This window comes from Melanerpes formicivorus, unplaced genomic scaffold, assembly GCF_026170545.1.
Source record: "Melanerpes formicivorus ecotype bairdi unplaced genomic scaffold, bMelFor1.0.p_v2 SCAF_12, whole genome shotgun sequence".
NCBI lineage: Eukaryota > Metazoa > Chordata > Aves > Piciformes > Picidae > Melanerpes > Melanerpes formicivorus.
Genome location: NW_027142364.1, coordinates 13,868,319 through 13,939,902, shown reverse-complemented (window position 1 = coordinate 13,939,902; position 71,584 = coordinate 13,868,319). Strand labels below are relative to the sequence as shown.

The 71,584-nt window shown below is 40.3% G+C and overlaps 3 protein-coding genes across 5 annotated transcripts in view; 2 read left to right on the top strand and 1 right to left on the bottom strand.

The window, feature by feature from the left end:
• Window positions 1-7,894, top strand: part of RBP2 (retinol binding protein 2) — a 9,735-nt gene extending 1,841 nt beyond the window's left edge. Inside the window, exons 2-4 of the mRNA XM_068145460.1 lie at window positions 3,281-3,459; window positions 5,794-5,895; window positions 7,599-7,894. Of these exons, the coding sequence (XP_068001561.1) occupies window positions 3,281-3,459; window positions 5,794-5,895; window positions 7,599-7,652 (335 nt within the window). The 3' untranslated portion in view covers window positions 7,653-7,894. The remainder of the gene's footprint in view (window positions 1-3,280; window positions 3,460-5,793; window positions 5,896-7,598) is intronic.
• An 18,869-nt stretch (window positions 7,895-26,763) lies between these two features.
• COPB2 (COPI coat complex subunit beta 2) lies at window positions 26,764-45,100 on the top strand. 2 transcript variants are annotated; one of them, XM_068145457.1, is made up of 22 exons: window positions 26,764-26,868; window positions 29,584-29,721; window positions 30,326-30,412; window positions 31,316-31,442; window positions 32,517-32,665; window positions 33,801-33,947; window positions 35,230-35,329; window positions 35,442-35,584; window positions 35,944-36,143; window positions 36,708-36,818; window positions 37,074-37,162; window positions 37,243-37,349; window positions 37,659-37,802; window positions 38,457-38,587; window positions 39,821-40,028; window positions 40,526-40,636; window positions 41,421-41,635; window positions 41,909-42,001; window positions 42,081-42,261; window positions 42,394-42,462; window positions 44,257-44,343; window positions 44,767-45,100. In XM_068145457.1, the coding sequence occupies exons 1-22, from the start codon at window positions 26,866-26,868 to the stop codon at window positions 44,860-44,862; spliced, it is 2,736 nt and encodes a 911-aa protein (XP_068001558.1). In that variant the 5' UTR covers window positions 26,764-26,865; the 3' UTR covers window positions 44,863-45,100. The 2 variants fall into 2 exon arrangements, with proteins under 2 accessions (XP_068001558.1, XP_068001557.1); XM_068145456.1 differs by having other exon boundaries at window positions 44,254-44,343.
• Window positions 45,101-45,646: 546 nt separating this feature from the next.
• On the bottom strand, window positions 45,647-54,023 carry MRPS22 (mitochondrial ribosomal protein S22). 2 transcript variants are annotated; one of them, XM_068145458.1, is made up of 8 exons: window positions 53,893-54,023; window positions 53,438-53,592; window positions 50,832-50,996; window positions 49,531-49,674; window positions 47,257-47,340; window positions 46,239-46,384; window positions 46,022-46,130; window positions 45,647-45,766 (listed from the first exon to the last, which is right to left on the bottom strand). In XM_068145458.1, the coding sequence occupies exons 1-8, from the start codon at window positions 54,011-54,013 to the stop codon at window positions 45,674-45,676; spliced, it is 1,017 nt and encodes a 338-aa protein (XP_068001559.1). In that variant the 5' UTR covers window positions 54,014-54,023; the 3' UTR covers window positions 45,647-45,673. The 2 variants fall into 2 exon arrangements, with proteins under 2 accessions (XP_068001559.1, XP_068001560.1); XM_068145459.1 differs by having other exon boundaries at window positions 53,438-53,589.
• Window positions 54,024-71,584: the final 17,561 nt, after the last annotated feature.

Sequence of the window (71,584 nt, the reverse complement as noted above, 5' to 3'; positions counted from 1 at the left end):
CCTGGAGAAGAAAAGGCTCAGAGGAGACCTTATTGCTGTCTACAACTACCTGAAGGGAGGTTGTAGCCAGGTGGGGGTTGGTCTCTTCTCCCAGGCAACCAGCACCAGAACAAGAGGACACAGTCTCAAACTGTGCCAGGGGAGGTTTAGGCTGGATGTTAGGAAGAAATTCTTCATAGAAAGAGTGATTGGCCATTGGAATGGGATGCCCAGGGAGGTGGTGGAGTCACCATCCCTGGAGGTGTTTAAGAAGAGACTGAGGCACTTGGTGCCAGGGTTAGATGGTGTTGGGTGATGGGTTGGACTTGATGACCTCAAAGGTCTTTTCCAACTTGATTTATTCTATTCTATTCTATCACAGATGAAGGGAATAAAGGACCATTGCTTCCTTGCCACACATGATGTCTATAAAAGTTACCCAGGAAAAGCAGGCATTAGAGTTGGCTAATTTAACCTAGACTGGAGGAGTCTGGCTGGCTCTGAATTGTAAATTGGCATGTGGAAAAAAAATCAAACCTGTATTTTATTTTTATGCTTCTAATTGATAGCTCTCAGAGGCCAAACTTGCTCTAAGCCATTCTCATTCCCAGATGTCTCATTGTTTTCTGTCTAGTGGTCACTGATTTCTATATTCTTTCACTCTTCTTTCTCTGCCTTTCTACAGTAGCTGACACCTGACACCTCTGTAGTAGTGATGCTGATAATCAAGAGCTTTTTCAGGCTAAAGCTGAGATAGGCATGTGGCTTCTTCTGCTTTGTTCAAAAGGTGTTGAGTCAAGTTAATGGAGATCTAAAGAACATGTTTGCTCAGACTGTAAAATGTTTAAATGAGGTCATCCACAACAGTTCCTCCTTACATCTCAGTGGCATCCTTACAGTTGTTTCAGTCAGTAAATTAATTATTGCATTCTTATTACTAAACCAACTGGAATTTTGATCCCTTTCCGATTTCTTATAGTGTGAGAATAATTCATGTGCTATGAGATTAATGGATGGATTCAGCCTACAGTTGGGTTTGGAATACGGGCTTCCAATTCTCAGAAGTCTGCTTGAAAAGAGATAGTAACAGATCATGAGAATAAAAGACCTTGACCCACTCAGTAGCCTGAAACATAGAGGAAGAATGTGTTAAAATAAGGAATAAGTGTTTTTCCTGGGAAATATTTGATTCATTGCCTACCTTGGGCAGATTGTACTGGACAGGCAGTCACTCAACTCTCTGATAACATTTTTAAACTGCTTTTCCAACAAGATGCCAGCAAGTGGTTGGAATAAGGACCTATCTGCACCAGTTGTTTGGATCTGGCCCTTCATAAGCAGATCATGGTTTATTGTAGATACATGCATATATATACTATAAGTTATACTAATTAAAAACTGCCAATGAATTAGTAAAAAAAGGCCAAGGCAAAGATGCCTACCACTATAGATGAGTCTCAGAAAGATACTACATTAATAGGGGGAAAGAGATTCTTCTGCTCCATTTCTCACAATTTTACATGTGGCTGATATTTTAGGTATTACAGTGCTCAGGTTCAAAGAACACTGAGGTTTTGTGGTTGTTTTTTTTATTCACCCACACTTTAAATTCTACACTTTAATTAAATAATAGTGTTGACCTTTAAGCCAGAAACTTTGATTTTTATCATACACCTGTTACAAAGTATTTTAATCTACTATAATAGAACAATAAATCATTTTTATTGCTTGTATTGTACAAAATGCAGTTATGAAAACCATGCTTTAATAACCCCCCCACCACTGATATTTTTTTCTCCAGGAGCTACAAGACTAATGTATTAGCATTTAAGTCTGGAGTTTTGGGGTTTTTTTCCTCAGAGAGAAGTAAATTTTATGTTACCTGGCCATAAATCAGACCCAGACATACTGTTAACCCATCACAGCAGATAAAATATACCCAAGAAGTCTTGAATGTAAATACTGAATAAGAACATTATTCCCCATGTTAAAAAGTCACTTTTTTTCCCAAGCCAATCCTCTTACACAAGTCGATTAGTATTTCACAAGTAGTATAATGAATCTACCAAAAGAAAAAGGGCTCCATTAGTATGTGACATTGCTGAGCTGACAGTGATTAATTCACATGTGAAACCACTAAAAGATGGCTAACAAACCCCAAACATTTTTCAGTCTCTTGCAGAAGTATGTGAGAGTATTTCATTTGCATAGCACCATAATAAGATTCACTTCCAGCTGGTCAGAAATATTTATTGCAGATGGTAATGCAGCTGGTGTTAGGTGGACTGTATGAGGCAAACTGCCATCCTAGTAATATATATTCTCCTTTTAGCAACTTGCAATGCATTCAGTTGTGAACAGTTGTTTACATCATAATGTAAGTCTTCATCAGGAGGAAAATCAGGATGTTTAGGAGATCAGAACTGCATAAAATGTTGACAGAATATTAAACAGACTGTCAAATGCTGTAATTTGATACTTTTTTGACTTTCAACTTTGCATTGGTCTCCCTTGAACATCTAAACTAAAATTTACTTTTGTGGCAGCTGTCTAACAAAGGATAAGTCAGGCTTTTATTTCATTGTTTCTTTTTTGTTCATTATTATAATTTTAACCTCTTGTATACTCTCACAAACTACACGTTCATCATAAAAGTAAGATGCCAAAATCCCATTGAGGACATTCTCATTCTAACACACTAAAGGAATAGTATAAATCTGTTCCCTGGTCACTGCAGGAGGGTTGGGACTAGATGATCTTTAGAGGCCCCTTCCAACCAGCTACCATTCTATGATTATTATGAGATCCTTCTTTTAAGTCATAGCCAATGCTTGTAACCCTGCAGGACACATACCAGTACCTTCACGTGCCTAAGCGCTACATGATTTATACTGCGTGTTTTGAAAAGGGAATGTCTCCCAGGCATAAAATGATAACAGCACTGCAGGCATGCCACAGCTTCATGTGAGTGAGGCCAAAGAGGATATGTCAGTCTTAATAGACCCTATTTCACATCCTTCAAATACCCTGGAGGTTTGGATGATGTAACATGCCAGCATCCAGTCACTACTGGTGGTATGTTGTAGCTCTGCTCACATTTCCAAAGGTATTATGTAAAGCTTATTTTTGAACAAAAGGTTATTTTTATCTGAAATGTTGCAGGTAAAAGCATCATTTGAGTAACTGTGTTCTACATCATATGCTTGGGGTTTTCCATTATGTGTAAATATGAGGGCTGTGGGGTTTGATTTTTAGTAGCGTACTGGAGTTCTCATTGTGGTACTCTCCTGATTTTTGACAGGTATTGATTTTGCCACTCGTAAGATTGCAAAACACTTGAAACAAACAAAGGAGATTGTTCAAGATGGAGATAATTTTAAAACAAAAACAATCAGCACTTTAAGAAACTATGAACTGAATTTCACCGTGGGAGTGGAGTTCGAGGAACACACCAAAGGGCTGGATAACCGAACTGTAAAGGTAAAAAAATGGTACCAGCACCAGGAGTGAGCGCTTCTAAAACCAGCTGAATGCATGGGAAAAAAACAATGTAATATTTTACAGACATGAGAGGACTTTTATAAACCACAAATAATTCACATCTTAAGACAGTTTTGGTTTCTGCTACAAGCATTTATTATAAATGCAAAGCAGAATGGTGTCTCAGATAAGTGAGGACAATCGTTAATTACATGTTTTTGTAGTAAGGAATTTTCACAGCTTTTCTCTGACACACCTTTTTGTACTTAGAGAGTAGAAAGACTGTTTTCACATATGTATCTTCCTTCATGAAATTGTAAATTAATCCCTTTGAATGTAGGACTTTCTCTGCGTCAATGTAAATGTTCAGTTCTGAATGGCTATGGTCAACACATTAATTTCAATCAGGGCTTGTTCAACCTCAGCTCAACACTTTAATAGTTACACATTATACAAATAAACCTGCACTAAGCTATTACTGTAGAGGGAGCTTTGGGAAGGACAAGAAAATATTGTGAGCCAAAGCTACCACTGATAGGGGTGGAAGGGCTACTGGCAGTGATAGACAGGCAAGGAGACTCAGCAATGTATGCTTTAATATCTTTAGGATTAGAATATTTTTAGATTAGAATTCCTCTAGGGAACTGTGGTTGTATGTTCAGACACCTTTTGATTGGATAAGTGGACAAGGAACATTTGGATCACAGAGAATGTTGTGAATTAGCCCTTGCCCTACCTCCTGTCACAGACAGACTCAAGTAGTAAACCTGTTCCTGTGAAACATTCAAACAAGGTGGTATCCAGAGAAATCAGTGAGGGAAAGAATACATATGAGCACTAATTAAATTCACTTACAAAATTCAGCTTCACATTTCTCTATCAGCACTGTTTCTGTTGTACATTCTTCTCACCCCTAAAATAATTTAGCAAGATGGTCAAAGGTAGAGAGGACAGAGGATAGACTAATGCTCCTCTAGTACGCTTCACCACTATCAAGGCCATTGCCTTTCTATACAAATTAATTTCACTTGCAGACTCTGCTCTTCATTATGAATTATTTGGAAGGAGGGAAGGAAGGAAGGAAACACAGCTTGTACAATTATAACCCTGTCTGTTTTAATATTTTTTCCCTAATATTCTTTTCTAAACAAATTATATTATTTGTTTCTAACAAGAGGATAAGGAAAAAGGAAGCATGTTGTACTGTTAGTCTCTGGACAGATTTAAAAGAATTTTCTAGTGATTTTATTAACAAAACAAAGCTTCAAACACACTAAAGTTAGAGGAAGGTAATAAAACTGGTAGGCAATATTTAAATGTGAAGAGAGCATGGATAATTCAAAGAGCATGTATCTTAAAAATCCCGTAAATAAGAGAGAAGTTATGAAATGGAATGAGTTTTGCCTCATTATTAATAGAAAGCTCCCCCATAAGAGAAATAAATCATCCAGTGCAGAACTAGAAAATGAATTCAGCTCCCAATACTCTTGAAGCCTTTTAATAACTGAACTTACACCAACTGTAACTGGTCTCTGATGAGGATTTGCCTATGATACATGTTAAATGCCTCCCCAAAGTACAACGGTGCAAATATTGAACGATTCAAACAAAGTTGCTTTGAATGTATGGTAGCCTGTCTGAGTAGAGAATTTAGCCTGTAAAGAGAACTTTTCCTTAATGGTCATTCTGCTTCTGGACAAGAATCATCATACCAAATACTTCATTAGTGATAGAACTACATCAAGTCATGACATGGATAGGAGGGGCCCCTTGAGATCACCTAGTCCAACCCCTCTGCTCAAGCAGGGTCAGCTGGAGCACATTGTCAAACTTGTGATTGTAGCTCTTTAAAGGTCTTATGGAAGTGCATGAAAAGATGGAAATAAAGTTATGGTATGAGACAATATTAACAGATTTTTTAATGCAGATCTAGAAAGGTGTCAGCACAGCACTAGTTGGTGTAAGGGCCCAGATCTTTGCTCATGAAACCTTATAAAGTTTTTAGTAATGGCTTTAAACAAAAAGAAAAGGAAATTACAATTTGCATACATTGCACAAGTATCTGTTAATTCACTCAATGATTCACTAGTTAATATGAATATTTCATATTCAAGTACGTGAAGAAGTAAGTGAAAATAACAATAAAGCACTATAAAAGCTTCACATCAATATGATGTTGTCATTTTGAAAGCATTCAGGTTTTGGTTGACTCATGTTTTCTTGGAAGGAAGATCGAGAATGGTAGGAAGCAACTGTAATTGTGCTTTCTAATTTATTGATGGAGCCGATTTTCATGTATTTTAAACTTTTTGTTAACACATCTGATTTGTGCAGAGTCTAGTGACCTGGGATGGTGACAAACTGATGTGTGTTCAGAAAGGTGAAAAGAATAACAGAGGCTGGAAGCACTGGCTTGAAGGAGAGCTACTGCATCTGGTAAGGGCTGCTATACTGATACACAGCAAATAACTGAGACTGCAAGTACAGTTTTCTATTTCAAAGGGTTTGCTACTTGTTCTAGTTAGAATGGTCTTTATTTAGAAAGCTCTGATCCCTGAACTCTAAGGAACACCTCCCCACCCCCCTGTGACAACTGAGGAATGCTCAATTTCTTTCCATCTGCTCCCAATTAAGTCATAGCTCTGCTGTGGGTTTTTTTGTTCCAGTCAACTGCCTTCCAGATGTTATTCCTTCTTGTTACATCACACCTCTAAGCATCTCATTCTTATATAATCACTGCTAGAAAAAACAACCAAAGAACCAACCAGACAAAAAAAGCCCCCAAAACACAAAAACCTACCAAGAAAAACCCCACAAAACTCCCCGTATGGGACAGAGTGCAAGAAAATGATTGGGTTTTGTTCTGAAAGAAGAACCATGAAATTTTAGCACACTATGCTGTGATAAGATCAGAAACCTCTGGATACCCAAGAGGATTCTGCAAACAACTTACACTGCAATGATTTTGTGCTACTACAATAAAAAGTCACAACATTAATAGATCTGAGTTACAAAGCTGAAGCCCAAAGATAAAGGAGGTGAGTCCAAGAGAGACCTGAAGAGCATGTTCAGGAAATAAGGAGCCACTGGAGTTCAGAAAGATTTCAATGTAATAGACACATAACAATTATGATTCCAGTTTCTCAGGAAAGTAATCAAGACATAGGCATGATAATGTTGAATGATGCAATAGATGAGTGAAGAAAGATAACAGAAGAAAGCTCATTGCTCTATTTCATTATTTGCATCTACAGATCTATTCCTTCACAAGTTTACCCTACAGATAGCTGGCATGGCCAGTGACATTGCCTCAAGCCTACATGCTTGGAAGGTCAAAGAAATGAACTAGATGATCCTTGAGGTCCCTTCCAGACCTAACAATTCTATGATTCTCTCTGCCTCCTAACTAAAAGGCAGCTGCCTAGTACACCTTTTCAACTCTGTTTTAACACATATTCAAAACTCCCCTAAAAAAAGGCACCAGGATTCAGGCTAAGATTGAATAGAGACAGAGACCAGGTAGATTTTAGAACAGTCTTCAGAAACTCTATGGCAGGTTTGGCCAATTGCTGGCCAAAAAACCCACTTCAACTGATTCAAAGTCTAATTTGGTTGGCTAATCAGAAGAGTAACCAAAGTATCTGCACAACAACAAGCAGATGTGACACTTTCAAGAGGTCAGATGCAACACTAGCAGGCTAGCTGGGTGCAACTCTGAAGCAAATGTCCTCATCTTTTTAAAGCATCCTCTTTTTTTTTTTTCCTTCTTTTTTTTCCTGTCAGATTTCCTTATTTCATTGCTTCTCATGAATTATGAGGTAACACATGAATTACAAACTATTACAGTATATTTTTTTACTGACAGATTATGAAAAAGCCTTGCATTAAAGACAATTTTTAGGCATTTTTTGTGTTTATTGGTCTCAGAGCTCAATTAAATTGTCAAAATCTCATTATTCAACATGTAGTGTGTGTCTGCTGATTGGTTCAATCTACTACATTATTCTTTCTCTTCTCTTTTTCATAAGTGTGTCTTTCCAGTGCCATGGAACAGTTGTAGTAATATCTGCTGGGATGTGCAGTGTATGCAAAATACAACTTTTACTATTCTTTATTTTCTAATTGTTTTAATACTGTAGGAACTGACATGTGAAGACCAGGTGTGCCATCAGGTATTTAAGAAGAAAATGTGAAACTGACCAGAAAGACACCCAGACCTTCGTCGCACTGTTAGCCTGCTATCTTTTATCTAAAAAGAAGAACCAACCTGGATTTTCAGTAACTCTTTGACACTGTTCTGCCACTGTCTTTTGTGCCTGTTTATGGAAACAAACACATTCCATAGAAATAACATCAAACAGCCACATACAAACATCATAAATTCCTTTGCATTTCAAGGAACGGAGTTAAATAAAAGTAATTTTCTTGCTAATAATGCATTCCTGCATTGTTGCAATCCTTTCCAGAGGAATGTCCTTTAACAACAAGGCTGAAAATTGAGTCACAATTCTCTCACCCACAGTCTATCTCTCCACAGTGCTATAATATCATAAAATATTTGGATGACTGAGTAAAATTGGGTATTCATTAGACTGTTTCTAGTTAATTTAGTCATGGATCACTAAGTCCACAGTTCCAGGCAACAGAACGGCTCACTGGACACAATATACAGCCTTTCACATCCAGGTTATTCATTTGAATTTGGCCCAGTCTATAGCTGCCAGAAGTTATCTCCTGATAGATGTCTCATGATCAGTGTGAAATGCTGTAGCTCCTTAACACAGCCCTGATGTGGATTGGGCAATGCTGCTAACCCCCAGTTAGAACTGGAATCCTACTAATAATCCCAGTGGTGAGATCCACTGCTTGAAGCAAGCTCTACATTCAAGAGTTACTCCACGATGTGAAAAGTAAGTCATACTTACAGCTATAAAACTGCAGACTAGACATAGACCTTAGATATAAAAATTACGCAGTGTGCTGAAATCTTCACCTTGTACTTACCTTTCAAAGAGTTTAAAAGGAAAAGTAATTTCCATACAATTCTTCTGAGTTTTATTGAGTCTTTTTCAAAAGAATTCATATTCTTTGCTAAAGGCAAATTTGAGTTAACTAGGGATGGAAACTGCAATGATTCAACGAAATGCATGCCCACGTTCAGCAGAACTGAAGCAGGGCTTGTATGCCCAAAAGCTCATCTGTTTTCCCCAACTATATAAATTATTCTAGTATAATATACTGTCTTTCCTACAACTTTGCCTTGCAGACATACAAACTTTCACATTAACTTTATAACCATTTCAGTCGTCTTTTGTCCATAGACATCCATCTTCTGTTCAGTATGGCAGGAGTGAAAATTCATTAAACAGATCAGTGGTAAGGAACTGGAGAAAAGAACAGAAATGGTGGAACATACGCTTTGTCCCTATCCCCACCTGCTTCTTAGCTTGCTCGCTATAAGTAGTTCAGCATTGGAGTGAGACAGGTCTCTCAGCTGAAAACAAAGTTACATCTGCAAAACCCCAAATGTGATTAGTATGTCACTAATATTTACATGGCCATGGGCATAGAAGGAGATACATCAGGATATTTTTATGAATTGGACTTTGCTTCTCCTCATAAAAGTTGACCTGGTATCAGACTTTCTGTGTCTTTTAGCTAAGCAATCTTTTAATGTTCATTCACACAGAAAAAACTGCACATATAGATGATAAACTCCTGATTTTTAATTAGTTGTCCCTGATCTGGTCTTTCCAGGAGAAACATATTTCCTAAGTCTCTGCTAGTTAGTAAGATAAGCAGTATCACAATTCATTAAGCTTTCAAAATATTATCAGAACACAATGATAACTAGGAATCAAAATGTGCATGTTTTAATCAGTGACATTTCTCATAGTTGGCTCTTGCCAGGGGTGAGCCTGCACAATGCAGGGTTTTGTAACTGCACACCAAGTCATAAAGCACAGGAAAAGCTTTCGTATATCACAGAGAACTATCATGAATTTGCAAGTGACAAGTTTGAAGATGGAAAGCAAGCATTCTTCAACTGATTCCTTCCTGTGCTTACTAGTTTTATCTACTGGATATTGTTGGGAAGGAAATTAAGTAGGCAGTGAGCGCTTGAGTAGACCTGGCTCACTCAGTCAGGAAAGCAAATGGAAGCTATATTTACAAGTAAAACTACACTCTACAATGGAATACAATGAATATGTACAAATATACAATATTTACAATATCATACAGGTAGTTACAATCAGAAAACAGCAAGGAAACCCCCCTGAATGGGGGAAAATGCTCTGCTCTTCTCCCCAATCTTCCCCACTTTTCATCTTATGAGAAGAAAAGAGAAAGAGATGTTAGAGTTAGTGCTCTTATCTCAAGGTTAGGCTGATAAGGTCCTTACAGCTGAGCAGAGCAGAAAGCAGCCTCAACAGCCAGAAGAGAAAAGAATGAAGTGGAATGTGAGATATTTCTGGGGGTACATCCCACATCTGGCCAATGAAATTCGTTTAGAATAATCTTTTGTTTTCCTTTTTACACCCAACTGTGAATTGTTTATACTACTTCACTCTTCTGCTCAAAAATCTGGAGCTATTTTTTAAAGGCATAGCCTGAAACTGCCACACCTGGATTAGAAGAAAACCTGAGCTGGCCCTATATTTTTTCCAATTCAGCAAATTTAAATTTTAGGCCTTTTAGCAAGGAGTGAGAAAACATGCAAGGTTTTTTACACTCCAAAACAACATTTCCTTCCTGCACATACTGATAAGAACTTTCAGCATCCTTTACAACTTCATGCACAGAACTGGAAGACAGAGGAGATACTCATTATGTTGCATTGTAACTACTTCCAAAGGTATTCTTCTTTGGACCATATTTGTGGTGTTAGGTTGGTCTCTGAGCTATACAAAGTCCCTTATCTCCTTGACAGCAGGTTAAATACTTGCACTGGAGGAACGGACCTCACTGGTAAATCAGAGAATGTTCATTCACATTTTTTCAGCCCTCTGGCATGCCATGCTGTCTCAGCTCTTTTGAAGGATTACCATTTACATTGATTCTTTTCCTAGCAGAGAATATTACTCAAATACAGTAAATGAAGGGAATTTACTAGCAACCTGATGCACAAAAGGGAGAAGCCTGTACTATAACAAAAGGACTTCCTAGTGAGTACAATATTGTGCAGAGTAGGTAGAATTATATGTCACTGGATTTTTCAAATAAAAGCTATGAAGGTGTGTATAAGAAATGTTTATGGCAGGTTTTTCAAAACTCTGCATTGAGATGATTTTTCTCCCTAAATTTAACTAGCATTTTCTTCTCAGTTGTTAGAAGAAAGCAAGACTTTGGGCAAATGTTGTAGAATAATGTGGCAAATGTGCCTACCAGTAACATTCTGTGGCTAATTCTAAGACGCTATCTTTCTACTCAGCTCTGAAGGGTCAGCTACATACTATGTGCACAGAATGGGTTTCAAATGTTCCAGGAATATCCTAGGTGCTCTGCTGGTTTGTGACTTGTGAAAAATGCCTACTCCACTGCCATCTGGCAAAGACTCTGAGGTTTCTAAGTGAGCATTTACATTAAGATCTGATGACGACAAATAAAATCTCAGCACACCCCCCCACCCCCACCCCCAAAAAAAAAAAAAAAAGTTGTTTAATTACATTTCTTTGTTTGGGAGTTTTTTAAAGCAAGAGTACATATTTTCCCTTAGTGGGGAAAGATTGATAGAAAAGGTTTCGTCAGAAGAACACATGCTTTTCAGGTTTTACTTGTGACTGATTTGAAGGGTAGAGGTTGCAGATATTTTAATTTCAGCTTGCTGATTAAACTTGTTATGCAGATGGTGAGAATTAGAAGAAAACATTTTGTGAAATGAGATTTAAAATAAAATGAACCAGATAAGCTTTGCAATAAGTGTAAAAATCTCAGTGTTTCTGTCACCAGAAATAGGAATGCAATAGGTGGCAGTACCTATCTCAGAGTTCTTAGAGGAGGAGGAATCCATGGAAAGATTAGGAGCTTTTCCTTATATGACAGGAAAAAAAAGAAAGGCTCCACTTGGCATAAGTGGATGCCAAGTGGATGAAAAGCTGCTACAGGAATGTGGGCTCACACTATAACCCATACCCAAAAGCAAGAAAAGAAAGGACAAGAAGTAATGGATGTCAGCTGCAGCATGGAAATATCAGGTGGGCATCAGGAAACATCTTGGCACTCAAAAGATAATGAGGGACTGTAAGAGGCTGGCAGAGTTTGTGGAGTCTCTATGGTCCAACCACAGTATCCAGTTTATTCCATCAGCAGATCATACTGCAGTAAGAGTTGACAAAAAGACTGTCAGGAAGATCTCAAAAGTATTATATTCCTGTTGCTTTGATGAAGAAAATGGCCAGAGAGATTACTGGCAGTAAGAGAAAAGCTACAGCATAAACTTATGCTTACCAAGACTTCTTCTTACCTTAAGAATTGCTGGAAATTCTCTTTACCTGTTTTCATGCTGTTATACTTTGGATTGCTGCTGGGTTTAGTTTATGCAACGGTCTGTCATAGAAAGGCTGGCTAAAAATCTGATAAACCTTTCACAAATACTTTTCCTGTAAACTGTAAACTTCGGATTTAAACCATGTCATGGAAATGAAATAGAATGTCTCCCTGTGAAAGCTGCACAGGGCATAACTTTAACTACTTTCAATACGCAGTGCCCTTTGCTGCCTTTTGTCACTACACTTGAAGTCAGATAATTCCTTTTAATTTTTTTTTTCATCTTTATTTCATTCACTTTTGGATTTATAGCTGTGTTCCTTTAAACACACTTTTATTTATGACTGGGGGAGGGGTTTGGTAGCCTCATTTGTTAACAAAACAAGGCATAGGTGTCCACAGTATTTGTTTGCTCACACCCTCACAGCTTCTGAACCATTTGCCCAGTATAGACTGGCCACACAAATCCAACAAAGGATAAATACTCTGTAAGATATAACAGTTATACAATTTTATATGAAAATGAACAGTCAGATTGAACACCTTCAGTAAAACACAGGCTACAAGCTGAAATCACTCTGATCAAGTCCCAGAAAAATCACTTAGGATATAAACACAATAAATGCCTGTAACCCTGGAAACTCTTCTGCTGGAGTTCATATCTTGATGCCAATGAATTCAACCATGATATGAAATCTATAGGAAACCAAGCTCCAGTAGTTCTCTGCTTACAGCAGTATTTCTTCTATAAACTATCTTGTAATATTTAATACTTTTCTCTACTGACTCAGTTCTCTGATTTTCCTTTTTCCTACTATTTACCTCTTGTTCTTTCAAAATTTGGTCATGTCATTCTACATGTCTGTAGGAGAAAAGAATTTTAACACTTAAAGAATATGTACTTCCTGGAGATGCCCTGAAGCCAAAAATTGCTTACATTTTCTTGTCACCAGGCTAAAGCAATGCTCTTTCATCACATCAATGCAGTAGTCCTAAAGCCCAGCAGAATACTTTAGTCTGTTTTTCCTACACACCAAGTCATTGATTGAAAAATTCCATACTCTATGGTCATACATTCTAACCTGATCAGAGAAAGGTATTGAGCCTTTGTCACAAAAGCAAGTGAAGTCATAGTACAATTCAGCTGGCATTTCAAGTGAGCCAGCAGTATTATCTCAAAATATATAATTTTATCTTCTCGTTACAGCTTTTTAATTAAATGTCAACTTCTGAACTAATTCAGAGAACCTCTAGCTGCAGCTTGGAGTTGGGTTTACAAGTAGTTCTGCTTAAGTCAGAGCACTTCTGTGGAGTCATTTTACCCTGTTCAGCCAGAGTCAGACCTGAACTGAGTCAGGTCTTAAACATCTCTTTATAATACAGACCATAGGCTCTGTGGCTGCAGAATTTAATTCATTTGAAGTATCAGTATCAGAAAAAATATGTATCACTATTCACTGTTACCAAAATCTGCTTCAAAGAATCAACAATGAAAAGATGTAATAAACTTCCTGAATGTTTAGGAACAAAGTTTCTAAGTTAAATATTCTTCACTTAAATGTTCATAAATAAAAGCAGGTGCCATATGGCAATTTCTTACTGTTATCTCAAAAAAAGCTTGAGAATTTCCATTTACTAATATGATATACATGACATCATATTTTCTAAAATAAATCATGAAGCAATTAAATCTAAATTCGACTCTAATTCTCTACACATTTTTGAGAGGCCAGCATCAGGAAAAGCAGTCAAGAATAACACCTGGAAGATGGGCTTTACTGGTTATAGGAATAAGGCAGAGTTAAATGGCTCCCTTCGTGAAATAATAGCCTTGGTTCTCTAAAAACACAGATTGCTGTTTGCTGCTAATGGGTGCCTTGAGCAGCATTATAGCAAATTGCTTTCCTTGATGGTATAAACTGAATACACAGAAAACACGAACACTTAGTTAAAATGTTACCACATCAGAAGTCACTAAAGGAAAATAACTGTCTTCCAGAGAAGGGCTTTGTACAATCATAACTGAACTATTTCAGTTTTTGTGAACTTGTGCCATTTAAACTGGGAAGCAGAAACAGATTTTCTACTGCCATGCTGATTGCATAGACACTCTGCAGCAGAGTGAAATGAATGCTGAATGTGACTAAACCACAATGGCAGGAATAAATTAATCATTGGTCATAGCCCTAATGAACATCTAGACAGCTCTGGCCCTTGCCCTGATGTGGACTTCCAGATGCAGCAACAGGGTTGTCAGACTACTTTGGTTATACCTCTTCCTACCTGACTCACCTTGCTTAGTTTGTATGGTACCTGCATTATGATATATTTAAGGAGCAATGCAGGGCTACAAGAGAATAATATTTATCAAGCGATGATATCATAGCAACTGGCTTAACTCTTTGTATGGAACAAGTTAACTCAAAGGAACTGAAGAACTTCTAATATTATTGGTTTAAACTTCTGTGATGTTCTATTTACAAAGCATGAAATGCAAAGTAATGAAGATGCTGGCTCTCGAGCTCAGATTCAGGTTTACAAGTTTTTCATAATCTGCTATTTTTCACAAGGATAAATCTCCACATTCTTTTGATACAGTTCATGCTTGTCTTTTGTTTCAAAGAAGAATGCCAGTCCTTCACAAAGTCATAAATAAAGTAGGAAAAAATCTTTTCAGCTTATTGTAGATCTCAATACAAGCAAACTATAGAAAGGCTATGCAGGAAAACTCTGTAACTTCCCAGATAGGTGTTTTTATTTGTAAACTATATGACAGAGCTCTGCAGCTGTCCCAGTGCAAGTAACTTAAATAAGACTTAGAACATATTAAGAATCCTTCAATGAAAAGTACAATATATTTGGCACTTCAGAATAGAGTTTAAAAAAGGCCCAAATAATCCACCTCTCACTACCAATGTATTTCCTGATAGAAGTAGAAATATATTAAAACTCTTTCCTAGAATATATCAGTGCCACTGTATCAGATATAACAATAGTGTAACATCTACAAATCTGGGCCTGCAAAATATTTCATGTGCATGCAGTTCTTTGCCTAGATGACCAACACAAGTAACAATCAAGACTTTTAACTATGCATGCTCTGGATCTAATTTCATAGTCACCTATCTATATAGATTCACTCAGAACAGGTTCAGCCTAAGCAGTTTACAGCCCAAACCACCTTCTCAATTACCAGATCAATGCTAGAGCATTTGGGCTGCATGTTTTAGTTGTTTTCTGGATTACACTTGGACTAAAGAACAAGCTATAGAAATATTTCAATCAATTGGTCTCAGATCAGTCAAAGATTACAATTGATCCCTCTTTCCTGTCCATTCCATTAGGTTTTGATAATGAAACCCATTGCTACTTCTTTCCTGTCAGCTTCATCAGCAGTAATTAATCTCCACTGACTGGAGAGCATAAACGTACCCTGGTGCTTTTATCACCACTTTTCCCGCCTGCATTATAAAGATTACATATAAAAAAAAAGATGCCAGAGAACATCTTTAGGAAGGAGATGAGAACTACTATATCTAGTTCAATGTCAGGTATTCTTTTCTGGTAGTATTAATTTGAGAGGGGAAAAAAAGGTAAATCTTGGTTTATGTAGCTCTCAATATGTTAGATTGTAACCACATCCCCATATGGTGACATGAGCTGCAAAAAACAGCATGCCTGTCATGTCTAATAAGCTTTCCTAAATACTTCATACCCTCCTTACAAAGTCACCTGAAACCACAGAATAATGTACAGCTTTTAGTGATTATTTTCAGACAATAATTTATATGATTATATTTTTCATAAAACGTGTAACAAAATAAATCTTTTTTCCCCATACTATCACCTTCAGCATAGAAAAAAAAAATCTCAAAAAGTCTGGTCTACACCGCAAAGGCTTATTGGCAGAAGCTTCTTTTTCTCACTGTAAGTGTAAATATCGATCTGATATAAACTAGTAAAGCCTAGTTTTTGTCTTGTCCAAATCAAATCTGCTTTCCTAAACAACAGTATTCTCTCAGACAAAAATACTGCTCACAAAATAACACCGGCTGGCAGTGTTATTTTATATAAGCTCCCAGCCTCTGTTTGCAGTCAGAGCCAGTCTTCTGAGTCCCATCTCTGAGAAGCCCTTCAAACAACTCCATCAGTACTTTCTATTACATTTAACACAATAATATTCATCAGTGTCACGGAACAGTTCCTATAAAAGATCTGACAGCTTCTTCATTAAAGTCTATTTTTAAATAACTCAGACAATTCAAACAGTGGAGAGCAGCTTATTCAGTTACAAAGCCATCAGAAGAGGGTGGATTTTGTCAGCAGAACAGCCAAGTACATGCAGGGACACACGCAATGTCCTATCAAACTAGATCTGCTGGAATAAGCTTTTTGTAAAGGACAGCCTGGTGCAGCCCTTTGACATGAAAATATTACAGTGGAAACAGTTCCTGATGGTCAACTTGATGCCAGAAACTGATCTTTGCCACATGAAAATATCTATGCTTAACCAAAAATGAGGAAATTCACCATCTTTCATTGAGCGGGAGGCTCCCGTCGTTTCCTTAATGGCAAGAAACTGTTGGGTAGAAACACACCTGCAATTACTGAGGAGCAACTGACACATGTTAACTGCATAACCAGACTACACACCTGAAGTTTATTAGTGCAGAAACTAACAAATAAGGAGCAGGAACTACAACACCTGTCTTGATTGTAGTTAACAAGAGGATTTCTGGAGTTTTGCTCAAGACAAATAAATCACCAGTATAATTGAAGAACAAAATGGAAGACAACAAAAGAAAACCCAACCCACAGCTGACCCAAAACAGGCTGGAGATAAAAGCAGCAAAAATTCAGTAGCAGGCTTCAAAATTATCATTTAAAAAGACGTGAAAAGCATTCTTTTCCAGACAGATTTACGAAAACAGTTTCCGGGGTGCAGGGCCAGACAGCAATCAAGGAAAAAAGAGATTACCAGAATCAAGTCGCCATCTAGTGGCTAATCCTTTAAACACACGGCTAAAGAGGATACCCTGCGGTTTCCCGTCCTCTCCACAGACTCAAACCAAGAAACACTGTGATTATCGTAATTTTGAATTTTCATAATAAACCGAGAAACACTCTTACCGCTTTTTGTTTGTTTTAAGAATATATTATGACAACGTGTGCAGTTTAAACCACATCACAACCCTACGAGTGCTTTTACTTTGAGAGGATTAAATTCCTAGTGAATTTTAATATTCCAATTTGAAAAGCCATATACAAATAGTATATATCTATTTACTATTTGTTTTTTTTTGTAGGAGAATTAAATGTGCCTCAACGTAAAGAATATAACATCACATATGGGTGACTATTATTGCTAGTAATAGTAGGACAGGGAGAAACTGACTATGTAATAGAAAATGCTAGCAATTTCAGGAACAGCAGCGTTAAGAGCAGTTGAGCCCAAACCCTCTAGGATTAAAAGCCTAAACTTATTTAGCTTGAACACTTCACCTTTGATAGGGGATTTTTCCATAAGACCCAAATGCTGCAAATCTTGTGTCAAGTTCAATTTATGTAATGACAGAAAGACGAGCTACAGAAAAAGAGATATTCAAAACTAAAAGCATAAACTGCTACAGTCTGAGTTTAAATCTTAAATGATGGACAGGAATGGTTGTGATAACTTGCAGTCTTTATTATAAATTAAGAGGGTATATAGCACACACCAATACTGTTGCATTACATACATGACTATGCCTGAAAAACTTAGTGATTCAGGTTCTATTACAAATGGGAAAACAAAACAGAGCTCACATAGGATGTATATATAAATACATTGTTCCTTTTGCCTCTGGCAATACATTATTTATGTGTGGTTATTGCAAAAAGAGCAAGGATAGCATTTCATACAGCTCGCACCACTGCTTGCCCTCCTGCATAAATAACTTGTTACTGTGTCATTGTGAAGAAAAAGCTTCAACTACAAAGACATGCATTCAGTGCTACAAAGTGCCATAAAATCCTGCCATTGCCAATGGAGTTACAGGGCAAAGAGAAACCATGTAACTATGCAGATTAAATCACAAAGACAGAGTGGTCTCAACCTCGCAAAACAAAACAAAACCAAAAACAAAACCCCACAACAAACCTACAGATTACAGCCACTGAAAATTACTTGAAAAAATAAGACTGAAAAAAAATTTCCCCAAACCTGCTGACAGAGCCACTGTCCATTTGATAGGTTTATCTTGAGAATGGTCCTGGGTTACAGTCACATTTCAGACTTCTTCTCCCTCCCTACATAAATTATCCTGGCCTGAAAACAAAACCCAGTAGCAGGGGTTTGGTCTTATACCTAGCAGAACACAGGCTGGTGGTGAAACAACTACTATTGTACTAGAAAACGAAAATAACTGCTCATAGCTTTAGATCATGCAGGATGAGTGCCTAAGAAATAGGATCTCAGCAACAAGAATGACAGCTACGCTTTAACCTGATTTTCCTTCTCTTTGTTTGCTGAGAAAAAGAATACACAACTGATACCATCTTATTGCAGTTCCACAAAAGCAGTTTTAATATCATCACTGTTGCTTTGAACCAGATCCTAATGTTGAATATTTAGATACTAATACTGTTCCATTCATTTTAACTCAAAAATAAATGTGCTTAGACAATTTGGTTATTGACATTGTACATGCAGAGGTTACACCAAGGGCTGAAATATCATTTCTGCATCTGGTAAACGTAGAACTGCCTGATCAAGAGAAAACAACCAACTGCTCATTCACAAGGTAGAGTCAGTTAGCGAAGTCTGGCCACTAACCTTTCACATTGACTAAGTGTCCAAGTGCTGTTCTTAAACTTTCTTTTATTCCTTTTGTACACTTTCCAGCCTGATAAAAAATAACTCTATTTCAATCTCGTCTAACATTAATGGAAAACAAGTGCAATATTTTCAGTTTTCCAGAGTGCTGGGACAGAACATTCTGATGATTGGTAATGCTATTCAACTAACATTTTTTTGCAGGCTTATGGAAAACCCTGTACTGAATCACCTCCCAAGCACTGTCAAACTCTGTGGTCAGCAGTGATAAGGTAATAATATAGCAATTACAAGTGAAACCAAATGAATATTTTTGTCACAAAATCATTAATATTGTTTTAGACATTTTAAAGTAGCTATTGGAATGGTACTTCTCAGCCAAGAAGAAACAATTTTATGGGCTTTCTAGTTCATGTTAGCCTAAGACTACATTCAGGGCAAACTAAACTGCTTGCTGAATCAGATCTTAGAAAGAGTTGACAGATAGGTTTAAAGAAGAGCTTAGAAAATGGAATCACTTTATCTGAAGCCCCAAAACTCAATAAAAGAACATTAACACCAATATTCAGCTAGAGTGGAAGCCATTGCAAATCTGATTTAAAATTTATATATATATATATATATATATATATATATATGTGTGTATATATATATATGTATAATATATATATGTGTATATATATGTATATATATATGTATTATATATGTATATATATTATATATATGTTTATATATATATGTATAATATATATATGTATATATATTATATATATGTTTATATATATATATGTAAATATATATGTATATACTCTAAACGTGGAATACCTGGGAGGATATATACTGCTGCATTCCCAATCACTGCTGTGGTTTCAAGGCCTGCCCTTTTGCCACTGATCTTAATGGAAGTGGAATAATGCCAAAATAGTGACTATGTCCTCCAGAAAAACTGCAAAGACGCAAGTGTACATAAATCAGAAGCACTAGCAGGTCAATCAAGACCTTTCCTGGTAAGTGCTTGCATAAATGACATAAAGACAGCTCTTATCTAATGAATCAAATGTACTCAGAGAAGCTGTAGCACAAGAGGGTAAGAATCACTGTCTTTATATTATGTATAACACTTTGTTCACTCTCGGTGATAACCCTTTTTTTTTTTGTCAGAGTAACCTCTTCACAGACCTCTCCCACTGCATTATTAGCATAACTTACTGTGCTCCCACAATTAATACTTTATGTTATATATTCTGCTTAAATTAAGTCTATATTAGACACTGCCAAAAAATACTATTTTCTTGTTGTAGATTTTTAGGAAGTATTTTGTGCTCCCTTATTATCTTTTAAAAGGTACCTCCCTACTGAAACTTGAAAATACAGGCTGACATAGGTTCCTTCATCAGATGAAGACATCCAATACAAAAACTCTAAACCCACACAACTGAAGTTTGGCAGAATTTCAAGTTGAAAAGGCAGACCTGTACAAAAGTGTCAGGGAATATTATTTTAGGTGACTTCATATATCAAGCTTCTAAACCCTTCTTCACATACTGCAGTATTTTCTCCATATGTAGCACACAAAATCATAGAATGATAGGTTCAACAGGACCTCAGGGATCTGGTCCTTGTCGGAACTCATGATTCAAGCTTTCTTGAGAAAAGCATGGTGTAGATAAGATGGCCCAAACCCCTGTCCAGCTGAATCTTAGATATTTGAGGCAACAACCATTTTTTGAGACAGTTTATGCACCAACTTGCTGCCACTGGCAGCAAATTTTACAAATTTGGAGAGGACAAGGTTATTTTTTCTGATATGAACTCTATGTTTTTGACAGTTCTGCTGAACATCACATTTTCTTTACTCACATTTTATTTCCTCATTATACTAGTGAGTTTAGTACTCTGATCTAAGACAGTACCCCAGATCAGTATGTTCCCAAGAGAATAAGAAGAGGAAAACACTCAAAGGGCATCTCAGACTGAATGAGACAAAATGCTTTGCACAATATTGCTACATCCCTGATCTGCAGCAATGTGAAATATTATAATTTCAGGGAGGTTTTGATTCAGATTTACAGTGGGGTTTGTCTCACAGCTCTGCCACCTACATGTGTTCTATCAATCCTTACTATCTTCCAAGGCTGCAGTTTTGGGTTTTGAACTTCAATTCACTGCACTGCAAGTATTAACTCCCAGCAATGAACAGCACTTCACATTCATTTTGCATACAAAATAAACACTTTACAACACTGTAGAGCTGCCAAGCCTCTGTATATTCTCAAAGAAAGGGTCTAATGATAATAATAAATGATAACTCACAGAATACTTAGGGAATTAATAAATCATCCATAATGCTAGCTCAAGATAATAAAGTTAGTCAAGCTCAGAGATGCTGGCAAACTGAGCCCCAACGTGAAATGCAGGGATCCTGGGAGATGCCACCCATTCCCACAAAGAAAATAAACATCTGAATTCTTGAGAAACAAAGAATTTGGATAACATGTGATGGGTGATGTCCTGACTAGAACAATCAAAGCAAAGAAATACTGGACATTCAGGACAGAGCTGCTTGCTGCAACAAGCAGCACTACACACTTTATTGATTACACCAGCTACAGATCTAGCTAAGACCATCTATTTATTCTGAATATGATTAGCCATATGGAATGAGCCATATGGATATGACTCTTATTTCCAGACTTACAGTCTTTACCTAAGAGAAAAAGAAAGCTGGCTGGTGTTTTACTGTTAGCCTTCCCTTTGTTAAAATTCATTTGGTACACTGAGGATAAAATAAAAGTGCTTGTGACTGGTATCCCAAACTACTTTGACATTTTCCTTCGGAAGAACAATATTGTGCTATTTTTTTATATTAAGATGCTCAAACCTGCTTCTGGAAAACTTTTAAATGCCATACAAATTCAAAATCTGCCATTAATTTCCTAACAAAAGGAACTAAGGTTAAATCTCAGAAAAAAAGTACGGTCAAATGTATTGGCTTACCCTGAGATGCACGAGCCTTGTAAAGAAGAAATTACCAGTAGGCTAAAACAGTACCATAGCCTGCTTCTTCCTCACAACTGTTGTATCTCTTGTTACAATCCCATTATGGCTGCTGTGTTTCTAACTAAATTGCCAACAATAAAAATGTGCAGAATTCCCCATTTCTCAGTTTTACAGAATTTAATGTGTCAGAACAGAATTGCTTCAACTGCCAGCATTTTGATGGCCAGTTGTTTAGAATAGCCTTTTATTGTTACTTGTGTAATAAAAAAAAGGGAGGTGGTGGAGTCACCATTCCTGGAGGTGTTCCAAAAGGGATTTCAAATAGGGATTGGATGTAGCACTTGGAGCCATGGTTTACTTAGTCCTGAGGTGTTGGGTAACAGGTTGGACTTGATGATCTTTGAGGTCTTTTCCCACCTTACTGATTCCATGATTCAAAATCACACTGCAGTTAACTCTGTCCAAGAAATAAGCTGATCAAGTCATACTGCCTTTCAACAGCAAAGGATCTCCCCTGCAAGAGAAATACCTCATCTCTAGTTCTATGGTTCACTGGTTCATATGCAATGGTGATGTTAGCAAAAAAGATTTTTGTCCTTGAAGGCTGGTGAGTACATATGTTAGCCATGGCAATTAAGCATTTGCCAGGCACTCAAAACCCCCTTCAGGATGCCACTTCTGCTCCTCTACACTGACTGGCTATCACCTTGGTGAACTTGCAACTTGTTTATGTGGCGACAGAAAAGCTAATGTCTCATCAGCTTAGCATCTACACTTCTCTTTTCAAAAGAGGAACAGCTGAGGATAAGCATCATGCCACCAGTCCAAGGCTGATTTGTGTAATAAAGAACTGCAGGACAGGAACTGCTTCACAGAGTGATACTGGAAACCTGCTTTGCATAATAAGAGAAGGAAGCCAGATGGTGACTCAACAGCAGAAGTTTTCTAAGCTACATTTCCTACCCTGAGAGATTCTTGATTGACAGCTCTGGAAACAGGTGTTTTATGTGTCCATAGGGCAGGACAGGGAAGGCATCTAATATTGTCCCAGCAGAGGTGTACAGAAATCATCTGCCATTTCATTTCCATCCTTATGAAGTCTTTGCTCCATTTGTGCAAACTGCAGAGAAAGGAGACATCTGCAAAATGCATGTTTGACCCTGATTTGAGGCCACAGAACTTCTGCTAGTTAAAAGTTGAGCTTCAGGACTGGATTTGAAACTGTGTTCTATAAAATCATCATCCTAACCTACTAGTAGGAGGTAATCCAATAAGTGAGCAGGGGAAGGCAGCATCTCTTGAGGTATGAATGAAGAAGCATGCCTTGGTGGTGACTGCATTCTTCCATTCTTTGACCTCCACTCCTTGGAGCACAGCCCTATGAGGAGAGGCTGAGGGAGCTGGGGTTGCTTAGCCTGGTGAAGAGGAGGCTCAGGGGAGACCTTCTTGCTCTCTTCAACTACCTGAAGGGAGGCTGTAGCCAGGTGGGGGTTGGTCTTTTCTCCCAGGCAAGCAGCACCAGAAGAGGACAGAGTCTCAAGCTGCACCAGGGGAGGTTTAGGCTGGATGCTAGGAAGAAGTTCTTCCCAGAAAGAGTGATTTGCCATTGGAATGTGCTGCCCAGGGAGGTGGTGGAGTCACCATCAGTGAAGGTGTTTAGGAACAGAGTGGTTGGGGTGCTTGGTGCCATGGTTTACTTGATTAGATGGTGTTGGGTGATAGGTTGGACTTGATGATCTCAACTGGTTAATTCTATTCTATTCTATTCTATTCTATTCTATTCTATTCTATTCTATTCTATTCTATTCTATTCTATTCTATTCTATTCTATTCTATTCTATCCTATCCTATCCTATCCTATCCTATCCTATCCTATCCTATCCTACTCTATTTTATTCTTTTCCCCCTTGACCCTCACAATGAACATGATGTAAAAATACATATCTGGCAAAGAGGTTCATTCCATTAGGAAGACAGCAAAAGAGCTCATTTCACATTCACATGGAATGGTTTGAGATTACATTCTATTCTACTCCTATTCTAGTCTAGTCTAGTCTAGTCTAGTTTACTTACTGCTCCCATGTTAAAGCAATGTGGCTGTCTTCTTTCAAACTCCTTGTTTCTAATGGTTTCTTCTTCTGAAAAGTTACATTTTAATGTAGTTTGAATTAACTCAAGCCTTGTTACAGGTAGTTAACAAGCTGTGGTGTCAACAGAAAACTATGAATTCTCTGCAGCAAGAGGGTGGACCCCAACTGAAAAATTAATGTGGACAGCTTCTTCCTGAATTTGTTAAAAGTTTTGACATGACTTTATTTGCCAATTTCCAAAGGAGATGGAGCATTAAAAAGGTTTCCAGAAATAACCAGAAGAAGGTTGCAGCTCCCAGACCCATTTGGCTTGTCCCTGCTCCAAGTTCCCCAGTCCAGGCATGTAACAATGTTCAGAGAAAATAAAAAACTGTTTCAGAGTTCAAGTTAGGTAATTCAAAGCTTTGGGAAGGTTACAAAAAAGGTCCTTTGCAGCCAGTTCCAAGATTCAGTATCTGAAGGGCACCTACAGGAAGGCTGGGGAGGGACTTCTCAGGATATCGGGGAGTGATAGGACTAGGGGGAATGGAGTGAAGCTGGAGGTGAGGAGATTCAGGCTGGACATGAGGAGGAAGCTCTTCCCCATGAGAGTGGTGAAGCCCTGGAATGGGTTGTCCAGGGAGGTGGTTGAGGCCCCATCCCTGGAGGTATTTAAGAGCAGGCTGGATGAGGCTGTGGCCAGCCTGATGTAGTGTGGGGTGTCCCTGCCCATGGCAGGGGGGTTGGAACTAGATGATCCTTGTGGTCCCTTCCAACCCTGACTGATACTATGATACTATGATACTATGAAATGCATTGTGTTGAGAAATTTCAAGACAATTAGAAGTAGCTTTGCATCTACAGGAAATATGTCTTGCAACAGCATACTATCAGTTCCTTTATTACATATTGTCGGCCATGGTGTCCCTTTGTTAAAGGCACCGCCTCAAACGGTCACACACATGCATATCCAAACTTCATAGAAATGCTTTTGTTTCTCACAAAACAATTAAAAAAACAAAAGTTGTAGAACATCTCTAGACACTGTATTTTAAATATTCCATACAGCTTGACTCTGGTTTCTTAAGGAAGCAACTTGATCTGTACCTATCTCACTATTCACCTGACATCGTGCTCTTCTCCCCCTTTGTCTTAAAGGCATCCAGTAGCTAGAGAAGTAACAGGAAACTGACAAAGTGCAAAAGTAAAAGAAGACACACAAACCAAAATTCATGCCCTTAGACTCCCCCCAGTTCCAGCTATTTGACAACACCTGTTAAACAGTGGCTAGTACAGGATATGCAACAAAGAATATGAAAGGAAAAGAATCACGTAATAATACTTCCTCTGTATACCCATACAATTTCTAGTAATTTGTGGATCATGGTCTTCCTGGTGCAGAATTGCACCTGAGAGCTGTGAGGGATATTTCTTACTCTTTATTTCAGTGTTTTGTTTCACTTCTTTTCTCCTATTTTAAGGTCAGCCTTGGCTTATAACCTGTGCCTCTTTTCTGCACTTTAGATTTTCTATTATTACAACTTCCCAGGAGAAGCTAACAGCAAAGGAATGTCTCTCTTTCCCTGCTGTTATTTTCTTGACTAACCAGCTCATTTTCTTCATCTTTCACTTACCTTCTTTGCCATCTTTGATTTCTCTGTAATATTCTCATCCTCCTTCAGACATGAGCTCATTGAGTTTTTCTAAGAAAAATATACAATGTGTTCTGTTCATCCCCCACTACCTATATTCTCTAATATGGGTATTCTTCCTCTACATCTCTTGTTTCAGTGCTCCACCTCAGCTGTTTATAAAGTAGACTACTCGTAAACAATCTTACCCAGATTCTACATCCTGAAAATCTGTGCTCAAATGTATTAAGAGTTATTTCACAATCATTGACATAATTAAAGTGAAAAGAAAGCCTTCAAGATGGGTGGAAGTCTAAACTTACCCATAATGGTTGACAACACTGTGCTGCGCTGCTTTTATGTGTCAGGCATTTCTCTTCTCACTTATTTTCATCAGACTTGTTGTTTGGTTTTTTTTTTAATCTTAAGTACCTGTCTTTTCTATCTTTATTCTTCTGCAGTGAAAGTACAAAGAGTTGAAGTAATCTCTCTGCCACCCTTTTGTTTGTTTATGTCCTTCAAACTGTAAACACCCCAGGGCAATGTAATCCTTCAGACTGCATTGAAGGACAGAGCACATGGGGCTTCTAACCCCCACTTATATCCAAAAGAGTATTTTCATTAACTGAATTTCAGTCAATATAAATATCCCCTGAGTTACTCCTCTCCTTTACACAACAACATGTAGGAGCTGCAGTTTTTAATTAAAGATGAAGCTTCAATCTGACAGCAGTGCTAGGAGAAATTTTCTCAACAGTGGTTTGTTTTGCTTTGGTGCTTCCCATAGTCTCACATTCACCACATAACCTTTTTGCTAGATGCTGTCTGTTTTGGTGTTTGGTTGTTTGTTTTCGGTTTTGTTTTTTTTTTTTCACTGAAAGGGGTGTCAAGACCTGGAACAGGCTGCCCAGGGCAGTGGTGGAGTCATCTTTCCTGGAGGGATTTAAAAGGTGTACAGATGTGGTGCTGAGGAACACGGGTTAGCGGCGGGTTGGCAGTGCCTGGTTAACGGTCTCACTCGATAATCTTTCAAACAAAACGATTCTGTGATTCCGATTCTCTTCTCTATGACACCCACGACTGGGTAGAGCTCGGTACCTCTCCACCGCCATCACCTGAGAGGGTCAGGGTGACAGACTGCAGTGCGACTGCCGACACACAGGGGGAACTCCGCCGCTGTGAGGGGACAGCGCGCGTGCACCACTAGAGGCGCGGAGCGGCAGGGCGCTGCTCACTCCATATCCCGGAATGCCGCCAGGCCGCCCGGCTCTCGCGGGGCGCGGGAACTACAGAAGTCGTTCTCGCGAGAGCGGCGGGCCCGGAAGCTCCACGTCGGAGAGTCGGAGCCAGCTCGGGGCGTAGCGACATCTCAGCTGTCGGCGCTGCGGTGGGGCCACGCACTACCATGGTGAGTCCGGGGCCCGCTCTACAAGCGAGGCCTGGTGCCCAGGGAGCAGGGCAGACGCCTATCCCCGGCAACTCGGCGTGGCCTGAATGGGGAGGGCTGGAGGGGTGCTATCCCTGTGGGTGCCGCCTCCACAAGTGCCCCGCTGCAGCGGGTCTGTCCGAGCGCACTGCACGGTGCAGGAGGCTTGACAAGTCTGTCCTGAGGTGTTTTTTATGAGGCTTCGGTGAGGTAGCCCAGCTCTGCACCGCGCAGCTGCTGCTATTGCCGCCAGTACCCGTGCCCCCCCCAAAACCGGCGCAGTTAGATGTGGCCTGATGAGGGGAGGCCTCGTAGTTGTGAGGGTTTGAGCAGCCGCTCCGGGAGGACGAGCGGAGCCAAGCCTGGACGTCACGGGGCCTTTTCATACGCTGCTGCCCGTTTCTGGGGGAGTTCGGTTTGGTTCTGGATGGAAGAAGCCAGGGACAGCTCTGCAGGGCCCATGTTGCTCAGTTTCACCTGAGGTTCCCCTTCCTGTGCTACCTGAAAAAGTTGTGACGTTATTCAGTGATTTAGGACCTGAACCTGTTGGAGTAAGTCCAGAGGAGGCCACAGACAGGATCAAGAGGATAGAACACTTCTCCTATGAGGGACAGAGTTAGGGTTATTCAGCCTGGAGAAGAGAAGATTCCAAGGAAACAATATTACAGGTTTTCAATACTTAAAGAGCCCCATGAGGAAGATGAGAAAAGTCTGTTTACCCGGGGCTGTTGCAACAGGTCGAGGACTGATGGTTTTAAAATAGTAAGGGGAGATTCAGACTAGATATAAGGAAGACTATTCTATGGTTCTGTGAAGGTGTTTTTTTTGTTAACAGTGAGGGAGGGCACTAGAACTGGAATTGGGTTTGGCTCCAGGCAGGACAAGCCTGGGATATCCCTACATGGCCTTCTTGCTCTCTTTGACTGGGGCTTCCCTGATCTTGTGCTACCTGAAGAAGTCATAGTGTTATTCTGTGATTTAACTTAAATAGCTTTAAAATAAGGAAAGTCACTATTACTGTGTTTGAAGTCACAGTGCAGATGTCTTGGGCTGTGTTACTAGTGTGATATCTGTCAAACCCATCTAACATCTGTTTTGAGTACATACACAGAATCACCACAGAACAGTATGATTCTGTGTGATAGATGTTGCAGTTAACATCTTAGATGAGCCACAGTCTGTTTCTTAGCAGCAGTACATAAGAGCAGATTCAAGAATAAGCACAGAATCACACAGAATTATCTTGCCTACTTACCTAGTATTTATGGCAGAAGAAATAAACCAGAAGTTCATTCTCTACTGTCAGATGTCAAGTCCATAAGTTATGGGTACTAGGGAATAGCTAGGTATCTCTTTATCCTTGCAATGTCTAAAATATGTAACTGCAGATTTCATTTTTACTCTACTACTAAACACATGCAGCATTCTTTAATCAGATACTATCCACTAAATTATCTGGAATACAGTATCAGCAGCGTTAAATGAGCTCAGCAGTCTTTGACTGTCTAAATGAATCTATAATGCCTCAGATATTTTAGAGAATTGCTTTGCTCTGCTTCATGCCTTTTAAATACTCGGATTTTACATTGCCAATGATGAAAGTAGACAGTGAAAGCCTTCTTTAGAAGGGAAGATTTAAGCTTTTTCTTCCCCACAGTTCTTGCAACATAGTGCTCCATTCTAAAGCTTAATGTTCAGAGAGTGAATAGAAATAAATGTATAATGGGGAAATCATAGTATCGTAGTTTCATTCAGGGTTGGAAGGGACCACAAGGATCATCTAGTTCCAACCCCCCTGCCATGGGCAGGGACACCCCACACTAGATCAGGCTGCCCAGAGCCTCATCCAGCCTGCTCTTAAACACCTCCAGGGATGGGGCTTCGACCACCTCCCTGGACAACCCATTCCAGGGTTTCACCACTCTCATGGTGGAGAACCTCCTCCTCACATCTAGCCTGAATCTCCCCACCTCCAGCTTCATTCCATTCCCCCTAGTCCTATCACTACTTGAGATCCTGAGATGTCCTTCCCCAGCCTTCCTGTAGGCCCCCTTCAGATGCTGGAAGGCCACAATTAGGTCACCTCAGAGCCTTCTCTTCTGCAGACTGAACAGCCCCAAATGCTTCAGTCTGTCCTCATAGGAGAGGTGCTCCAGCCCTCTGATCATCCTTGTGGCCCTTCTCTGGACACATTCCAGCACCTCCACATCCCTCTTGTAATAGGGGCTCCAGAACTGAACACAGTACTCCAGGTGGGGTCTCACCAGGGCTGAGTAGAGGGGGAGGATCACCTCCCTCGACCTGCTGGCCACACTTCTGATGCAGCCCAGGATCTGATTGGCTTTGCAGGCTGCAAGTGCAAAGCCAATGTTGTGTTCCATTTGTGATAACTCCCTATTCCTGTTTGTTGTTTTTTTTTTACTTTGCTGGGGATAGTTTCTACAGTATGGAAAAAATCTTGAATTTCTTAAAAGTAAATTAAATGGAACTGTTTCCACTGGTGGGGATGTGGTGTTTCCAGAAACCACTACAAAGGCAAATAGGCAGGTGGATAGAAAATGTAGTAGTCTGTCTACTTGAAAAGCAGTATTGACACCTTTTATTTTAAGGTTTGACTTCAACTTTCTTCCTTCTGTTATATTTCTGAGTCAGTTTGATGCTGAATAACAAAGTATTCTCCATTCTTTCCCTCTCTAGCCTCTCCGACTTGATATAAAACGGAAACTAACAGCACGGTCTGACCGGGTGAAGAGCGTAGACTTGCATCCCACGGAGCCATGGATGCTGGCTAGCCTTTACAATGGCAGTGTCTGTGTTTGGAACCATGAAACACAGGTGATGGCTCTGGTGTTCCTTTATTATGAAATGTTCATAACTATCAGGTTTATGAATATGATACAAGATGAACAAGAGAACTGTTGAATCACTGTCACTGACTGAACTCTCCTCTGCCTTATTACAAAAGTCACTATAATAATAGACAAGGAAAATTTTAGCTGTGACTTTAATGATGTTTAATTTCCTAGAAATGTAATTTTCAAGGGTTATGTTCTTTCTGGACTCCTTGCAAGCTAATACCTTTCCTTATGAAAGCTTAGATGCCTCTATCTCTACCTGCCATCTATATTACTGAAGGTTTTAGGAACTGTTAGACTTCTACCTGTCTGTCAGATAATTGAAATTGAGCAGCAGCTCCAGAAATATTCAGAGGTGGGGTTGGCTTAAGTATGAAGGGAGAACGTAAAGGTCACATTAAAGGAGCAGAAAAGGCAAATATCTCCCTTCTTGGACAGGTAAGCTTCTTTTAAAAACTGTACATATAGTGGTGTAGGATTCTTGGAGAGTTGTCAAAGGCAGCATACTGGACACTATTACAATACAGAGCTGATCTCTAAATGTATCTTCTCCAGTGCTATAAACTTAATATTTTTACTTTTAGACTCTGGTTAAGACTTTTGAAGTGTGTGACCTGCCAGTGAGAGCTGCCAAATTTGTGGCAAGGAAGAACTGGGTTGTTACAGGAGCTGTAAGTTATCACAATTTCCTTGTGCAGTAGTGCTTGCTTTATTTTGTTTTCATGCAATTCCTTTGTGCATTGCCTAATAATATGATATGAACTTGTGGAGGAGAAAGGAATACTTCACTATAGTTTCCCAGAAATTTTCTCTTTTAAGTAAGCTTAGAAATTGGAACTTTTCATTTCAAAGGAGAGCAGCCAAATATGGTGACTGCATATAGTGCAAGGAATAACAAGATTCAACTTCACTGTCAACATGCTTGGCACCCTAGGTATTAGTAGTGCTGCTTTAACCAAGATGTAACTGTTGACTGTATTAGATAAGATGACTTAGAAGTTACTTTCTACTTTTGTTCTTGGTTATATTAAAAATCAATCTTTTTACTTGCATCTAAGAAAGCCTGCTATGAGAGGAATAGTTTTATTCTAGTCGTGGTGTCACATTTTTCTTGATGCAATAAATGCTTTTTGTCTAAGTTGAGGTAATGCCCAAGGGCTTTTGTGTCAGTATTCTGTTTCTAGTCTTTTGCCCTATACAGGGTTAAAAATTTCATGTTATTTCATTTGGGAAAATAAAGTTGATAGCACTTTTTCACTTGACTTGGAGCTAAAACTTCTTTCCTCCTGGCTCCGCAGCATTAGCATCATTATAAATTTTATGATGGAGAACCTTCTTTTGTGTTCTCACATGAAACATTAATAATGCCTTTGAATAGGACTGGTAATTTATATATTTCTGAATGAAAATATAATTTGAATCATTAGTGATGTACAGGAAATACATTTTCCTAACTATTTTGTTGGTAGAGGCTCTTGAATGGTGGAGTTTTTATTTTCTAACTACCTTGCATTGAATAAAAGCTGTATTCTACAGAGACCTCTTTTAATGGTGGGTTTTCTTCCCTTTCATAGGATGACATGCAAATCAGAGTTTTTAATTACAACACCTTGGAAAGAGTTCACATGTTTGAAGCACATTCAGACTACATTCGTTGTATTGCTGTGCATCCCACACAGCCTTTCATACTGACAAGCAGCGGTAAGAGTTCCTTGATCTGTTTTGCTATTTATTAACCAGCTATTTCTAGGCTGCTGCTTTCTTCAAGTGTTTACATTTTTCTGCTGGAACAGGAGTCTTTGAGCAAGTAGCCAGCGTGACAGCACTTGTCACTTCATGTTATTTCTTTGCCAGATGCATTTGTGTTTTTTCAGTGGAATATCAACTGTACTTCCAATTTAAGATATAATAGCTTATGTTCTTCTCAGAGAAGAATGAAGAACCTTGTTGCTTATTATCTGCCAAAAGAAAGGTTCCTTTTCAGCTGTTGAGAGTTGGCACCACCAAATTCATGTTCTTTGAAAAAATTGCATAATTATTGGAGTATATTTTAAGCTGTCAGTTTGACTTGAAGCAACATAGCTTTCATCTTTTTTCTCAAAGTACTGCTGAGTTCTCTGTTATTTGTTCTATATTATCTATGTTACTCAGGGTTGAAAGAGCACAGTATCCCAACACATCTTGCCCAAGAACACCTACATCATGCTACTCAGTCGTTTTCATTCTTGGAAACCTTAGTAATGCAGTCAGAACTCTGCAAGAGTGCAGAGAGCCTGGAGAGTCAAAGCACCCTGGTTTTGTGGTTTGCTGTTGAAGCTGATATATTTACACTTGGAATAAAAATACTAGAAAGCCAGCTTGGTTGTCCTTGATTCCTGTTCCTTAGGGCTCATCAGAGTAGATGCTGCAGAACAAAGTGTAGGTCTGGTTCTTTACTATCTGCCCAGTACTTTGAGATGAATAATGATTCAGTACCTTAATATCAATTCTTAATCTTCCTTTTTATGACAGGTATATTTCTTAGTTTTATCACCATTTTACGGGGTAGTCTTTTTGAGAAACTTATACTTCATGTGATACTTGTGCAAAGAAGGACTGGTAGTCTTGCAGAAGGAAAATAAGAGTATTAGCAGTGCTTTCTTTCAAAGAGGAAGGCATGAGGGAGTCTTTAATGTGAAGTTACTAAGGATTATGTAATGTAAAATGGTAGTTATTGGAATATATTGAGTTAACTGGAGCTTAGTTTGGTTGTTTTTGTTGTGTGCTTTTTTTCAGATGACATGCTCATTAAACTCTGGGACTGGGATAAAAAATGGGCTTGTTCTCAGGTGTTTGAAGGACACACCCATTATGTCATGCAAATTGTCATAAACCCAAAAGACAATAATCAGTTTGCCAGTGCCTCTTTGGATAGGACAATCAAGGTAGAGAAACTGTGTTTTGGGTTTGTTTGGGGTTTTTTTTTCAGTCATTAAGTGATTACCACAGTACACAAATCAGTAATACTGCATGGAAGATAGGTCAGAGTTCTGAAAAGCAGCTGCAATAATAGATATATTTTTTTTAACAAAGACTTGAATATTGGTTGAGTTTCTACACACTTACTAAGTGATTCATCAGACTTACAAGATTGTGTGTCACCTCTAATCATTGAAATGTGGTTCTCCAAACTGGAAGTGATACATTTCCATCTGGATTACGTAGTAACATTGGGGAGGGGTGATGGTTATACTGTCAAAGAGTAATTTGGGAGAATTGAAACTGTATGTGTGTAGTAGGTAAAGCCTTTAACTGTGTGCATTAAGAAAAACAAAATACTAAAGGAATTTCTCCCATCATTTTGATGCTGTTGGCTGCCTAGTGAATTGTTTCCCAAGGTATCTTTGGCTCCTCATAATAGAGTTGAAAGAGCCTTATTTGCTGTGAAATTATTACTAAATACCTAGGACTGTACATTTATAGTCATCTGAAAAGTGAAACATCCTCATGTTCCCTATAAATTACCAGTATGTTGGCTGTAAAAAAAACAGGTTTGATTTCATACATCCTTAGATGTTGAGATAGGTGTGTTTAAGTGTTGATTTGATACAATAATCATGGGAAAATAATAGTATATCTACAACTCTACTCGTTTTGAGTCCTCATTTAGCATGAGGTTTGTCATTCATTTAAGGTAACTGAGAAAAGGAAATTCAGGACATTGTGGCAGCCTGTGTGTGCACAAACAGTTGATTGCTTTTTGTATTAATTTCATTAACAGATACTGTTTCTTACAAACAGTCTTATGTGGTCTTATGTCCTTTAAAAAGAGTTGAAAGAAATCAATTCCTTTTTTTGAGGTGTGAGCACAGTGTGTACAACTTGGCATGTTATTTCAGGTTACCTGGGGCGAAGGGTTGGTAGTTTGATAGGCAGTTTTTCTTCAACAGATAAAATTCCATATTCTGTATCTCTGAAATTGTAAATTCAATCTGAATGCCTACTCTTTGGCAACATTGAACTGGATGCAAAAGGTGGATAACTACATGCAATTTGTTTTGTTGTTTTTATTCTGGGAAGGTGTGGCAACTTGGCTCCTCGTCACCCAACTTTACTTTGGAAGGCCATGAGAAAGGAGTAAACTGCATTGACTACTACAGTGGAGGGGACAAGCCCTATCTCATTTCAGGTGCAGATGACCGATTGGTTAAGATCTGGGACTACCAGGTATGTGTAAATTCTTCATAAACTTTTGTAGACTGGCAAAGCAAAACCATTTGTGAAGACACAGAACAGGACTTGAATACACCTTGGAAAGAAGGGTAGAAAGGAAGGGCACAATATTTCATGATATGTTTTTCATTTTAAACAAAAAAAATCTCACAGTCAAGATGACAAAACAAACAAAACCCACCAAAAAACCCAACCCACAACTTTGTTAACCTTTGAAAAAACATGCTGTGAATTTACACCTCAGCCTTCATTTGTACAATTAAATTTGACATAAGGTTACTGTTGTTACCATAAGGGTTTTTTCTTGTAATGTAGTAATCGCTGGTTTTGAACTATATTTTTTTAATGGATTAAGGTGCTTCTCTCCTATTTTCAAATGTAAATGCTGATTAACTATAATCCTTTCAATTCTCATTAGTATTTTTCCCCTTTCTTTATTCCATTCCTTCTCCCTATTTTCATCCTATGCCCTTTTACACAGGCACATGTGTGCATGCACCCACATTTACGTGCTTCTACTTGACAGTTTGCAGGGGGCATGAGGTGACTTGCTTGAATGCTGTAAGAGAAAGAGATGTTGAATCCAGGGTTTCAATTCTGTTGCTGGAAACTAGAGCTCTTAAGTTCTTCCAATATACAAGTACATGAAGAGCAAGAGTAATTTTCTTAGGTAGTACTTGGTGGTTATTAAAGCATACTGGTTTGGAGCTCAGGTGTTAAAACTAATGCTGTTAATTAAAGTACATGCTGCAGTAATAACTGATAATAACAGTGCTTGAAATTTTGCCACCATAATACAGTTGTAGACATGACTTTCATAGTCCAGTCTTAGTTGCCTCAAGCAGACTAGGCTTTTTTCACAACCCTATGATCAAACATTCTTAACCAAGACAGTATTACATCTGTCTTCACCTGTAATTCAATTCAGATAGATGTTTTGCTCCCATGTTTTTGTAGTGTACTCAGCTTTCTATTTTGCTGTAATCTGTTGTGCTACATAGCTCTGAGAAACCATCTGCAAATAGAGGAAAACAACTGTGTCAAGGGAAATAAATATTTCTTTATGGAGAGAAGAAATTTCATACAGTCATAGTTTATAATATGTCTGATGCTGTTGTTTGAGCATCCTAGAAATAAATGTTAGTAGAAGAAATGTAGAAAAATACATCTTCAGGTAAATTTTGGACTTGGCAGGGAGAAAGGAGAGTTAAAATGTAGCAACCTGTGTATGTACTTTTGACTCCTGGGGTGGTTTTTGTTGTGTGTTTTTTTCCAGAATAAAACATGTGTGCAAACGCTAGAAGGACATGCTCAAAATGTGTCTTGTGTCAGCTTCCACCCTGAATTGCCTATCATTATCACAGGATCTGAAGATGGTAATTTTCTCTTTTGATCTTATGGTAGAAGTCATCTTGTCATGTGGCTGCACACCTCCTCGCTCTGGCAGTGAGAGAAGAGAGAGAAGGTGTAACTTTTGTTTTCCTCTAGGAACTGTGCGCATTTGGCATTCGAGCACTTACCGCCTGGAGAGCACCCTCAACTATGGCATGGAGAGGGTGTGGTGTGTGGCCAGTTTAAGAGGATCCAACAATGTGGCTTTGGGATATGATGAAGGCAGCATTATTGTTAAGGTACGATTAGCAGTCTGAAACAGAGGTGGTTCCTCACTGTCCTAGGTACAGAGCAACTGACTTCTGATTCTGTGAAAATAGTGAAAATGGGGCATTTTAATTGACCTTTTTAGGCAGCCCCAGGATGCTTCACTAGATATTCAAGAACACCAGGTGTTCAAGAGGGGATTGGATGTGGCACTTGGTGCCATGGTTTAGCAGTCATGAGGTGTTGGGTGATAGGTTGGACTTGATGATCTTTGAGGTCTTTTCCAACCTTATTGATTGTATGATTTGTATTGTATTGTATATTATATTCAACTGAAAAGAACAACGGTGTGTTTTCTTCATCTGCTAAATTCTTATGCTACACTTTCTAGCTTGGTCGTGAAGAGCCTGCCATGTCCATGGATGCAAATGGAAAAATCATTTGGGCTAAGCATTCAGAGGTCCAACAGGCTAACTTGAAAGCTATGGGAGATGCTGAAATCAAAGATGGAGAGAGATTGCCACTGGCAGTAAAGGATATGGGGAGCTGTGAAATCTATCCTCAGACAATTCAGCACAATCCTAATGGACGGTAACAGATTTCATAACAAAATACTTCAACATTTCTGATGTCTTTTTATTTTATTTAGATATTGGAAGTCTATTTGAATGAGGAAAACAAGAAAGGGTTCTGTGTGTGCTGGCAGAGAACAGGTGCATTGGAGCTACTGTAAAATCAGGGTAATAGATGGGCTTCACAGGTAAAAGCTGGTTAAACAGACAAGCTGGACACTGTAGGTAGAGGAAGAATTATGCAACCAAAATGTGTAATACCAGCAAACCACATGCTTTTATCACTTTCTTGAATTGTTTTTTGTTGTTAACATGTAAGCCAGATTGAAATCAGAGGGATACAAGGTACAAAAGCCACTCAGAGTCTAGAAGGAGGACGGAATAGCAAGTAGCTAACAAGATGATGCAGAAGAAAATCCAGTTCTGTGGCTCTTTTGGAGTAAACAAAGCTCTTTCATTTTGTCTGCTTTTACATGGCTATATTGGACTAGGGGCCTCTAACTTTTCAGATTACTTCTTTCTTTGATCATGCCTATGAAACTGAACACAGATACCTGACAAATGCATCTTTCTCCCATTCTAGGTTTGTAGTGGTGTGTGGTGATGGTGAATACATCATCTACACAGCTATGGCTCTGAGAAACAAGAGCTTTGGCTCTGCACAGGAATTTGTATGGGCACATGATTCTTCAGAGTAAGTGTGGCTCTTTTTTTTTTCCCCTTTGTATTAACTGAGATTTGCTGCTGCTAGTTTACAGGCTGTGCAAATAGTAAACTGGCTTGAAGATACATTCATTAGCTGTCCTGCTTTAATCTTTTGCATTTGCAGCATGCTGCTGATTTTTGAAGGTAAATCAAAGGCAGTTGTTTTGTAGCAGGTTATGCTTTCAGTAATTTGCCACTTTGGAAGTAGAATGATTATCTTTTTTACAATGTCATCTCTCTTCAGATATGCGATCAGGGAGAGCAACAGTGTTGTAAAGATCTTTAAAAATTTCAAGGAGAAGAAGTCCTTCAAGCCTGATTTTGGAGCAGAAGGTGAGTGTTTGCATTTAAAATAAGCACATTGGCACTCTTTTTGCAGAGTGTAGATTTCTTACACCTTTATTTTCTTGCAGGTATTTATGGTGGCTTCCTGTTGGGAGTCAGATCTGTCAATGGTTTGGCGTTTTATGATTGGGAAAACACAGAACTGATTCGCAGAATTGAAATTCAGCCCAAGCACGTAAGTTTCTAGGTGGGACTGAAGGTACTTACCTCTCTGTGTTTACTGGTTGGTTTGTTTGTTAGTTTGTGGTTTGGTTTTGGTCTGTACTAGACTGCTGGTTTTCTGGATGAAGCCAGGCTGTCAGTCATTAAGTAATAACTTATTTCAGTCCTGTAGCAGAAGTGTGTGGGGGAAATCCCTCTGTATATTGGCTTCTCAAGTCCTAAAGCTTGTGTTAGAGTTACTATGTTTTAACTTTAATTTAATGCATCCTCCTTTCTTAATCTGGGGTCTCAAACTGTGCCATTACTGATTTGGATGATACAGATTTTCTGGTCTGACTCGGGTGAGCTCGTCTGCATTGCTACAGAGGAGTCATTCTTCATTCTGAAATACCTGTCAGAAAAAGTTGCAGCAGCCCAAGAAACACATGAAGGTGTCACTGAAGATGGAATTGAAGATGCTTTTGAGGTACCTGCTTTTTAAAAATAGAAGAGGATTACAGGCCATTGAAGCAGGCCTCCCCAGAGTATAGCAGATCTAGTCCTTCACATACAGTCTGCCTAGCATATGTCTGCCTGAGAAACACCGTTAGTTATATTTTGGGGGCTCCTTGTGGAGAGTATCCCTCATGGAATCCCAGTATGACAGAACCTGGTGCTTGTGTTTCTCCACATACCTGTTTACTACTCTCACAGAGTTACAGAGCTTATTTTTAAAGCACACACTCATGTAGTATGTCTACATACCTTAAACTTTGCCTGCAGTTTCTGAATTTTGGAATGTGTTTTAAATTTGAGAACAAGTGAAAAATCTCATGTTGTGAAATGCCAGAAACACAGCTTGTCTTGTGAAATTTGTCTTCTGTTATCTTGCTTAATGCTTAGTTTGGTTTTCTGTTTCCTGGATTTGCCATTGGTTTAGCTAATTATTAAGGCAGAGATTTTGTATGCTTACAGCGTTTTTGTAAAACTAGAAGCATGATTTAAGTACTTCCAACCTGTACCTAAACGTTTTCGCATCTTGCTTAAGTATTTACTTAAGTATAATATGAAAAAGCAGTAGTCTTACTGTTACCTAAAAATACTTTTTTAGGTATGTAATTAAATGAAATTCAATTTGCAGGTTCTGGGTGAGATTCAGGAGATTGTGAAAACAGGCTTGTGGGTTGGCGACTGCTTTATTTACACCAGTTCTGTGAACAGACTCAACTACTATGTTGGCGGAGAAATTGTCACCATTGCCCACTTAGACAGGTAAGCTGCTGCCTCAAGTTGCAACCAAGCATTATAGGTTCTAACAAGGTGAACCTTGTCAGCTGCTTGCTGTGCACTTCTGGTTTTGTTGCATCTCATGTTCATGCATGTTCTGAGGTGGTAATCTTGGGTAGAGTAAAGAGTAGTGTAATGTGAATGTGTATGTATGATACATTAAGAGCAACAAAGTTGGTGAGGGGTTTGGAACACAAGCCCTATGAGGAAAGACTGAGGGAGCTGGGGTTGCTTAGCCTGGAGAAGAGGAGACTCAGGGGTGACCTTATCACTCTCTACAACTACCTGAAGGGAGGTTGTAGACAGGCAGATGATGGTCTCTTCTCCCAGGCACCCAGTACCAGAACAGTTCTGGGCCCCTCAGTTTAAGAGGGACATCGAAACACTTGAGCCTGTCCAGAGAAGGGCAACAAGGCTGGTGAGAGGCCTTGAACACAAGCCCTATGAGGAGAGGCTGAGGGAGCTGGGATTGTTTAGCCTGGAGAAGAGGAGGCTCAGGGGTGACCTCATTGCCCTCTACAACTACCTGAAGGGTGGTTGTAGCCAGGAGGGGGTTGGCCTCTTCTCCCAGGCAACCAGCACCAGAACAAGGGGACATGGTCTCAAGCTGCGCCAGGGGAGGTTCAGACTCGAGGTGAGGAGGAAGTTCTTCACCGAGCGAGTCATTCGGCATTGGAACGGGTTACCCAGGGAGGTGGTTGAGTCATCGACCCTGGAGGCGTTCAAGGGGAGATTGGACGTGGCACTTGGTGCCATGGTCTAGTCATGGGGTCTGTGTTGATAGGTTGGACTCGATGATCCTCGAGGTCCTTTCCAACCTAAGTGATACTGTGATACTGTAACAAGAGGACACAGTCTCAGGCTGCGCCAGGGGAGGTTCAGGTTGGATGTTAGGAAGAAGTTCTATACAGAGAGAGTGATTGCCCATTGGAATGGGCTGCCCAGGGAGGTGGTGGATTCGCCATCATTTGGGGTGTTCAGGAGGAGACTTGATGGGGTACTTGGTGCCATGGGTTAGCTGTTTGGGTGGGTTGGATTGGTTGATGGGTTGGACGCGATGATCTTGAAGGTCTCTTCCAACCTGGTTTGGTTTATTCTAAATAAAGGTATGGTAAAAGAATCATTTCATGTGACTTTTTGCTACTGTAAGAACTAGGGGACCTTTCTATAGACTGGGAGTGGATCTATTCAAGATTAATATTCTTGATTTTATTTCAGGACAATGTATCTTTTGGGATATATCCCTAAGGACAACCGACTTTATTTGGGTGATAAAGAGCTAAACATTGTTAGCTATTCATTGCTCGTCTCAGTGCTTGAATATCAAACTGCCGTGATGAGGAGAGATTTTGGTATGGCTGACAAAGTTCTTCCCACCATTCCCAGAGAACAGAGAACCAGAGTTGCACATTTTCTTGAAAAACAGGCAAGAAAACTACTTCTCATTATCAAAAACTCAATGAATCAGTTTAGTTACATTTCCAATTGAGTTTGCTAAGCTATTGTGACAGGCCAAGGGGTGAAGATTTTAAACTGAAAGAGGGGAGATTTAGACTAGAGAGAAGAAATACATTAAAATTAAGGAAGTGAAACCCTGGCACAGGGTGCCCAGAGAAGTGGTAGATCCCTGGAGAGATCCCAGGTCAGGTTGGACAGGGCTCTGAGCAACCTTGTGTAGTTGCAGATGTCCCTGCTCGCTGCAGAGGGGTTGGGCTGGATGAACTTTAAAGGTCCTTTCCAGCCCAAACCAGTCAATTATTTGATTCTATGAACACCCAGTCACGTTATCTGTAAGCATAAACTCTTGCTAATCATCTGTGTTTATTTGAGAAGACTGTAACCTTCTGTTTAGAGGGTTTTGTAAGAGCATCTAGGATGCTGTTTAGCCTGATGGATCAAAGATGGATCACATTTTTGTTCTAGGGCTTCAAACAACAAGCTCTTGCAGTATCTACGGATCCAGAGCATCGCTTTGAACTTGCTCTTCAACTTGGAGAATTAAAAATAGCCTATCAGCTTGCAGTGGAAGCAGAGGTAAACATATAATGTTTGGTGTTTCATACTAGTTCTGAGTATTAGTTTGAATTTTATAGGCCCTGGGAGGAAAGACAGAGGTGTGTGGGGATACAATACGACTCCCTGAACATCATACAAATGCCTCCAGCTTCCTCAATAAGGTTGTTCTGCCTGTAATTCAAAGGAATCTAAGCTGAGGGATGGGGACAGAAAAATGTCTGCTTGAAAAGCTACACAAACTCCTTGAGAATACAAAACTTGAATCAAGGGCCAAGCCTTAATCTCCTGTGTTTAACAGTGAGAGGAGGAATGATGGGTCTGAAAGCTCTAAGCCTTTGTTCCAGCCTTGAAAAACTTAGACCAATGCACTGGGAAGATTGACAGAATTGATCTCTCAGTTCCTGCTGTAAATTAATCAAGTTAGTAATAAGGAATGATAACTTATGGACAGAAAAGCCTTTCTTACATTTTGAAGGTTAACTTGGGAGCCTTAAGAGATGCAACTGTTTAGAAATAAACTTTGCAAATTTACCTTCTTCCTCCATGTTTAATGAAAAAATGTTTGTTTTGCATGATGGTATAGCAGTGCAATGATCTGCATGTATCACTGAGTCATGCTGCTAAGCTGCAGTAATCATAATTCTGTCATACAGAAGACAGGTGTAGTGACAGGATACAGAATCTTCACAAGGGAAATTACCTTTTCATGTTGAATGCTCTGAAGACCTTTAAATACTGTTCAGAAATGTGAGGCCTGTTTTCTGTTTTCTTTCTCTCCCTGTCACCTTTTCTGTACCATTAGTCAGAACAGAAATGGAAGCAACTTGCTGAGCTTGCCATTAGTAAATGCCAGTTTGGCTTAGCCCAAGAGTGTCTCCACCATGCACAAGACTACGGAGGACTGCTGCTCCTGGCTACAGCTTCTGGAAACGCTAACATGGTCAATAAGTTAGCCGAAGGAGCAGAGAAAGATGGCAAGAACAATGTTGCATTTATGAGCTACTTCCTTCAGGGAAAGTAAGTAGCAAGCAAGAGTTTCAGATTGTTCTGTTCTGCTTTACCAAGTGCAAAGAACATCAGGTTTTCAAATGTTTAACCATAGCTAACCTAAAACTTGATGGAGAAAGTTTGTGGCAGGTACCTTTCAGAAAAGCTGATCCTGTTTTCTGGTGGCTGTTACTTTAAAATCTGCAGTGAAAGCACTTTAATGTGCTAGAGTAAAAAGCTAATCTAATACAAAAATTTCTCTGTATTAAATTTACTGGTTAAAATCCCCTCTGAATGTTTCAGGCTTGATTCATGTTTGGAACTCCTGATTAAAACTGGGCGTCTCCCAGAAGCTGCTTTTCTTGCACGGACGTATTTGCCAAGCCAAGTCTCAAGGTAACGCCAAAGCACACGCAGAGCATGAGCAGAGTCGGCAGAATCAGCTGTGTATAACAACTACAGTTTGCTTCTCCAGGGTTGTCAAACTGTGGCGGGAGAGTCTCTCTAAAGTCAATCAAAAAGCTGCAGAATCCCTTGCTGATCCTACAGAATATGAAAATCTTTTCCCTGGACTGAAAGAAGCTTTTGTGGCTGAAGAGTACGTTAAACAGAGCCTTGCTGACTTGCGGCCAGCCAGAGAATACCCCCTTGTCACTGTAAGTAAGAAGCAGGAGGTCTTAGTATCTCTAGAAAACCATTTGGTGCTGTGTAAGATCAGCTTTAAGAAAGTCGTGCAACCACTTACCCATTCCCCAAACACATTTTGATGACACTGTGTTTATTTTTAGCCAAATGAAGAAAGAAACTTACTTGAAGAAGCAAAAGGCTTTGAGCCTTCCGGATTAATGGCACCTCAGGTCAGTGTTCCTACTAAATGGTGAAGTCTAAGGAAGAGGCAACTTTGCTATTGTACAGTAGCATCTACCCTGGAGAATTTTTCACCAGTAATGGACAAATTACAGCTCTTACTGACTTGGCTGCAAATACTGCAGCTGAGCTCATTGTTCTTTTGTATCTGACTTCTCAATCTACTTCTGTAACCTGTGACTTCTTGACTGTTAAATTACTTCTCCTGCATGATAACTTATCTTTCAACAGTATGAGTTTGTCCTGTAGAAAATCCATTACAGGCACATACAAACACTGCCTCAACTGCTGCTAGTTTTCCAGAAGCTCAAAAATTGGAACCTGCAACCTGGCACTTAGAGCAATTAAAAATGCTTTCTAACATAATTGATAGGAATCCTGCTCAATTACTTGTAAATATGTTCTAATCAATAGCTAAAGTAACTCAAACTGGTTATTTTTTTTTTACTACCTCAGTTCTGCAAGTTTATGCAGAAAAAACTACAAACTGAAATGAACACTTAAAATGCTTTTCAGATGTGAAACAAGCTGATAACTTCCACTTCTTGCTCATGTCAAATACTATTTATATTTGAATGTGAGCGTTTCTTGAAGACAGTGATGTTAGCACAGCTCCTGAGGTTATAAACATTCAAAAGAACTGCAGTGGAAGCAGAGGGCAAAACAGGAAGTCATTGCTCTCCATTATGTCTCTGTATTTTTATCTCCGAGGATATGCACTGCAAAACTTTGTTGACACTTCAGAGAATTTAGCTTGAAGTAGCCTTAGTAACTGCTGCTTGTGTATCAAAGCAAGTATCATAAAGCAAAACCAAACTTGTGTGTGCATTTTTAAAGAAGATAGCAGTCTTGGAAAAATTAAAGCAGCTTAGAACTAATTTGCATTAGAAGCTGAAAAGCACCAATATCTATGGGACAAGGTGCCAAGAGGATGGGGCCAGACTCTTTTTAGTAGTGCCCAGTGATAGGATGGGGCAGTGGGCACAAACTGGAACCCGGGAGGTTTCACCTGACCACGAGGAAAAACTTCTTTCCTGTATAAGTGTGCCACAGCACTGGACCAGGCTCCCCAAAGAAGTTGCAGAGTCTCCTCTGGAGAGATTCCAAACCTACCTGGGTATTGTGATCCTAGGCAACCTGCTGTGGGTGATGCTGCTTTAGCAGGGAGCCTGGATGATCTCCAGAGATCGCTTCAAACCCCTGCCATTATTTGCATGTGAGAAGCATATCTTAGCATGCAGTTCATCATTGCATTGAAATTCTTAAACAGTTGTCTGTTACAGCTGAAACAGACTAGGGCAAGTTTTCTAGGAGATAATTATATATTGAAACTAAATATGGTTAATTGAATAGTACCAGTGCTTAAGTAATTGTGTTAGCTGATGAATTTTCTTGATATAAAACTAATGCAGCAGCAAAGAGAGAAGGGTGTTAAACTGTCATGAGGTATGGGACACAAAGCCCAGCAAGAGTGATGTTCCAGTAACCTAATGACCTTCCTGCTAAGGACAGGGAAACTCACCTCTTTTTTAACACTACCTCAGTATTTGAAAACAACCAGTAATGTTCTGAAGGTTGTTTTCATTGTAGGAGTTTCATCATCAACTGCTTGAAATAAACTGGGCTGAGAAAGTCACCTCTAGTAGAGTGAAGACTAGAAGGCTCACTGTTGGTGAAGTTATGGTTTAGAAATTACTGGGGGAAACTGAAAGAGAACCACTGGTCTGCTGTCATCTAATTATTATTTGCTGTTTTGTTTTGGTTTTTTACTCTTTCTTTAGAAGGCTGAAGAACCAGTTCCATCTCTTAAACAGGAAGTTATGAAGACAGTTGTGCAGAATTCCAATCAGCTTCCAACAAGAGAGCAGAAGGTACTGAAATATTTTTATGAAGGGAAGCACAACCCCTAAGTTTGTATTACATTAAAGGCCTCCAACTAATGTGATTGAGCTCTTTGGGTTAGAAATGTGGCTTTCTGCATTAATAGATCCAGACAAGTTGAGTACAATGTATGGATACCTTCCTTCTGTGTGCAGAAACTGTACACTGTAACAGACCAGTCCCTCCAGCCTTGTGGGTTTACAAGAAATAAAGGGTGCAGTCCAAACACAGTTGGTCAGAACATGGCAAAAAGCTGCAACACTGAGGTGCTTTCTTGTCAAGAAGGCAGCTTCTCCCTACACCTTAACAATAATGTGCCCCCCTGCCTGCCTCAGCATCTTCTGCAGAATGCCCACAGAATCACATGTTCTATAAGCTGGCTAATCTCTGAATCTGGTCTTTTCTTTGTCTAGACACTTCTGGACTTGGAAGATGACTTGGATAATTTAGATCTAGAAGATATTGATACCACAGATATCAACCTGGATGAAGAGATCTTAGATGAGTGAACATCTCTTGGATGACTAAATCAATTAGTCCAAACAAAGGAATGAAGTTCAGTGGACTATGTGCTCCCTTACTTTGATTTTTATACTGCAAGTGGACCATACCCATGTAGAAAGAAGAGTAGATGTAGCACCTGTACAAAAAGACCTTGCTTTCACTATGTTGAAATTCAAGATGCTCCAGTGCATACTAAGATTCTGTTTTCATTCTTCAAAAAATTAAATAAAGTTTTAAACATTCCATTCCTCTATTCTCCTTTTACTAGTAGTACTACCTTAACTCAGCTTTAGTAAGTATGTATTGCAAATGGGCACACAGCAGCCAAGCATTAACATTTTAACCTGCCTCTTCTGAGCATGTACACTTGGATACATGGCTACTTCTGCACTGTGCTATTTTGCTTGTATCTATTCACAGGCAGTAGCTCAGTTACTCTTCTAGACAACACTTAGGTCTTTTAGCTAATCCAAGTGTAATATGTCTTCAGGGACAGATGTAGTCTTACACATTTTTGTAAATGAAGCTGTCCAGGCCTTACCTTTACTTCAATAATTAATTCTGGGGAATTACTTAGATTCAAAGAATAACAGTAAAGGAATTAACCTCAGGCTGTATTATCACCCTAAAACCCAGTCATGATAATTAAGTTCATGAACAGAACTTCTGAAAACAGTAAGCTGCTACAGTACCTCACTCTGGCCTATTTCAGTAAAAATTTTTCTAGAATAGTCACTTCTTTCAAGTATTTATTGTGGAATCCTGTACAGAGAACATTTATAGACAACCTTAAAACTGACAAAACCAAGGTTTATTTCATGAAGCTGTAGAGGTAGCCATTGCTTCTTCATAAGCCTGAAGGGCCAGCTGGATGTAGCCTTCTTTCCGTGACTCAGTTTTTGCAAATACCTGCAAACACAGCAGGAGAGAGATTAATGCACAATTTAGAGCAGTGAGATTTCATCATTCCAGTGGCAGATCAGGCAGCTACAACTACCCAAGAATTAACCAAAAACCAACAAACAACACAAACCAGCATGCCAGACAGCTGTAGTTAAATGCCTGCTGCTTAAGGTAAGGAGAAATCTGGACTACTCAATCAGCTTCTGCTGTGTAAAAGCTTTCTCTTTTGTAGTTAAGTAGCTGCAAAGTAGAAAAGCCTACCTTGATCATATCAACTCCCTGAAGGTTCCCTTCTTTAGTTTCTTTTGCTGATGGACATTCAGGATGAAGCATATGATAGAGTGTAATTAAACTTGTAGCATCATCCAGCCTAAAACAAGTAAAGGGTCATTTGTAGCAGTTATTTTCTCTTGAAGTACTTAAAGAATGTACTTTGTGGTGTGCTGTGCACAATTAGTATGTGACAAACACAACTTACAAATCTCTCTGGATCATGTCTATTAGTAAGCCATCTGCTTGCTTTCTGTTCACTAGATACCACACCATCCCTCCAAAGTGTCTTGTGGAACGGAGCAGGTCGTATTTGCCATGTTTCTCAATGTCATCATAGGTCCGGTGATGAACCTAGACTCAGAAAATGGTTCAGTTCCATTAGCATAGCTAGAGCTTGATGAGTTTCTCCCCTCTACTTCTCAGGAGCTTTCAATCTATTTTCAGATCTCACTGCAGTGCAGGAACAAGCTACAAGTTGAACCATGCTACCTTAAACCTTTACATATATTTTTAAGTCAGGGTAACACTGGCATAACCCACTTCTTAGTGCTTAGCCACAGACACCTTTATGTTAAAATCAAGTTAAGTACTAGGCACATACAGAAAGCTTTGGGAAGAAAGGACATCTCTGAACCTTCATTTCACTACTGACAAGTTGAAATCTGCTCTTTAAGGAGAAAAATGCAGAGCAAAGATGTGAAATTTTACTCCAAAGACAAGGTACTTGAAAAATTGCCTAAGAGAAGTTACGTTCTCAGTCATTTGAGAACTACTACAGCTTGAGGTAAACACTTTAAAGGCAAGAGTAGTTTTAACATACTCATCAGCAGCTAGTTACTAAATTTAAATGTTTCAGCTCGAAGTATATTTTTGTACCTGCTCTTTGTCACAAACACTACTTTGTGTACACTGCTCTCAGGAATACTGCATCAGTTACCTAACTTCACCAATTATCAACCTGCTCCTTTCAAATCCTGATACATCACTTAGAATGATTTAAACAGAATCCTGTGACTTTCCTGCAAGAAGATATTAAAAAAAACCAAAAAACCCACCCACAACACAAAGCTCATCACAAGGATAGCAGGTAATCTATATAGGGAAAAAAGAACATATATGAACACTACCTGTGATCCCCAGATAATCCTTATGTTTGCAAAACAAACCCAGAAGTTCTTCCCTAATAATATTTTCCTACCTAGAAAAATGACAAATGAACTCACTCTGATATAGTCTGGTGAATCTGGCTCAAACTGAGCAATGCACCTGTTCAGGAGATCCTCATGACGGTCTTGCTGAAATACAGCCTAAAACAAGAGTTCAAATTCAGCAAGAGATTCCTTATCACGCTGTTCCAACACTTCCAAAAAGCAGCCACAGTGTTTCTGCTCTGGGCAACACTTAGACTGATTATCCCCTTCATCACAAGACAAAACAGGTCCAAGTATAGTAACTGCCTTAATGACATTGATACAATGCGCCTTGATTTTTGCTTCTGAAAAAAACAGCTTATGTTGTCAGATTACACATAATTTCTTAGTATCAGGGTTGGAAAGGAGCACAAGCATCATCTAGTTCCAACACCCCTGCCATGGGCAGGGACACCCCACACTAGATCAGGCTGGCCAGAGCCTCATCCAGCCTGGGCTTAAACACCCCCAGGGACGGGGCCTCGACCACCTCCCTGGACAACCCATTCCAGGGCTTCACCACTCTCATGGTGAAGAACCTCCTCCTCACATCCAGCCTGAATCTCCCCACCTCCAGCTTCATTCCATTCCCCCTAGTCCTATCACTACCTGAGATCCTGAGAAGTCCTTCCCCAGCCTTCCTGTAGGCCCCCTTCAGATACTGGAAGGCCACAATTAGGTCACCTCGGAGCCTTCTCTTCTCCAGACTGAATAGCCCCAACTGCTTCAGTCTGTCCTCATAGGAGAGGTGCTCCAGCCCTCTGATCGTCCTCGTGGCCCTTCTCTGGACACATTCCAGCACCTCCACATCCCTCTTGTAATAGGGGCTCCAGAACTGGACACAGTACTCCAGGTGGGGTCTCACCAGAGCTGAGTAGAGGGGGAGGATCACCTCCCTCAACCTGCTAGCCACACTTCTCCTGATGCAGCCCAGGATCTGATTGGCTTTGCGGGCTGCAAGTGCAAAGCCAATGTTGTGTTCCATTTGTGATAACTCCCTATTCCTGTTTGTTGTTTGTTTTTTTTTTTCCTCACTTTGCTGGGGATAGTTTCTACAGTATGGAAAAAATCTTGAATTTCTTAAAAGTAAATTAAATGGACCTGTTTCCACTGGTGGGGATGTGGTGTTTCCAGAAACACCAGGTGGATAGAAAAGAGTAGTAATCTGTCTACTTGAGAGCTCATGTTGAGCTTTTTGTCCACCAGCACCCCCAAGTCTCTCTCCTCAGGGCTGCTTTCCAGCCAGTCACTGCCCAGGCTGTATTTGTGCCTGGGATTGCCTCGACCCAGATGCAGGACCCTGCACTTGCTCTTATTGAACCTCATGAGGTTGGCTTATGCCCACCTCTCCAGCCTGTCAAGGTCCCTCTGGATGCCCTCCCTTCCCTCCAGTGTGTCTGCTGCACCACAGAGCTTGGTGTCATCAGCAAACTTGCTGAGGGTGCACTCAATGCCACTGTCCATGTCACCCACAAAGATGCTGAACAAGACAGGTCCCAGGACTGATCCCTGAGGGACTCCACTTGTCACTGGCCTCCACTGGGACATGGAGCCAGTGACAGCCACTCTTTGGGTGTGGCCATCAAGCCAGTTCCTTATCCATCTAGTGGTCCACCCATCAAGCCCATGTGTCCCACAACAAGAGGACACAGTCTCAGGCTGCGTCAGGGGAGGTTCAGGTTGGATGTTAGGAAGAAGTTCTATACAGAAAGAGTGATTGCCCATTGGAATGGGCTGCCCAAGGAGGTGGTGGAGTTGCCGTCATTGGAGGTGTTCAGGAGGAGACTTGATGGGGTGCTTGGTGCCATGGGTTAGCTGTTTGGGTGGGTTGGATTGGTTGATGGGTTGGATGCAATGATCTTGAAGGTCTCTTCCAGCCTGGTTTGGTTTATTCTAAATAAATGTTTTATTCTAAATGTCACCAGTTTGGAGACCAGGATGTGGTGTGGGACAGTGTTGAAGGCTTTGCTCAGGTCCAGGTAAATGACATCAGTTGCTCGCCCCTCATCTATTAATTTCGTCACCTGCTCATAGAAGGCAACCAGGTTGGTCAGGCAGGATTTGCCCTTGGTGTGGATTTCATCAGTGAGGATTTCTACTATGACAGAACATTTACTTACACCGACTCATGATGTATCTGCCCCTACACTAGAACTTTCAAGTATTTCAAGCTACAATGATAAGCAATTTTTCAAAAGAGAACTCAAGCAGCTTAAAATATAGAAGCAGACTAGATTCAGAGCCACACTGACTAAAAAGAGCACAATTACATTAAAATGATGCGTTTCAAAACCAGGAAGATCTTACCACAAGGTTTTCATCCTTGAATACTACAGGGGGAATAACTCTGCGCCCTTCTTTTGGGAAAAATATCTGTATCATTCTGTCTCGCTCCTCCCAGGTTGCTTTGCGTAATACACCGTTCGTTTCTCTAACGACAATGAAACGTTCCTGAGAAGAAGGGAAAACCAAAACATTATCCCCCAAAGTTCCTCTCTTCATAGACAGAACCACTGCAAAAAAACAGATTGGGTTTTGGCAAATAAAATTCTGTACCTAAACTCACACTAATACCAGTTTAATTGACTTTTGCTATGTGCCAGATTCATCATTTCTCCCTTGGTACCTGCTAAAGAAGTGCCACATTTCCAACTCAGTTTTATGACATAAGTATGCACATGCCTACACTAAGAACTACAACTCTGTGAAGTTTAGACACGTGATGTAACCAACACCCAGAGAAAGGAGTTAGCCTTGTTGCTGGCCTGATTTTAGGCATTTAACAGCAACATTAAATTACGAAGGCAAGCGCACTGTGCTTTTAACTTTGTTTCAGAGGTAGGTGCTACAATCAAGGAAGGGCAGCCATGAAATCAAAAACACAAGCAAGAAAACACTATTCTCAGATCTGTTCACAAACATACAGACAGGAAAGTCTGCTGGGAAGAGAGTTTTTATTACATTGAGGCACAAGAATAAAGAGCAGGTTCCTGGAGATGTCTCTCAGATGGAAGACTTGGCAGTTCATCTCACAAGATCATTACTATATGCATGTTTGATCCACAGAGACTTCTCAGAATTATAACCTTTTGTTAGGAACTTTTCCAGTCTCTTCCTACTAGTACTTAAGACAATCTAGATTTTTCACTATACAATGAAATCCTCATCCCTACACTCCACTATTCTATTTGACAACTACTTCTTCACAGCTTTCCCATAAATTCATTTATCACTTACTCAGCTTTCTACCAGATCTTTACAACTATGAAGTAGCTTCATCTTTTGGTTTATGCAGAGTACTAAACAATCTGATTCCACAGGAAGCTTCAAGGAAGTACAGGTGATCTCCACAGTCCTTGCATAGTATAAACACCTGCTTTTGACATAATTAACTATCCCACAGCTGCCCCTCCCAACCTGGTTTTGAGCACCACAACATAATTTATCATTACCAGTTAGAAGTAAAGATATAAAAATACATTTTGCCCTGTGCCAGATAGAATTTGTAGCTCCTCAACCTTTTTGCCACTGCTGCAGCTACTTTAAACTTAAAGCTTATTTTGAAATTAAGAACAAAAAGCTCTTAAAATACATTCATTCTTACTTACACGATGTGGAACAGAGTAAGTTGTATCTGTGAACACATATTTTGTGGTTTCAGTTCCTTCAAGGAATTTGTCTTCTGCTAAGACATCATCAATTGGCTCTCTCTCCTTCAAAACAGGGGGCATCTTTAGTTTTTCTTTAGCTTCCTCAATGGCTTTTCTTGTGGCCTTGGAGAAAAAAAGAAGTTTCGTTCCACAATTAAATATAATCATCCTCTTGGAAAGGTAACAACTTTAGAACAAGTATTTGTATTTAAAGATTTATTTATCTTCTGGGGTTTTTTTATGCAGTTGAGAAGCAAGACACTAATTCAGTCTCCAGGTAAATGAATCACACATGAACAATACACTGGGCAAATGCTAGAGGAAGTTCCAAAACTGAAATCTACACATACAACTGCAAACACCAAGTTTATTTCAGGTATTTTTCCATAGCAAGTTTCCACCAATGCATAAACCACATTCAATAATTTGTATATAGCTGTTACAGAATCACAGATCTATTCCGGTTGGAAAAGACCCTTGGGGTCAAGTCCAGCCACTAGAATAGAATAAACCAGGTTGGAAGAGACCTTCAAGATCGTGTCCAACCTATCATCCAACACCACCCAACCAACTAACCCATGCAACCAAGCACCCTGTCAAGTCTCCTCCTGAACACCTCCAGTGATGGCAATTTCACCACCTCCCCGGGCAGTCCATTCCAATGGGCAATCACTCTGTGTAAAACTTCCTCCTGACCTCCAGCCTAAACCTCCCTTGGCACAGCCTGAGACTGTGTCCTCTTGTTCTGGTACTGGCTGCCTGGGAGAAGAGACCAACCTCTGCCTGGCTACAACCTCCCTTCAGGTAGTTGTAGAGAGCAATAAGGTCACCCCTGAGTCTCCTCTTCTCCAGGCTAAGCAGCCCCAGCTCCCTCAGCCTCTCCTCATAGGGCTTGTGTTCCAAACCCCTCACCAACTTTGTTGCCCTTCTCTGGACTTGTTCCAGCAAGTCAACCTCCTTCCTAAACTGAGGGGCCCAGAACTGGACACAGTACTCGAGGTGTGGCCTAACCAGTGCAGTGTACAGGGGCAGAATGACCTCCCTGCTCCTGCTGGCCACACTGTTCTTGATGCAGGCCAGGATGCCATTGGCCCTCCTGGCTGCCTGGGCACACTGCAGGCTCATGTTCAGCCTACTATCAACCAGTACCCCCAGGTTCCTCTCTGCCTGGCTGCTCTCCAGCCACTCTGACCCCAGCCTGTAGCTCTGCATGGGGTTGTTGTGGCCAATGTGCAGAACCCAGCACTTGGATGTGTTCAGTCTCCTGCCCTTGGACTCTGCCCATCTGTCCAGCCTGTCAAGGTCCCTCTGCAGAGCCTCTCTACCCTCCAGCAGATCAACTCCTGCCCCCAGCTTGGTGTCGTCAGCAAATTTATTGATGATCGACTCAATGCCCTCATCCAGATCATCAATAAAGATGTTAAAGAGCACAGGGCCCAGCACTGATCCCTGGGGGACTCCACTACTGACTGGATGCCAGCTGGGTGTGGCACCATTCACCACCACTCTCTGTAAAGTTCACCCCTAAACCATGCCCCCAAGCATTGCATCTAAACAACCTATAAACACATTGAGGATTGTTAACTCAACCACCTCCCTGAGCAACCTATTTCAATGTCTGACTATTCTTTCTGTGAAAAATTTCTTCCTAATGTCCAGTTTAAACCGACCTGTTGCAGCTTGAGGCAATTCCTTCTTGTTCTATCGCTAATTGCATCTGAGAAGATTTAATCTTCAGGCCCTTCACCAGCTTTGTTGGTCTCCTCTGCATTCACTCCAGCACATCAACATCTCTCTTGTACTTTGGTGCCCCAAATTGAACACAGTACTTGAGCTGTGGCCTCACCAGTGCCAAGTACAGGGGGACAATCACTTCCCTACAGCTGCAGGACACAGTATTTCTAATACAAACCAGGATGCCATTGGCTTTCTTGGTCACCTGGGCACTCTGCTGGCTCATATTCAGCTGCTTGTCAATTAGAACCCCGGGTCCCTTTCTGCCAGACAGCTTTCCAGCCACACTTCCCAAAGCCTGTAGCATTGCTTGGGGTTGCTGTGACCCAAGTGCAGCACCTGGCACTTGGCCTTGTTGAAGCTCATCCCATTAACACTGTCCCACAAATCCAAGTCCCTCTGTAGAGCCTCCCTACCCTCGTGCAGATCCACACTGCCACCTAACTTGGTGTCACCTGCAAACTTACTGATGACACACTCTATGTCCTTAGTGAGGTTACAGAAGAAATTAGTCCATCCTAGACCATAGCCAAAGGAGTTCCAGGGCTATAATTTAAACATCAGATGATGATATTTAACACCATTTGGAAGCACAGGGGAAGAGGATAATAAGGAGAACCAGTGCACAAGAAAAAAAGCATCCCATCTCCTGCCATCTTCCACTAAAACTGAGAAAACATAGGTAAATAAACACCCAATTTTCACCCATTTAGGAAACCACATAAAAGGAAGGAACTAACGTGCTTCCAACAGCAGCATCAAAGACAGCAGCCATATGGGCTGTTACAGACTTTTTGCTAAAACCAACACCAGGAGGCCGAGCAGCCTACCTCTTCCAGCTGCGCTTCCGTCATCAGCTTGTACTTGGGCGGTTTAAGCTCCATTTTCACCGGTTTGAAGACTTTCTGCAGGTTGAGCCCTGTCATTTTGTACAGCAGGTTTTGAACCGCTTCATCCGTGAATGACGGCCTGGCAGCTTCTCCTTCTGGGGGGAAAGTTCACAGGCTGTTAACCCGGCTAAAAGGGAAGCCTCAACAGGAGTGGAGGAAAGAAGAGACAACGGCAGTCATGCCATGGTCTCCACTCAGGCGAAGGTACAGCTGCAGCCCCTCACGCCTCACCCAGACCTTGCCGGGCCTCTCCGCGCCGGCAGCACACCCACCCGTTCTTACCCGCCCCGCTTCCGTTCCCTCAGCCCCCACGGAGACTAAGGGCGGCTACACAGGCGCTACAGTCCCTGAGGCAAGGCCGAGTGGGGATCCCCTCCGCGCCCCCTCTCACGTACCGCCCGCGGCCTTCACGTCCTGCCCGATCCCCCGCCGCGCTCGCCAGCCGCACAGCGCCCGCACCACCCGGCACAGCCGCGCGGGCACGGCCACCGAACCCCACGCTCCGAGCGCCGCCATCTTACACACCCCCAGCCCGCCCCTCTCCGCTCCGCCCCGCCGCAGGCGCGCAAGCCGGGCCGCCCCTCGAGGCACGCCGGGAAATGGAGTCTGCTCTCATTCCCCCAGAGGTTTCTTTGCGTGGTCTGTCCCGGCTCACTTAGGCGGGAAGGGACGGATCAGGGCTCCAGGGTTGCAAATCTCCTTGCTTAGTGGGGGGACAAAGCAGTAAGGGAAGAAAAGAGAAATTAAGGCTACGGTTTACTCTACCGCGATTAGACCACTAGTGAAGTGCAGCTGCTCAGAGATGAGGAAGAGATTTAGGGCTACGAAGGTAATGAGAGGACTGGTGTACATCTCTGACACCTGAGTCTATTTAGCCTGGAGAAAAGCAGACCGACAGGAAATCTTTCCAGTGCTTATCAATATCTAAAGGACGGGAGTCAAGAAGATTGCGCCAGGCTCTTTTCACTGCTGCCCAACCAAGCAGAAGGGAAAACTTTCCTGTGATGTTGCCAGAGCTCTAGAACTGGCTTTACAGAGAGGCTGGGGAGTCTCCGTCTCTGGAGAGATTCCAAATCTGCCTGGACATTGTGCTCCTGGGCAACCTGCTGTGGCTGACCCTGCTTTATTAAGGGGGTTGGACTAGATGATCTCCAGAGGTCCCTTCCAACCCCCGTCATGCTGGGGCTCTGTGAGCCGTGTGAGGCTGGGGTGCACCTGAGCAGCAGCTGCCAGCCTTGGTGCGTGTCTGGTGGGTCAGCCGGCAGGGCAGGCAGCCTCAGAGGGAGAAATAGCACGGTAACAAATGCAAAAATTAAAACCTCATGTGGCTCTGTCTGCTAAGTTGTCACCTGCATGGAGACTGGAAGGAAAGCCTCGTCCCCAGGCGGTGGATTCTGTCTGCCCCTTAAATTAGGGGAGCTCCAAAGGACTCAGTGAATTCATGCCTGAAGTACTACCTGAGGAGTATCAGTACCAGTAGAGCACCTGGACTTCCTCAGCCTGGTAATGGCAGTAACTACCATTGGTGATGGTGAGTTTAGTCTTCTCACTTTCAGAGAATTGTAGTTTTCTAAAAGTGGGAAAATAAACAACTATATTCAAGGATAGCCCCAAAATTAAATTGATATATCTGATTGATCAGTTCAAATGGCTGTGAAGAAGAGGGGATGAGTTTGAAAGAGTTGTGTTATTTCACAAAAACAATTACTGACTTCTCAGAATCTCTTTCAAGGAGTTGAAAGTTTACTGTTACTCGGAGTTTATTTTCCCTTCTCTAGCTGGTCTGTGTCTTCTGTTGTGAAGTTCAGTCTTACAGACTGCAGTTGGGGTTGTGTGAAACAGAATGAAAGTCTCTTAACAGCAGGCAGGGCTTCAGATTTTAAAAAAGTCCAAAGCCATGCAATGATGCAAATGGGCTGATGAGTCCCTGTCGAAACAGGAAATATTTTATCTCCAGGGGGGAGGATATAGAAACATAAGTAGTGTGCTTGAAGTCCATAGATTTCCAATTGGTTTAAAATTTAGTGGGTTGTTCACAGTCTCAAGCTGCGCCAGGGGAAGTTTGGGCTCGAGGTGAGGAGAAAGTTCTTCACCGAGTGAGTCATTCGTCGTTGGAATGGGCTGCCCAGGGAGGTGGTGGAGTCACCATCCCTGGAGGTGTTCAAGAGGGGACTGGATATGGCACTTGGTGCCATGGTCTAGTCATGAGGTCTGTGGTGACAGGTTGGACTCGATGATCTTTGAGGTCTCTACCAGCCTTGGTGATACTGTGATACTGTTCGTTGCTGTGCCAAATGAAAGTCTAAATTACATGACTTTTGAAAGTGAAGATGAAGTCTGTCAGAAAAGGAAGACTTTGCAGGATATATATTTGTCTTCATTAGAATGAAGTTAAACATCATCTGAAATCTGTACTTGTTTCTAATAACAGATCTTCATTGTACAAGAGGACACAGTCTCAGGCTGCGCCAGGGGAGGTTCAGGTTGGATGTTAGGAAGAAGTTCTATACAGAGAGAGTGATTGCCCATTGGAATGGGCTGCCTGGGGAGGTGGTGGAGTCGCCGTCATTAAAGGTGTTCAGAAGGAGACTTGATGGGGTGCTTGGTGCCATGGGTTAGCTGTTTGGGTGGGTTGGATTGGTTGATGGGTTGGACACGATGATCTTGAAGTCTCTTCCAACCTGGTTTGGTTTATTCTAATAAAGGTTTATTCTAATAAAGGGAGTGTTCCTGTATTCCTGAGCCTCATTCAATACCCAAGCATACATGCTGGGTTGAATTTTGTAGTCAAGCATTTCAATATCCTGGCCTTTGCATTGTCAGAAAGGTTGCAAGAGGGCATATTTTCTCCTATTTGTATTGATATAATTCAGCTGAAATCCATGAGACTTGAAGAGTGCAAACGAACCCTTAATATTATTTTAATGTAATTTTGTGCATAATTTTCTTAAATAATCCTGAGAAAATTAAAACTAATTTTGAGGAAATGGAGAAGATGTTGTTTTTCAATTCTTGCTCACAAGATCTCTGGAGTGAGAGCTATACCCTATAAGGGAATTGGGAAGTTATTTGGCCCTTTGCCTAAAAGCCACTTCAGACCTGTTCATGAAGTCGTATGGCAAGCCAACCTCCATTTTAATTCACAGAAGTACTTAGAAAAACAACAGAATTTATTGGGCTCTATCCAGGAGAGGTTAAATTCACATTCATTCTGTACTGGAGTAGTAACAGCTGCTGTGAGGATTAGCCTTTTGGCTTGGGGGATGAAAGGAAATATTGACTAACTGTACTGTAGATGGAAGTGTAGCAGATTAACATAATTTATAAAATAATATCAATATATATGGGATAGGTTGATTATATTTTATGGTTATATTTTATTTATGGTTTCTGTTGGTACTAAAGTAACAGTTTTAAGTAGGATGTTTTACATTGGTATGCTTAAAAATACAACACCATCTTGAAGAATCAGTTATGTAACAACTGGGAGTAAAGAATATTTCTTAGCTTTGGTTACTATGTTGAATGCATCCCAGGACAGTTGCTGTTGAAAAGAGACAACCATCTGATGACGGGTGGATGTCCCCTGTGAAATATGTTGGTGGGCTCAGTCTGGATTCTATTGGAAAAGTGTCGATACAAAATCACCTCCACAGTTGCCATTAATTTCCTTTTTGCTGCTAGTTTCAGGAGAGCAAAAGGATCAGATGGCTGCAGAGAGTGAACCACTTTGGTTGACATCTCAGGGAAAGAGAAGGCAGATAGGGAGCTTAGGAGCTTGCATTGTTGCCTATTTAATTGCTAAATAAGACCTGTAGCATACCAGTCTCTCTGAATAATAAATATGTCAAATTAGTGGTAAGAAGTTGTTAGGAAAGACGCATACTTTCTTGGAATAACAGTGAAAAACACAAACTTTAGGTTTGGTAACCCTGAATCCAACTGCTGTACGAAGCAGCAGAGTGACCCCAGTCAGGCTGTGTATCTGTCCACAGTTGATGACATGACATTTTTAAAACGAATGGTTGGTTCTCTTGTTCCTGCAATCTGACAATCCTATGGAACACTTTTCTGAGGGACACCATGAGCCAGGCTGCAAGCTATTTTTACAAAACCTGTATGGAAGAGTCTGGAGAAACAATATTTTTTTCCAACAAAGGCAGAGAGTGCTAAAGAAAGAGAGATGACACAAATCCTGATAGTCTTTAAAGGAATAATCTGTTTGGTTTTGTTTCTTCATTTGCATAGATGAAGTGGGTTATTTTTTTTGCTAAAAATAATTGGGATGATCATTTGTAGTATGATTGTCAATTTTCAGGCCTATTACCTGTGAGCATCTTATCTGCTAGTTTTTCTGCTTTCTCTGGAATTGTCTTTGAAAGTCTGTAGTCCTGGATGTGCACTGCCATCCAGCGTCCTGGGTAGCTATTTTGATAGTGTTGGTGATGATGATGATGCACGAGCCTTTACTAATACATCAAAATGGCTATTTTCTGTCCTAAAGACCATGTAGATACCTGAAGCTGGTTTATTGTCAAATTTCACTTCAATACTTGACAGCAGGAGCAGATCAGTGTCGCTGTAGCACTCTTTTCTGAGCTGCTAGGCCAAACTTACTTTCAAGGGCAGAGTTATTATGGGTAGTTCTGCTGGACAAAGCCCATTTTTACAAATAATAAGTGAGATGCCCACTGAAACTCAAGATATTGAGCTCAGCTGTATTCATTATCATCCTGTGTGAACAGCTGCCTTCTGTCACCTTTGCAGATATCCTTAGTGAGAGGGAATGAATGAAACGTGATGCAAAAGTCTTCCAAGTTTCGTTCCTTGGTGCTGTTGATTTTAGCAAGTACTAATAGTAAACACAGGTTGAAGAGCAAATGTCTCTCTGGGTTTCATTTCTGCCTGGCTATTTGACATTAATATTTCAAATTTGAAGTAAAAAGGGCAAAAGAAAAGGGATGGATTTATGCTATCCACATCTCACATACTGCTGAGGTTGTAAAGACAAGGAATGAAAAGTGCCTGAGCAATTCTAGTGGATAATGTAAATGAACTGTTTTCAGTAATGACCCTGATTTGCCTCTGTCTCACATAAAGCTGCCATAATCTCACTTTAATAATGATAAATTAGATATATACAAATACTGTTTCCAGTAATCAAGAATAGATACATTATTTATCATAGGGGTATAAATCCCACTTCAGTTTATATTGTTTGCTAGGGCTTGAGCCAAAGCCCATTAAAGCCACTGGAAGCCCTCCCCTGACTTCAGCAAGCTCTGTATTTTTCAGTTTTTATCCCTCATTACTGCTCTTGTTATACTTATCTTCTAAAAGCAAATTGTCAGGGAAAAAAATGGTAACTATTCACTATTATTCCAAGTAAGGTAGGATTCCAGTAGTTGTAATTTTGCCCCTTATGAATAATTCCATAACTATTTAAAGTCTTGCCCATCTGAATTCAGGGCAGTGTGAACTAATTGTTACCTGTGGGGGCAGCGTGGGATGGATCTGATACTTTTGTTTCCATGGTAGAAAGAGCAAGGATCCCGGCAGATTTGTTGGTTTGTTTCCCTCTCTGCAGACAGGATGTTTGGAGGAGATGGCACACTCCAATCCCAATTATGTTTTCCCCTTCTCTTCTGTTTCTAGCACAGATATCTTTTGCTCAAAATTCTATTTTTATCTGCTTTTTTCAATGAAACTTGGACAGAATATTCTGAAGCCTAGACTGGCCCGACTAAGCCTAGATGTGTGTTCTGTGTATTGCCTGGCCAAATGTCAAAGGCTCCAGAAAAATCCAAATAGGATATCTCTACTAGCTATGCTTTGTAATATTTTGTCACTCTCCCAAAGCAGCCTGGAGATAGGATTTTCCTGCTTTTTTTATCCACGTTTCCCCTGGACCGTGGTATTATGTTTTTTCATTTAATTATTTTACCAGTGAATGCAGAGAAGCATATCATCCTAGTTATAAACTGTTCTAACACCTATTCAGTGACAGCTGCAAAACTTCATTTCTCCCTGCCTTTTCTCATTATAGATGATTTTATTAACAGACACAACCACTTAATTCCTTAGTTCTCTAAGAAGCAGATGAACACATTTTTCTACTGACCTGTTACAGATAAATAAAGTATTTTTTCCCCAAAATGGTCCAGTGTCTATCATAATTTCTTCTATTTGTGTTGTTGGGTTTTTCTCCACTTTAAAGAGCAGATACCTTAGAACCACACTCTTGCTGCTTAGTTTTGCCCCTCTTAATGGCATGCCATTCCCTTCTCACATTCTGTTTACCTCTGATACTTTGTCTGTTTCTGGGATTCTTTCACAAGTTCCTTTCTTCTGGTTTGTATGATTATTTTTCTTTAAATCTACTTGTTCTTGCTATTGTACCTCAACATGCCTGTTTTCATCTTCTGTTACTTCAAAATTATTTATTATTTAAAGAGCCTATGTGTCAGGGCCAACTTTTTGTAACCAGTCTCTTACCCCTACCAGACAAAAGGATTTTAACACTACCTAAAATAAAATCCTCTCTCTTCTAAAGGTGGTGCTGGAGAGGGTTATGGTTCTTTTCTTTTTCTTTCTTTCTTTTTTTTTTTTTCCCACTTTCCTTTGGATCCAGAATGTTACACAAATTAAATTTGCTTAGGCAATCCCACTGTGCGTTTAAAAAAGTCATTATAAAGCCAGGATCCTGGGGGTCTGACAGAAAAGCTAAACCAGCTGTGCTCTCCAGTACAAACAACACATAAATCTACAGTATCTTCTCTCCATGATCAAGCAAGTGAAAGAAAAGGCTCAGAAAGTATAAGATGTTTTTATCTCACAGAAGCAGAGCTAGAAGAATTTAGTTTAAATCTCAGCCATTTCTGGTAGGCTGTTAAAATCCAATATTTTTTCATCTGTTGGAAGTGTTTTGATTTGCTAGCCAAACAACTCTATTGACCCATTTGATAGGAACGTTGTCTTTAGCTTCAAGATTGAATGGTTATTCGGCTATTTGGTGGAGAACACAGGAACAGCTCTCACATGAATGGTTTCCAGTTGTGTTTATTCTTGTTACTTTCATTCTATCCAAGTACATCAAGACAAGCCTAGAAACAAAAAATGGACATAGAATTAACTTGGTCAAATAGTATCAGCGTGTTTGCACCATTTATTTCCAAGTAAACCTCATGACATTTATTAGGTTGCCCACTAGAATTAATAAGAAGATTCCCATCCATTTTTGGACAAACTGCCTGAGTAAACTATCAGATGTCACTAGATGTTTTCCAGAACAGTGTGTACAAAAATGATTCAGCTGGCCCTAAACTTCTAATTCTGGCAGGGGGGAATAGGTATGTATATTCTTTACAAATGGTTTTAAACTTGAGTGCTGAATGCACTTATGCTGCTTCTGGTTTTCAGAGAGTCTATTAATGGGTAGAAACCTGCACACTGTGTTACCACAGCTCTTGCTCTTATGTACCCATAATCCCTCTATGCTCAGCCATGCCATTTTGCAATACATGATATGATCATTAACACATGTCAATGTTTGTACATTTGGACTAGAATAAGTGCACATATTGCATGTCCAAATAAATGGCGTGGCCAGGCAGCTGGAGAAAACTAGTAGTGGCTTCATAAAGTGTTTCAAGGAAAAAAAACCAGCAGATGGCCCAGCATACTAGGAGAAATATTAGTGACAGGATCTTAAAAACCACCAGCCTAGCTCTGCTCTGTGCACTGTGTGCAGTGTGCCCACTTTGTCAGAAGGATGAGCCTTTGAGGCATAAAGTTGAAGCATGGAATCCTTCCCTTGCTGAGGAAAAACAACCTTACAGCAACCAAGTAGACTGAAAATTAAAATGCAAAGCTGAAAGTGCTGTATGGCCAAATGCTTTTATGTGGTTAGGTTTGTTTCTCTATGACTGCACAGCAAAAGGGAAATGTCTTTCTCGACTCTTATTCACCCCATTCTGGGCTGCCTGATTTTGATCCTTTCCCTTACATTCACTTCCTAAACACACCCCATAATTTTTCATAAACAATCTGACCTTATTATTCAAGTGGAAATAATGAGTAATTTTATTTCTGGTTATTGAGATCAATCAAGTCATGTAGGGGTCTAGTAAGTGTCAGAACCCCTGTGGGAAAAAGAAGGGGAGTAGGATCTTCTCATTTCATCAGCAGTTCCAGATTGTGTCACAGCGCTTCAGGTAACTATAGCCTCAAGGTGCAGTTTTATAACTGGCCAAAACCAGTGTAAGGCTGTCCTGCTCCCTTGTTTCAAGCCCTCCCTTCGGCTGTTTTTCTTGCTGGAAACATTTTGGTTTTCATGACAGTCTAGTACTAAACACTCAATGGTTTTACAATAGTTCAAGCCACATACAAATTCAGGATCTGTCTCTGAAAGGAAGCTTCTATGCTGCATGGAAAAGCAAGTTGGATCCTGTCCCCTTTATGTCTCTGCAATAGCACAGATTCCCTAAACCTTACAAGGTATTATTGAGATGCAGCCAATCCACATAATATTTTGCAGAATGCTGCTGCACTGGGATCACTTTATTTTTCCTGTGTGCTCCAGTGTAGCAGAATTAATTCAAACCCAAGTGCCATTTATTGTGTAAGCAGGCAGCGGAATTTTTGATCGAGCCTTACAAGTTAAATAGAAGGTTGGTTGGTTGGTTTTAGGTTAGATCAAAAAAAATAAAAGGACAATTTTGAGTGCTGAGACAGCAGAAAATTGACTCTGATCCTGTGATTATCAGAGCAATATGAGACCACTATTGTATTGTCTTGGATAACCATGTCCAAACTTCTGTGCCTTTCTTCTGCATATTTCAGCACTGAAGGCTGAGTATTTTCCTTTAGAGCAAAGCATCATTTTAATGAGTTCTTCATTCTTTCTTCTCCTCCTCTCACCTCTTTTTTTTTTTTTTTTTTTGTTTGTTTGGTTGGTTGGTTTTTGTTTGTTTAATATTATACTAAATCAAATTGCTTCTAAATGCTGGTACAATATGTGATTCTTCACGATATCCTGTCTACTCTTAGTATGTTTATACTACCTACTCATGATGGTTAAAGGATGCTTACATTACAGTCCAATATTCATTTTCTTTCACCACATAATTTTCTCAATGCTACTCAAAACCGAATGGTAGTTCAGGCTAGCATTTGCCTTGACAACTATCAGATGCAGTAGTTTTATCACGTAGCACTGTATTTCTGAAAAGCATCACTAATTCGTGTTTATTCCGTGAAATAACGGAATCTCCTTCCAAAGCTCTCGCCGTTATTCCTGCTACGGTCCTGGAGCACTAGATGGCACTGTGTGGCTGTTTGTCGTACACGGGAGTGAGTAGACTAAGTCTCTCAGCACTTGAAAGAATCCTCTTCTTTCAAAAACATTTATGATATTGCCCTTTTATTACGAAAAGAAATATAACATGTAAATGCTCGAGTTTTACACTCTAAAAGCACTGCAAGCCTTTTTTTCCCTGCATTGTGATTACATGGGCAACATTTTAAAAATTATTTAGACTGCAGAGTACATTTGCTCACTTTTTCAGTCTGTTGTAAAGTTCTCCAATCGATTAACGTCCAAAAAGGGAGAATTTTCACTTCTCAATACCATCAGCACGCTCTTTACCATAGAGCAGGAAGGAAGGGATGAGAGGGAGTGTGCTGCCCTCTTTTATCTCCTCAATTGACCTTTCACTCTGTGCCATGGCATTGGTGAGACTGAACATTTAAACATGAAGTAAAAGCAGAAAGCATTAGCAGCAGCAACTGTAGATCCTTATTTTGAGCTAAAGAGTCACCTTGAAGACAACCAGTTGCTTTGTCAGTATTTAGTTGGGTTTGAATGCCTTCAAAATAAGTGGCTTTAAACCTACTAATCTTACACAGCTACAATATTAATGAGGGCCTGATCCTGCACAGGGTCTTTAAGAAAAAGCCTGAGTGTGTTTTGTTAATGTAGTTAAATCACATGCAGTGTGTTGTTACTGTTTTGTGTCATATCCTACCTCTCTTTCACTGCCTTGGGTGTCTCTCTGGCCCACTCTGTGTGGCTTGCTTTTTCAGAAACATAAACCAAATTCCTAGCTAGGAATTGGGTTCTGTTAATAACTGCCACAGACTTCTTGGTGACTCTTGGTCACTTTCCCCCTTTGTTCTGTTATTACTCTACCTTTAACATACATTTAGATTGGACATTATGCCTGAGACACAGCAGAATGTTACACTCCCTCTGCCCTGTGGTGTGTTCTCGGCAGGGCAGTAAGGTTGTGTATCTGCCTCTTGGGACAGGGAAATCCCCTTGCCCCAAGAGGATCAAGTGCTCCAGTGAAAGTGACTGAAGGACTGTCCATGGCTTTTTGTCCCTGTTGGGTTGCAGGACAGGGTGGTGGTATGATGAATGTAGCCCTGTCTTGTCCTTTCTCTTATTGTAGGCAATGCTGCTTTCTGTGCCCAAAAGCAGAGGCATGGCATAGAGCACCCACCTAATTTCCAGTTCTTCCCCATTGTCTTTTCTGTGCTACTGCATCATGCAATGCTGTCTTGTGACAAACACCAGCAGTCATTCAATTTTGGAAACATGGCTAACTAGGGGGTAGTAGGGAATGTGGGGAAGGGGAAGTCTGCATCAGAAAATAAGATGTTTTTAGGGCCTTTTTTGATGACCCATCCCCACCCCCACTTTCTTTTTTGCTCTTGGGCTCTTAGTTATGTGTTCCCTGCTGATGCTTTATTTTGACATTTTTGACCCCTCGTGCACTTTCTTTTTTCCATCCTTTGCCCTTTTCTCTCCTCTTCCTGGTAGAAGGCCATAGCCCTGTGGCATTTAGTTTTATTTGGCTGGGTCTGATACCTATCTCCACTGAGAATATTTTTGGGGCGTACACATAGCCACTGTGTGTAAGTGTAAATTGTTACCTCTGATGTCTAAACCCTTTACTGCCAACTGAGGAGCACAAACAAGGAAATCCCATGCTCAGTGGAAATGAGATTTGGGTCTTTCTGCTGTTTGTAAAATGCTCAACTGTAAAATTAAAACTGAATATTATGGAGAACAGTGCTAGAATAAAATATCATCAATCAATCATGAAAGAACTTCATTGAGGTTTGACCTTGCTGTCTTTCAATAATTCAAAATAAAATCAGAACCCAAACTAGCCACAGAGCTGCCTCCATTCTCTTAAAACAAATATATCTTATGAGCAGATGCTACCCACAAATGATGTACCCACCACTTTAGAAGCCAAGTATCTCTGTCCCTTCCCACTGGCAGAGGAGAAGCATTTGTTTTCCTTGTGTGTCAGAGTGTGATGACACAGAGTGTGTCAGAGTCAGAGTGTGATGAGGCCCACCTGCTTTGACCATTCAAGTCACTCAGAAGCACTGTTGCTTTCTGCAGCCAGCCAGGGCAGGGGAGGATCTCCAACCCACCTGCTCTGCTGGAACACCACTGCCAGGAGCCCCGAAGGCCTGGCTAGGCTTCATTATGGTTTGGATTGAAAGGCCACCAGGGACAGGGGGAACAGATCTATTTCCAGACTATTGCGATGACCAGAATGTATCCCAGCCTTACAGAGCTAATTGTTTGCCCTGATCCTTCCTATTAACAGCACCAGAGCAGGGGACATTAAGTGTCTGAGAAGGTGTTCATGCCTCAGGATTCCCAGCTGGTGGGCAAAACCCCTTCAAAATACCCTTTCCAAATCAGGTATTGTTACTAGTAGCAAGACTAAATGCTCTTGACCCTCCAACTTATGTTTTCAATGAAAAAAAATGGCCAAGCAATAGCCAAAGTCCCTCACAGAAACAGGACATCCTGAGCTGTGGCAGATGGACTTCCTTTACAAAGGCTTAATGAAAGTTCTCAACAATAGCTCTGTGCATGTGCTCGGGGGGTTGCTTGTGTACACACTTCTCTACATGCAGTGCAATGCTACACAAGCTTTCTAAAATAACACAGAAAATACTGTGGGATGTGTGTGTTTTGCTGGAAGAATATGATTTGTGACAAAGAAATGTATTATTTCTTCCCTTACAGCACAGAGGAGGCCAAAGCACAATAACTAGAAAGGGATAATTATGCTTTCTCTCCCTCCTAGAAGGGACAGACAATATTATTTTCTAATTTCCTAAATACTTACCAAAAATAACTAGTCTAAGATCTCTGTGAAAGATGGCAAGCTTCTGTTGAAGTGTACAATATACAAGAATCCATTGTGGCTGAAGGCCTGTCACAGTATTAAAGACCAATAAAAGAAAACCATTTAAAATATTTTTAAAGTGTTATTTGTCATCACATATAAAAAGAGGTGGAAAAGTCAAATTTAATAAAGTAACTGTATGGTAGTTTAGACAGGAGAGGTGTTAAAGCATCTTTTAGCCAATTAGAACTTTTTTAGCTCATAGCTTTTCACAGAAAAGCAATGCATTGCAAAATGCAAGGGGGAAAGATGGTACATGAATGCAGGTTTTTCAGGTTTTGTTTCTGTTCTGTTCTTGGGTTCCAGCTCAGGCATAATTAACTGCCCAGGCATTTTTGCCACAGAAAGTCAGAAAGCCAGGAGTGAGCTCTCCTGGGCCACTTAGTCAGCTATTGCAGCAAAAGTATGGCCTCTGACACAAACATGCACCTGAGCGGTTGGGCTTTGGTCACTAAATGGTCAGTCTGGTGCTTATATTTCCTCAGCTCTCACTGCTTTTTTCATCAAACAAATGGTACAAATCAGTGAATAAAATGGTAAGAGCTAAAACTAAATGATAGCAATATGTCAAGTGCAATACGTGCGGCAGTGAAATGCAAAGGAATGCTTATAAGAGGTCTTCTAGTGATAAGCACAGAAGCGTAAAAGTATTCTGAGATTATTTTAAAAATAGTGTTGTTGTTTTTTTTTAATTCCATTCTTCAGCCAGTTCCAGGCTGTTCAACATTGTCATGTTTCACGTGAGTCACAGTTCAAATCACGTATCTTTAACAGCAACCTCTATGCTCAGCACTTGTCACAAAACGGTGACAGCTGAAGTGGTTGGCAGCCACATCCTTGTGTGTGTTCTTTTGTTGTAACTCAGCTTTGGTTGCAAGGAATTTCATGCTGTTTAATCTCTGGATAAAGATTTATAGAGCTGCTGGAGGTAAACACTAAAGAAATGAAAACCCTTTTAAGATCAGGCCATACAGAATGGATGTTTAAATGTTGGAGCATCAGCTCACACACGTTTGTCATACGTCAGTACTTATTGGAACAAAACTAAATTGGCAGCACCCTATTCAGGCCTCACACTTTTCAGTGGCCAGGTAATGAGTATCCAATAAACAAATTTATTGAAGAGATCTATATATGGTGGGATTTTATTTTTTTTCATTTTTCATTTTTGTTAGTAAATAGTAGGCTGATTTGTGATAAGAATATATATACTATATATATATATACACATATATATACAATTATTTTATTTACAGCTATTTTATTTTGCCTGGTAGCATTTGAGATAATCTTACAGATGTATACAAACTCTCTCCCATTTAACATGTAGAATTTCAGGAATTGCTTTCCTCTCTTCATAGCTTATAAAAAGCATATCGCCTTCTTAAAGAATCCTGTTTTCAAGAGCAGCTAAGAGAAGAGAATTCAGGAAGGCAAAATACAATTACCCCAACTGGACTTTGGCCAGAACCCTACCTCCTTATGATTAGACCTTATATCCTTACATTAATTAATGTCATTCTGTGCCCTTACCCACCCTGAATCAGTATAAAACCCAAGACTGTGAGCTAAACATATCACCTGAGACACACACACCCCTAAATAGCTGCCCTCAGGATTCCAGGAATAAGATTTGCATGTTGATCAATAGCATGGTTTTGAATTTGTTTGTTTGTTTGGGGTTTTTTATGTTTGTGAGTGTTAACTTCATTTCTGAGGTGTCAGGTTTTTTTAGGAATGACAGCAGATAGACACTATTCTGATGTCAGTTCTCTGGTAGAACTCTGGAACCCAAGAGAGTTTAGCTTTTCAAGGAATGCTGTGAGATAATAAACTACTCTGATGATAATTTAACTACATTAAACTGTTGTCAAAATCCAGTTACAGCATGAAAAAAAATATTTACTGAAAGCTCTTTCAATTTTTATCTTATATGGCAAGCAATCTGTACTTCTAATCCCTTCTGGATGAATTTAGGTTCATGCCCATGCCTAGAATACCCTTAATCATAACCACGGTGGCGCTGTCACACTCTCTTCCTTTTTAGCTTTTGCTGTACTGTATTCCCAGCAGTCTGTGTCAGAATTAGAGGCCCATTGTGCTCTATGTTATGCAAGCACGCAGTAAAAAAGGGCATGCCTCAAATTTGATACTACTGCAATTAAGAGACTCTTCTATGGTCTGTATTAGCATGGCATATAGAAGCCTTCCCAAGATGCATTAGACAGGCTGACCATGACTGCAAAAGAACAGCACTGAAAGGAAAGTTTGTTTTAGAAATTGTGTGCATTGTTGACACTACAGTAAGGTAAAGACTTTTTGTTTTTCTTCTCCTAAACGAACACATGAAAAGTCTTTCTCATTTTGCATTTTGCATACTGGAACCTGGCTTGGACGTTCCTTAGAGACTATGGAATGTGGACAGGCAGTGTTTGCTCTTTAGAAGAAATGCCGTGGTCAGCTACATCAGTTGGAATCTTTAAGCTCTGAAGATATAAAGCTGTCTAAATTCCACTTATTGTAGGGGAAGGCCAGCCCCAGACAGGTTACAACTGCATTTAACACTCAAAGATGTAAAGTAATAGGGAGAAGAAGTGGCAATGTAGTGCCAGAAAGTATAGACATATGTAAACAAAATGCATATCACACAGAAGAAAGATTTCATTTTCTTTTCCTTATGAGCTATTTTTTGTAGAGATTTGACTTAATCTTGCCTTAAACCCGGGGGGTGGGTGGGGGGGGGTGGGTGTGATGGGCAGTGTTTACCATAAACTTAGTTTTCCATCTGTCTAAGAAGATTCATAAAGATTCTGATACAACACCAGAGGAAAAAATTAGTTGGAGCAATAAATGACAATCTGGTATATTTCACTGGGACAGATTCTTAAATGATACATGCTATGTCCAATAGCAACAGATCTTAAGCAGGAGACATCAGGAAAATGTTTGGTTTATATTCTGGGTCTGAAGTCTTGGTTTTTTGACCTCTCTAGAGTGACTATGAATTTAGACAGAAAAATTATATCCAGGACATATTTGTTCTGGTGTTCTTAGAGCACTTAGGAAGAGAAAAGCACACTGTCATTATTTTGTTGTGTTTTCACCCTGTACCTCTTTAGAATCAGTGGAATGCTTAATGGCTTCTGGTTGATAATGGCAATGTCCCTGTAGGTGTATGTATGAAGTAGTTGAAAGGAAGAGGATTGAATAGGACTGAACAGGCCCAAATCAGGAGAATATTCTTTGGGTTGCCCTGATGCTGGAACCTGCACAGTGATTCTACCACCTGGAAACTGGTTGAACTCTTGGAGGGTCAGATTGCACATGGAACTGAGGAGGATGATGATGAGAGTGGGCAGATGCAACTGTTGCAATGCCATGGAAGAATTCATGAAGGTATATTTTGCTCCACACTGGAAGAAGAATTACTGTTGACAAAAGGAATGCGTGGCCCTGCTACTGTCACATTATAAATCTTTGATTTTGAGGTTTGAATTTACATCTCTGTTCAAATCTGATTTCAGTCCTGAGCCTGAAACTCAGGACACAAGCTCTTATCATACTTCCTTGTTTTTTCTAGAGTTGCGCTGCTTATGGGCCAGAACAGAACCAGCCTCCACTTGTTTCACGTTAGGACTTTTCAGTGAATGCCTGGTTTCTCACAATTGCTCAGCAGATCCAATTGTGAGTAATATTGGAAGAATCACAACTGGGTATCTCTAAAAAACACAAAATATTTCCAGTAGTTAAATGTGGTTTTAGGACTTCTAGAAATTTAATCACATTCTATAAAAGCAGTTTGGTAACCAGTTGTGATTCAGGGTTATATGGATGCAGCCATCTCTCAGTTTTTAGGATGATTTAGGAGACAGTGACGTGTATTACAATGTGGCACTACAGTCAGATTCCAGTCTTCTCTTTCCCTGAAAATGAAAGCTTAAGCAAGTCCTTCTTCACTTTAAGATTTAGCACATGCTAGCATAAATGTTTACTCCAGAAGTTTGATGAATTCTTCTTCACATTCAACTGAGTAACACCTTTTTCAACACATGTTCCACTGAAGCAGAGAAAAACACTGAGCTGTCTTCTTGAGTTTTTATTTCCCTTGTAGGTAGCAACTTCAAGTAGAAACAGAATAGTTCAGAATGTAGGGGATAAAAATGGATCATCTGAGAGCACTGGGCAAGTGACCTAAAACACAAGATGGTTTATTGCTGTGGGTTAGTTATTTTAATGTTGGGCTAGTCCTCAGAGAATGGGTGGAACTCTCTTTGCAGCCAGAAGAACCCAAAAGGGTATGAGCTCACAGCAGGAACATGTGGGCTGCATTCTATTTTGCTCAAATCTGAGACATTAAGAGACTCAGGACTGATAAATAAAACTGACCTGCTGAAATGATCGTAATGCTTTGTGGAACTCAAAACTCTGTGCTAATTTTATAAAGTATGTGAAGATACAGAAGAATGTGTCTCGGATTCCCACTACTGGAGGCTAGACTTCATGAGGAGACTGTGCTGTGTGTGAAAACTGCAGAAGAATAGTTTAATCTGCAGTTTTCCCTTAGGTTTCCTATTTGGAAGGAAAGAGGGAAATGGAGTATTGGCTTCCAGTGAAAATAAATGGCTGCTCCCAATTTCACCTGTGTAGCAATGGTGCCAGTCTGTGGCTGGAGGGAGGGCCTGTTCTTTTTATTCCCTCCTGCTAACACCTGGGCCTGCCTTTGTATTTGACTTTTATTACCTAGCTGATTTTGTTCCTATGATTTCACCAGTCTCCTAAGATGCACAAATGTGACATCTTAACACCTTTTGTGTAGCTCACACTACAGAGCAGCCGTTGAGATATGGGTACAAGCTGCACTCAGAGGGAAGAAAGCCTTATGGCCGATCTTAACCCCACAGGACTTTCTCAAAGCCACACAGGAAATCTGTGACAGATCCCAGAATAAATCCCAGATTTCCTGTCTCCTCCACTTGTGCTGTAACTACAGGGACCATAGTTTCTTAGCCAAGGAAAGTGTTGTCCAATGTTATATTTCTTTTTCTGATATGCTGTTCCTTCAGTTTACTGCATGAGTTAGGCTGTGGCAGTTCATCCCTGTGACTCTTTCTTCATTGTATTTTGTGGGATGTGCACACATATTGTACAGTGAACAGTGTTCATGCTGAATATCAGAACTCTTCAGCACTGAAGCAAATAAAACTCAGTGAAGGAAGATATTGCAAGTTAACCACGGAGTATTTGCAGGTACACATAATTTATTGCCTGATTTCCCTCTTCAAAATAAACTGCTTCTATTTCTTCTAGTCTAAATAATATTCAGAGAGGCAGTGTTGGTATCTGTCAAATGATGCCTGCCTGTGCTAAAATAACACAAGCCCTATGAGGAGAGGCTGAGGGAGCTGGGGCTGCTTATCCTGGAGAAGAGGAGACTCAGGGGTGACCTTATTGCTCTCTACAACTACCTGAAGGGGGGGCTGTAGACAGGCAGAGATTGGTCTCTTCTCCCAGGCACCCAGTACCAGAACAAGAGGACACAGTCTCAGGCTGCGCCAGGGGAGGTTCAGGTTGGATGTTAGGAAGAAGTTCTATACAGAGAGAGTGATTGCCCATTGGAATGGGATGCCTGGGGAGGTGGTGGAGTCGCCGTCATTGGAGGTGTTCAGGAGGAGACTTGATGGAGTGCTTGGTGCTGTGGGTTAGTTGTTTAGGTGGGTTGGATTGGTTGATGGGTTGGACATGATGATCTTGAAGGTCTCTTCCAACCTGGTTTGGTTTATTCTAAATAAAGGTTTATTCTAATACAGTTTTATAGAGTTAAGTTATTTGAATAGTCATTTTCATTTTTACATATGCCACTTTGTAATTT

Coding starts and splice junctions, on each gene's coding strand:
- MRPS22 (XM_068145458.1), bottom strand. CDS start 54,013: ATGGCGGCGCTCGGAGCGTGGGGTTCGGTGGCCGTGCCCGCGCGGCTG. Junction 53,593..53,892: donor GGACGTGAAGGCCGCGGGCG/GTACGTGAGAGG, acceptor CTTTCCCCCCAG/AAGGAGAAGCTGCCAGGCCG. Junction 49,675..50,831: donor CTTACTCTGTTCCACATCGT/GTAAGTAAGAAT, acceptor CCTTCTTCTCAG/GAACGTTTCATTGTCGTTAG.
- COPB2 (XM_068145456.1), top strand. Junction 35,585..35,943: donor AAGGCAGCATTATTGTTAAG/GTACGATTAGCA, acceptor TACACTTTCTAG/CTTGGTCGTGAAGAGCCTGC. Junction 36,819..37,073: donor TGGGCACATGATTCTTCAGA/GTAAGTGTGGCT, acceptor ATCTCTCTTCAG/ATATGCGATCAGGGAGAGCA.